Below are 72,089 nucleotides of genomic sequence, written 5' to 3'. Positions count from 1 at the left end.
TTATTATCTATAGAAATAAAGGGCTGAAATCTTCAATCTTTGTGAAGCTCAAATACCAGTATGACACACAAACACATTAAAATGCTTAATGACCAGAGGAAAACTAAATTATTGTAGAGAACAGTTTATAATTACCTCAAGGAAATATATACAAAGTTTTATCTTGTCATTTTGATCCCATTAATCTATGCAATATTGCATTTTATCCTTCTCTGAAAGTTTATTCGTAACCCTTCCTCTTTTTTTATCTCAAGACTGATTTCTAGTTCTTTCCATATTGTTCCTTTTGTTACTTAATTCCATATTTTGACCTGTTTGTTTGTTAAGCAACTCTAGAATAACTGTATTTAGAGTAGTCACCTTATTAATTGTAATATTTCTTTATTTTTTTCATTTTTCATGTTTTTGTATACTACTACCCTGAGTGGTTTATGGCCATCAATTATTTCTTTATTTTTCTTACTGTAGATGCAGTTAATGTAGATTACATTCCCAAGAAGAAAGTCAGCACCTGCACCCCACAACTATATTCACTTAGGTATGAGTCATGCTCGCTACATTTCCTTGAACCATGAGATAACAATTCTAAAGATTTAAAAGCTAAAAACACAATGGTGTCTGAGACTCAGTGACAAGATCCCTTTATTATGCTGATGCCATTATGCTTTTTTGCCTTTTCTTTTATATCCCTTTCATATACCTTTTATAGCTTTTTGTATTCTTAGTGTTTTTTAGCCTACATTCCTAGACTTATTTTGTTAAATTAGGAGACTAAACATCTTAGAAGCCCCAGACACCAAGGTCCTCTCCAGAACACATTTTTTAAACTAAGATAGAACCATCCAGGGGAAGGCTCCTTGGGGAGGGGGGCTCACTCGAGCCTCTCATTGGGGAATTTCTGATAGATATGCTAATTAGTAAGACCTATAATATTATACCCAATCGATTGTGGGTATGCCTTGCAGTGGGCATTGTGGCTCATTCCACCTGGACGTGGGGCACCCTAAGGATCCTTAAAATAAATACAGAGGTAAAACTCCTTTTTCCCTTCTAACCGTGTTTGATTCTTGATTTCAAGATCAGGAAAAGTCATCAGTGTATTCTGCTACTCTGTGGAATCTGCACTGCTAATTGATGGACACAGGCAGAACAATACTGAGGAAAATTTATAATCCTTTAGAAAGATTTACAAAGTACAGCATGCAGAGTGTGGAGACCTTTAGTCCACAGAAAATTTAGGTGGGAAATGGAACCCTGCTTACCTCTGTCAATGAAGTAAGCATCCACCTTGAGGCTAGAACTGTTCTTTCTGCTATAATCTCACTGCTATGAATACAGTGTTGGAGAAAATATGCCAGTTCTTCTTATTTTTGATCACACACTTAATAGTCTAGTAATAAATGTAGTCAGATGAAATCCTAGAGGCAGAAATTCAAGGATTCCTGTTTCTGGTTTGACTTTAGGAGTTTTACTTATATTGCTCACTATCTTACAGGCATGGGTTTTAAGATATGCTCAAAATTGTGTATCTTAACCTGTTCCACAAAAAGAATACCCTGTTTTAGATTTATAAAAGGGCTGGTCTCTCTGTGTCTATATAAATAACCTTGATGGCACAGCCTTAGTCACACATTTAATCAAAATTTTTGCCACTGCTATTTAAAGAGTTTTCACAATGCCAAAGAGCAGTCAGAAGAAGAATTTGAGTCAGCCACTCCTGTAAATTCCAATTTCCCACTCCCAAATTTTCAGTATCCCAATGATTCTGTAAGCATTATGTTATTGTTGAGGGGTTCTACATAAGGACAAGTTTGATGAGTGTGCCTAAAAACATGTTATTCTATCTTTTCCTTCTGGTTTTCAGCTAATACTTAGGAGATGGGGGAGTGGTTACATTTTTTACCACTATTCTTACTCTACTATCATCATAAATAGGAAAGGGCTTAAAGGTGTGAATGCCCCCAGCAGTTAAGCACCTGACATTCATGAAGAGCAGTAGAGATGTTGGTAGCAGGAACCACATCCAGGTGTTTTGGGTGCCAGCTCACTGAAAAAACTGTGAAGTTGTAAATTTCAATTTAAAAGATTGCAATTAGGCAAGAAAATCTGTCAGAAGACCTAGCCTTGTAATGACAACTTCTTTATTTATTGAAATGTTGGCTAAATTCTGAAATCTTCTAACACATAGATGTGGCCTATATTTTAAAAATTTTCCTCAGAGCTAGTGTTTATTTATTACCATTTTAGCCACTTACTACTTTATTAACATTTTTAATGTTTGTGGGGTTTAAATTCTGATAATTTATCTTCTAAAAATTCATTTTTCTTAAAGATTCTTCTTGTCTTCAGCTGCTGGTAATTTTTACCTAAAGCATGTATTTAATTTTTAAAGTTTTAAAAATAGTATCTTAGAATGAGGAAAATGGACTTTATCCATTTCTTTAATAAAAATTTCCTGACTGCCTTGAGCAACACTGTCACATGGCCTAGTTTCCCCATTTTTTACTTAGTGTTCATTCCTCATTTTTTAAAAGTTTCAATTTCCTATGTTTTAGAAAATAATTTTAAAAATATTATAAAATTTTGAAATATTTGGGATTAGTATTATGAAATGCAAAGACTAATAATTGATGTGACTAAGAAATTATTTTCCATCTTTTAGTCTTTTATCAAGCTAGGGAGTTTGGAGTTATATTATTGATTAACACCCTGACAAATATTATTCTCTGCATTTGAATGTTACTTACCACTATTACTGAGTTTGAAAAGGTAGGGGTTTTCCTTTTATGAAAAAATACACAGTTTTAAGGAAAAACTTATAAACCAAAAACCCACACATAGATTTTGATGAAAATTTTGTTTTTCAGATACATCAACATGATCTATACACAGTTTTCTTAAGTTGTTGCTTTATGGCCCAGTTGGATCCTTTCTTTGTGTTTTGCTCCTTATTGATCTTTTCTTCCACAATCTCGGCTGATGCACAAAAACAATTTAAGGACTCCTTTTGTTTCAGAAGTATAATGGTTTTAAGTCCCTCTGATGATGTTATCCTTTTAAGGTAAAAAATTCCTACAGTGATACTATTTCTAACAATTTCTTCAACCTTCAACATTATGTGTAGTCTTTCATCTCAGTTTCCTTCATTAATTTAAGTTACTGCTTTAGGCTGCCTGCAAGGTTTGTAATATCAAGCACAAGTACAGTAAACATTGGGATGAGAACATCATTTGTTTTAATTATCCACATCAAATAATTCTATCCTTGTCTTTCAGAGGAAAACATGTTAAGAAACTTCTACCCTTTTTTTTCCATTTCTTGTTGCCGAAGGTATAGTTGATTCACATTTTAGAGATGTCTTTGGTTTTATGATTTGTAAGACAATGGAATTAAACAGCCATCTAATTCCATCATTCTATTTTAATTAAAGAGGCATTTTCTGGAATCTCTTCATATTAACAGCTCAGACCTTTCAGTTATTAAAAAGCAAAAAGACATTGAACCCCTTTCTGTTAGGATAAGTCTTAGATAGCCATGTTTGTATCAAAGAGAATAAATTCCTGTTTAAACATACCTTTGTTAGCTGCTAGATTTAGCATATGTTCATTATTTCCTGTCCTGTAAGAACTTTATTTTTCAGTGATTACTAAAGCTTTAATATTTATGGCATTTTAGACAGAAGAACTTACTTTCTCATTGCTAATCACTGAGTTTTGGGTTGAAGGGAAGAGAAGAAATAAAGTATTTAACCATCTAATGTGAGGTTTCAATTTAATTTAGGAGCTCAGATCCAAAGCTGTGATCCTGAAAATTCCTATTCAGCTAACTTCTAAAACTTAACACAACTTATCTCTTAAGGGCTTTTATCTTTTTTTTCCCAGAAATCTCCCCAAGTTTGAGTACAAAGTTCTTCTCTTTTGATAGAATTAAACTGTTTGGTAATTTCTAACCCCAAGAGAGGAAAGGCATTTTCTTTTTTAAATCTCATTATGGTCTTTACTTAGTAAACTATTATACCTATAGGATCAGTCTCACAAAATGCAGTGTTGATAAAAAAAAAAATCTTTTTTATAACCCCTTTTGGTCATCAGCAGGAATAGCCTCAGTTTAAGAATAATTAAATATCTTCGGTTTACGAAGAATGAGTCCAAATTTCTTGTGATTCTACTAAAATAATTCAAGTTCCAAATCCCAAGAGATTAGACATCTAATTTATAGACTGAATCTTGCTCTGAAGAGGGACATGTGGCCTGCCTCATCCCTTTGTGCACTATATCTTGTCAAGCAAATTTTGGTAATGATTTATAACTTTCTAAATCACCTCTAAGATGTGATCACCATGTTGAGGGAGGTGATCCTTCCCCTCTACTCTGTTATTCTGAGACCCCACCTAAAGCACTGGATCCAGCTCTGGACTATCTACTTTCCACAGATGGAGTGAAGAGTCAACATGAGGACAAACTGGATTATTTTTTGATTGGTACTAACCAGTAGCCACACTACTTAAATCAAAAGGCTTTCAAATAAAGGCAATGTTCTCATCCGCAAATTTATCACTCTTAAAACCAGTCCGAAAACTCCAATATGACAAAAGAGTTCCAAGGTGGCAAATGTCTCCATACAAATATTTGGTCAGCTATACCTCTTTTTATTTAGTCCATCCCCAGTTTCCTTGGATATGTTGTGTCACAAAGAAAGGCCTTCCTAGGTTAAGAATCACTCACCATGACAATATAGTCGCAAAACTACAGATGTATGAGGAGATTGTAAAATCACATATGTATAATTCTGCCATTAAATTCAAGTATATACATATTACTTAGAATGTCTGGAAGAAAAAATCTGAATTGTTCTCTCCCCGGCAACTAACATACAGAAATGAAATAAAATCTTTTGGTAGTATTTGTAACATATTTTATCCCGTAGTAAGACCATAATTCCTATCTACTTAACAGATTTAAATTCCATCTTTAACTAACTGATTGCCTTTCAACTCAATTTACCTGACAGCTTTAGACAATGACTTCTGTTGTGCATGGATAACTTGTATACCTTATAAATCCTGTGAAAATTATGTCAGCAACACCTTCATACCAAAAGTGGGTTCCCAAAGCAAGTTCATGACTATCAGGTTTTTTAGTACAGGCAGAGACCTAAATGCACACAGCGATTCTAATTTTGGGCCAAAGCCAGTGACATGCTTTCATACATAAAGGTTTTCCGGGAAGGCATTCATTATTAATGAATGTAAGTGCCATCTCAATCTGTTTTTCAAGAGCTATCTCTAGTTTACAAGCAGTAGCATTATATAAGTTGTCCCACGGTCTGGAGTGCTCCAGTCCTCCCCTATGGTTCTTAATAGGAAGCTGACTGCATGCATTGTCTGCAGATTGTACAGAAACTCATTCCAGGAAACAGGCTTCAGGGCTCAGCCCAGTCAAGAGTAGGATGACTGACGCTGTAAGAATGGCTGATCTTCCCAGTAAACCACAAACTTTCTCATTTCATAAAGAATGTCCATATTCATATCTGGATAAAAATACTGGTTAATCCTGGTTATTTCGCAAATCGATTTGGAACAGTTGTCAAACTGAAATGAGGAAATTATAAATTGTTCTGAGAGCTTTGCGAGGAAAAACTATTGTCAGAGGAAATCTCACTTACAAAGAAGCTGTGTTACTGTCTTCTCAGAAGAAACAGTCATTTGGTGGTTAGAAAATGATGCCTTTCATTTTTGCTGTGTGGAGCACCTGTCACTACATTTGCAATGTGTCTGTGATATGTTTGCTCCCTTGGAGGTTTTCACTTGACTTTCCCTCCCAACTCCCAACCCTAAATGATAAAGAGCTTGTGTTTATGTGACATTGAATTTTATTTTTTTAAAATTCTTTCAGAATTATTGCCCTCAGAACATCACCCAGGGAATTATAAGTCTGCCTTTCCTAATCTTACCTCAGCATGGTGCCAATTACCTTATCTATTCTCAGCACAGCAATCACCTCCGGACAGCCATATAAAGAGCCTGACAATATACATCACAGTCTGTAAAACACCTCAAAAGTCTGGGCAGCAGCCAGGTTTCAAAAGACCTTGGACAAATTTTTGAATTGTGTCCCATACATCTTAAGATGATTTGGGAAGATTTAGTCCACAACATGCTTGAATTTTGAATTATCTTTCAATACTAGAAACAAATGGCAAACCTTGAAGGATTTCTAATGCTCTCTTGTTGTAAAAACCCTAGATCCCCATCCCACACTTACATATGTGCCTTTCTCAATATGTGTAAGTGTTTTCTCATGTATAAGACATTCACTCCTTTCCTTCTTCATCCAACACTGAATCAGACTGCTTCTTTTAGTGGTTGTGGAGGTAGGCATATTGCTTTCAATGGTGAACTATTGCCCTTTTTATTTTAACAGGAATTTATCACGTTTCTGACTGAATGGCTCGTGACTGTGCAACAAGCAAATCCACTGCATGTGTGCCAATTGATTGCACACCCACCACAGGTGTGACGGCGCCTGCTTGCTCTGCTCCCCTGCGTAATGGGAGCTCTGCAGAACAAGGAATTTGACCATTACATACTACCTTGATTTGTTATTCTCTTTCCACTTGGTTATACATTGCTCTGGTCTGTTTCCCATCTTCTTCTTGAGATTCCCAGCGATATCTGGAATCTTGACTCAAATTTGCAACCCACCCTTCTGCCCAGTGTTGGGATAATAGGGATACAAATGACAACACAGATGAAAGTGAAAATAATGTTCTTGTGCTGAGTTTTCAATAGAATTGAAGTACCTAGGCAGTGTGAAAAATACCATTAGTCCAAATCTGCTTCATTAGGCACCTAAGAGCTCCCAAAGATCCTGCTTTAAGAGATATAAGACAAAAATATTCTCTGAAAGCAGAGATGTGCCTAAAGGGGAAGTGGAGCAAAGAGAAGTGGAAAAAAGATGTGGAAAAGAAAAACTGCCAGGACTCAGCAGGGGCAGTAATTCCCCAGGGGGAGTGGCAGGGGTCCCTCAGGTCCATCAGGGTGGGGTCGAGCAGGCAGGGCACATCCCAACATCCCAGCCAGGAGCAGGACATTGGGGCACTGGGGCAGCCGCAGCCCTGGGTACAAGGCACGTCTCTGGGGTTGCGATAGATGAAGCTGGCCCAAGACATAGGTCTGGTGCCAGACCCACAGACAGGCAGGAGAGGGCTGTGGGGAGATGGAGATGGGTCAAATGGCATTGCTGAGGAAGGGGTTGATGGCCCAGGGATGTGAAATGAGTTCCTGGGCCATGAACAGAAGGAAGGAGCCCTTGAGGGGTAGGCAGGGATAGGCAAGGCTGTGGGTGCCCTCAGGGCCCTGACAGCCATGAAGGATTCATGTTAGGAGTTAAGCACTTAGTGTTTTGTAGCTTCCTATTAGGCACCTGTTCTCTACTTCACATGCCCCAGATTATTTTAGAATATGCTTTTTGAACCGTATTCATTCCACTTAACCTTACAATGACAAAGACCCTTAGGGTAGATTTGTAGCATTTCTAGTTTCCTTGATCAAAGGGAGAGATACAGACTTCCAGAAGGCTTTTCAGTCTAAGGTCTGAACTTTCCTCTGAGAGTATCTAGGTCGCTCCTTCAAGTAGCTCTCACTTTTGACTTTACAAGGTTGACTACACTCCCAAGTATTTCAGTTAGGTGCCTCAAATTGGGTAGGATGAATTTTTGAGTTATTGCCTATGATCTCTTCCCCCACATGACTCTTCTGTGTTTCTCAAACAGACCTGAAAATTCAGTCCTGAGGAGATGCCATGATCTAATCCCTCTTTTCTAACTGACTGTGATCCTGAAAAATAAATTTACTACAGGTAGGTAACATAACATTGCTGCTTTCAGAAAGAAGAGCACACACTCAGACAACTTCCTTATAGCTGTCTTGTCTCTTTCCTCCATGGAAAGACAAAAAGTGACCTAGATGGTTAATGCTGATTTCACCTAATCTGCACTAGCATATTGAGTCAAAAAATCAAAAAGAGTCCTGGAGGCAGAAATAGATGTAAAATCATGTTAAAGACAAATGCACCTCCTTGGCTGAGGTAGTGTAAGTTTGTAACAACCAAAAACTAGGCAGCACAATGAGAAAGGAAGCACATCTCCTGCACTGGCAGGGAAGTTGCTCAGGTCAGGATACCAATCTTCATATCGTAGAAGCCTGCTAGTGCCTAGACCACAGGCTAAAGCAGATTCCATCCATGGCATTAGCAGGAGATTGTGTAGAAGGAGAGAAATAATGTATTCTATTTTCTTGTAATAAATCCCTCAGACGATTTAAGTATGACACAGGCTCCATGTCAGTGGGTTCAGGGGGATTGCTCCATCTTTTCCATCCACTTTTATGAACCAACATATTTAAACCAAACCCAGCAAAAGTGAGAGAGTCCTGGAGAAGGTAAAACATTTTAAGCTGCTTCTAAAAACAGTTCATGGAATTCTTCAGCTTAGTCCTACTTATGCAAAAGCAGGGGAAGAGTGCATTAATCAAAGCCATGTGGGAACTGTGCAATATTATAAATGGGAGAGATTAAAAAAATATAAAAAGAAAAAGAGAGAGAGCCAACAATGTAGAAAGATATGAAGAGGCTCAGAAAGTGGATCAGAGAGACCAGGGGACTGAAATCATGGCCAAGAGAACAACAGGGGAGCCAAAGGACAAACTGGAGAAGGGAAAGGAAAAGCAGAAGGCAAATTCTGCGACTCAGTACTATGCCAAAACACAGCAAAGAAATTAAAAGAAAGACCTGGAGAAGAACAGTATCAACACAAATTCAAAGTATACTTTGAGAACAGTATTATTGCTCTACTGCTGGCTGCCTACAGTCTGACTTCTCTAGACGTAAGGAAAAAAAATCATTGAGTAATAACTCTTAGACCTTCCTGAATGTTGCCAGTGTTTGCTGACTTTTAGGCCTTCAACCTCACAATTAATTTTTAAATTCTATTTTGTAGTATAAAAGTTGTTTTTTTATTTCAATGATTGACATTTTATAGGCTTAATATAGTTTATAATTTTTTTGTATTTGCATAGTGTATTTCTCAATATGGATCTATTCAAAACTAGATTAAATTAGTGAATTATATCTTTGTTCTTCTGGTATAGCAAAATCTCCTTTTAAATTAACATTTTTTAAATTACAAAAAAGTTTTCTCCTGTTAAAAATCTTGTCCTTTGTTTAGATCCTTTTTTAAGACAGTTCATGACAATTTTCACTAAAACATTTTTCAAAGATATTTTGAAGCTATCCTTTCCAAAAACTGTCATATTAACAGAAATTAGAATTTTTAATTTTTTAATTAGTTGCCTGGTCTCCATGCTCTACTGAGCTCAGGTATCACAGTTCAGTAAGAAAAAAGTGGCTGCATGCTTTTCCTTTACAGATTTTGCATTGTTTCAGGTTGTGCACATATTTATCTACACCTCTTACTAGGTTCTTGCTATCGTATAATACCTACACGACCCTATAAGCTAGGGTGCTTTTTCCACATTTCTGTACCTGTAACATTTGAAAACATGATTTCTTCATATTACCTTTTTTTTTGCTAAATATAACACATGGTGTAAGATAACATCAAAGAATTCCAAGCGAGACAGCCTATTCTTGCACATGTGGGTGGGTGCTTAGCAGAATCAATATTCATTTTTAATCTCTCACTACATGTGCTGAATCATTAATGCCACATTTCCAAACACACCGTTGCCAATGTTTGGGGGGGTTTTTTTAAGTGTTTCCAGAAAGCTTTTTCACTGCTTTCTTTGGCTATGGATGTCTCATTTTCTTAGTCTATCTCAACAAAAACGGAGATAGGAAATCAGCATCTGTCAGTAGTAGTGTTTAGAGTAAATTGTTTGATCATGAAAAAAGTAAACAACTGTCTTGAAACTACCAGCCCTTTTATTTTTTTTTAAGGAAAATTTTTAGTATTTTAATAATAATATTTTCCTACTACATTCAAAGTTCTGAGGCTCCCTGTGTTTTCTCCAGCTGCAAGTGTTCAAAACAGCATTGCCTGAGTACTGCACTCCATGGCTGCCTTCTGTAAGGGTGGCAAAGGACAGTGGACATTAAATGATTGACATTACCATGCAATTTTCATTCAGCTACTTATATTTTGTGTGCCGTATAAGAGATATTGCAGAATGCCTCTCAGGAATCTTTGCAAAAACTAAACAAATTCAGAAGGGATAGTTAAACCATTGATATATGGCTACAGCAGGAGTAAGTACAACAGTAAAATTAACCTTATGTGCAAGATTTATGGATCCAGAATGACTTTTTCTTCCAATTAGCTGAAATAGTCAGCCTCAGTATAAATAGCCTTCAAGGCAGGAGTAAGGATCCACTGATTAACATAGTAAACAATCTTTCTCATCAGTTAATAAAAAAACCAACAAAAACCCATCTATATTTAGTGCTCTGCTGGCAGACAGTCAAGCCCCAAATAAACAACTGTTGTGCTATGATCTAAATAAGACTGAGGATGTTCTGAGTCGTAGATGGAAATTTCTGAGAAAAGGCTGTGTTTACAAAAAAGGAAACTAAAAAGTCATATGATCTTCAGATACAAAATTCAAGATGTTATATAATTATAGTATTTTGTAATAACCTTTTGGCTGCGGGACGGTGCCTTATTTTCAGTTTCATTATTTACATTAATTATATATTGAAAGCTTATTTATTATGCATGAAAGGTAACAAGGGTAGAGACCTATCCTACTGCTCATAGTAATTGTGTCTTCAACAGCATAAAATATTGGTGACAAATGTTCTAAAATATTAGAGATTAATTTTAACTTCTCCTTTGTATATTTTATTTTCCATCATCTGTAAATGTTCAGTATTGACTGAGGCAGAAAATCCATCTGTCATACAATTCTATAGTTTTATCATCTATGGTTTTTAATGTGCTACTTGAACATTGCACTGTGCATATCTGAGTTCAGGTCCCAGTTTCTCAGAAAGTTTGCACAATGCAGGCATAAGTTATTTTCAAATACAGGGATTTTTCCAGATGGCATTACAGTCAAATGCAGTATGATGGCATTTAACTATGCCATGCATCTGGATCCTAGCTGTTTGCGAAACCAGAATGAAAATGTGAGGAAGTTGCATAGCATAATCTTATTAGCTTATGAATGAATCTTTGAATATTCTGATTATTGCCTCTTGCAATGAAGATCTATAGTTAGAACTTCCAAAGCATCTAAAACCGATAGCAACTTTAATAAAAAGCTGTAAGTTAAGAAGGTATCAAATCCTTGTTTAGTTCCCGTGATATAAACTTTAATAACTGAAATAGAATTTTGTAAGTTTCATTGATTTGTTTTGTTCATCCAACAAAGTTTTGTATTTTCTAGGGAGGGAAAAAAACCAGCAGAGTTTTGTGCTTTAAAAAGATTTTTAATGAAAAGTAAGTATTAAAAAGAAGCTACTTGCAATGTATATTTCTTTATTCAAAAAGGAAAAGAAAGGCTTACTTTTTTAACTCACAAATGATCTTTTAATAATTTTTGGTGAAGACTACATGAAAAATCTTGACAGAGGCATTGTACCAAAAAACGGTGTGTATGTGGGGGGAAATCTCTTCAGATCTCTTTGTTTAATGGCCATTTATTTCCTCTAAATTATGTCCAGTTAAAGATAAAAGATAATTAACACTTCTTATTGGAGAACTGCTGCTGTTGTCATCCATGTTTAGCTTTCAAATCTGATCTTACTCTTTTATTTTTTAATTATGTTTTATATTTTATATTATCTTAAATAATATTTGATCCAATAATTGAGGAGAGCCATAAAAGGCCTTTTTTCAATCCAATAAAATTCTCAAACTTAATTTTCTCAAAAATTTTAAAATAACCTTTTCTAATTTTAAGAATAGCTATAAAGCACTGAGGCTTAAATAGTTGGCAGTTCAGTACAGCTGTATTGTGATATAATCTAGTTTTTCAGAGAAAATGGACTTTTCAACTCAAAAAAGCTTAACTTCTTTTTAACAATCCCCAACTTGAAAAATTTAATTTAATGATAGTCAGATTAGTCTTAAAACTTTTATTTGGTGTCTAAATACAATAATTTCTCAAAAGCAGCTCTCAGTACTGCCAGTCTTTATAAAGATCACCCAACTTTTTTCTATGTATCTTGTTTTCAGTTATTTCTTGCAGGGTTTTAATGCAAAGTCTGACAAACTATTCATGTGAAGAACAAGGACAGTAAGCCAAAATCTGCAGTTGAATGAAAATATGCACATTTAAAAACCCTGAACAGTACTGAGTGAAAATATTTGTCTCTGTAGTAATATCTTAAATAAATTCCAATTCTTAAAGCATGAAACATTCTTGATGAGGCATAAAAAACAGACTTGTATATAATATTTTTGAGACCATGCAAAGAATAAAATAAGATCAAATATTTAACAACATGAAACAACAATTTTTTCCTCCTAAATTATTCACACATTCGAATTTTAATCATATGCAACAGTGAGGAATTATATGAAAGACCTCATGCATGTTCGTGTGCTGGGGAAGCACACCTTATTTTTGAAAACAATAATTTAATGAAAGTCTAACTAAAGTCTTAGTAGGCTACTCAAAGAGTGAATATAAAGCTGTTTAGAATTATACTAGCATTTACAGTCCAAAATATTCAATTATAGACTATCCCAAATTAACAGTTAAAGCAGACACACACAAGTTTCTAATATCTACCATCTTTTCTGAGGTTGTACTTGACATTTTCAGCAGGTTGTCTGGCAAGTCATAAGCATACCCACCTTTTTTGAAACTAATTTTCCTGGTGGGGATTTGTTCCACCTTGTTATTAAGTGTCCTTGAGGTTATTCAGTACAATTTTTAAGATCCAGCTTCCCTTTCTCACAATTTTTTTTCATTATTTTCTCAGCATGTCATGTTACATCTAGGTTTTATATATACTAGACATTTTTCATTGCTCTTTCTGTTATTTGCAAAAAGTAGTTCTATACTGTTCCCAAGGTTGCATTCCTTTACTAAATAATAATTGACCATTTCTGAGTAGAGTGTACAGCTCTAGAACATCTGGTATCATCCTGAGCTTGCAGTTTCAAGGCTTCTGATACCATCTTAGGGTAGGGTAGGTTTAGGGAGGCCTGTTACAAACCATTATTTAACTTCACAGCCTTCAAGTCAAGCCTAGGTAACGTTTTATTAGTACATGATAGTCAAAGATGCAGCTCAGTTTAAGCATCTGAAGCAAAATGAAAGCATCTCTGTTTACTCACTGGAAAGTTCAGATTTTTTTTATGCAACAATTTTACGAAGTAAAATATCTCCTTAGTATGTTGAGAAATTACTACAGATATATACACCCAGCTTGAGCAGTGGTCACATCTTCAAAAAAAGGGCAGACATTTAGGCTACTTTGAATTAACCAGAATCGGAAAATCAGAGCAGCATTCCACCTTCTAGAACTGATTGCTTAAAAAGTAGAAATGTTTTTTGAAAAAAATAAAAATTTTAATTCAATTTCTCATTAAACTATTTTATGGACTTCAAAAAAATTCTTACCTTTTCCTGTCTTTTCAAAACTGATGATTGTAAAAAAACTACAACTAGTAGAATTATTAATAGTGATCCTGTTAATAATGCTTTGTTTTAATGCTGCAGTTTAGTAAAACACACACAAAACTTCAGGTGCTTTGACTCTTCCAAATGTCATCTCTGAAAATCATGAGCACATGGTGCAGATTCTGCCTATTAGCCCATGTTCAAAGAGGAACTCTTTATGAGCACAATTCTTGTGTAATATCACTAAAGATCCACTGTGCTTTTCGATACTCCTGCATGCCTTTGCTCCCTGGCTGCATATCTTGTAATAAATTATGAAGAGACAGAAAATGTTCCTAGCACTGGAGCACTTCTATTGAACAATGCTATTCTCTATTTCCAAATAGTTAGAGCAGTCCTTGGCACAGTTTTGGGCACAGCTGAAGCACTAGTATGTCTCAGAGATGATTTCCAATAGCTGGATGTAGTTACTTGTCTTTGGGGTAAGAGAAAATAATCACATGAATAAAGACTATCTCGTGACATTTGCCTCAGACACTTTCAATTTACCAGCCTTGTTTCCACCTCTGTATTGAATTACTGTCATGAAACGTTTAGTGCAAATATTTGATAATATTTTAAGGACACAATTTTTACCCAAATAAAAACACTTTGTGGGCTTTTCTTGAAAGTAGCAAAATTCTTGTTTTCATCTAAATTGGTTTCATAGAAAGTTTCTGACTGAGACCACAGTTTATACTTGATCTTGAGAATTGTTTAAGACTCTGCATGCAGAGTCTCCCTCAGTTTGTGAGATAAAGTCCTTAGTCTCTTAAAAACAGAAATACCTTTTTTTCTTCTATCCATTTGTCTGATTTTTGTACTCATGTAAACTTACAAATGTTCATATCTTGTGGAGATGCTTTCCTTCTTTTTTTTTTTTTTGTTTTAAATCAAACACCTTTTTGTTTCATTTTGTTCCTCTTCCATTCATACTAGATGTTCACTGTCATCAGACAATGAATGATTGCTCCTTACTTCCATTATCTGAGGCAATTTTGATTTTAAAGACCTGAACCATCAGAACCCTTATACTTCTCTTTTACAGGTTGAATAGGTCTAGTGTACTTAATAATTTGTCTTATACATCATACATACAGATTATATATGTATAAAAACTTTTCCTTAAGATTGAAAATATTTAACTCATCAATCAGGAGGTAAATCAGGCAAAATGGTAATAGTGACAGTTTTTTCAAATATACCTGCCTCAGAGTTTTTTGAGTGAGCAAGTGCTGACTTATGCTACACTTTGGATCTTCATTACAGATCTTTGCTAGAGAGCCTCTAGTACTGTAATTTTCTTTCTGCAAGTTGTCCATGCACCCAATTTGCTGCTTCTAAGTTAATAAGGAATTGAATAAAAAATTCAACCTCTCAGTTCCTTCCATGCAGAAAAACAACTTAAAATAAATGAACTGGATATTTTAGCTCTTATTAATAGAGAGGAATTTAGTCCCAGAATTATAAGAACTGCATCTGCCTTCTAGATGCTTTAAAGAGTAGATGTAGTTATACCAGTAAATTTCTAATACCTCTCTTTCTCCCCCTCTCACTGCCTTTTTCTTCCTGTTTCAAGATTCATCATCAAATGGAAGAAAAGAAAGTGAATTTCATGGATCTCTCAACATACCAGTGAAGAATAGGTTCAAATGTCTTGATCACTAAAGAAGGTACACTTCTCTGATGTCATAGTGACCCAGTTTTTGAGTCCTAGAAAAAAATAGAAAATCTTTCATGCTTTACTTGGAAAAGCAGAACTATTGTTAATGAAGGAATCATATTTGATGAAGTAGGCTTATAAACAAGATTCTTACCCTTATTTTTAGATTATTCTCTCTTTATAAAATCAGCTTTGGTGCTAATCATGTCAAAACTTCCAAAATTCCCCTGCTATTGTAGTATCTTTAAATAAAATAATAATATTTTATATTAAATAATACAATTTTATTAATAACTATATAAAATAATAACATTTTATTAAACATCAAAATATTGTTTGAGAAAAAATAATATGGAATTCTAATTTCCTAAGTTATTTTTTAAATCAATCCCAAGTAAAGGGTGACTCCACTGTACTCAGTAAGTTTTCTTTTTCACACCTATGGCATGATTAACATAAAGCCTGACTAGCCCTGCCAACAGGACCATGGACAGTGCCCAACTGGTTGCAACGACTTTAAACGACTACCACTTGGTCACCTGCAACAATAAAATTAGTAAAAAGACATAGAATAAAATATAAATAAAATATAAACTTTATATTTTAACTACTACTGGCAATTTGAAATGGCAGCATGCACCTCCATGTAATCTGATATTTTTAACTGTAAATATCTTTAAAAATTGTTCCTTTTTAGTATGTGATATAACAGCAGTGTCAAGAGTGTCTCTTTAGTTTGTGTTGCAGAACAACTGTTCAGATCATGAGGACAACTGTCAATAAAAGAAGATGAAGACTTCCACTGTGTGCACTGTTGTGAGGAGCTCCAAGGCTTTGTTGCTGTGTCAAGAGCAGTTATATTACACAAACATGGATAAAAATGCAAAACTTGTCCTCTCATATGCTTCACAGAGAGAAATATTATATGTAATATATATATAAACTTTATCAAATTATCAAGTACATATTCAGTACATCAAGACTTCTTTGTCTAAGGGTCATGTTTCATCTGAGCAATGCTTTATTGCAGAACATGCATTACATTGTGTTAGTGATATCACTGGAATGATTTGCAGTATAAAATACTGCTCATTCTGAATAAAGATGACAGTCTGGCTCAAACAGGATTAAATGAAGAGTGAGAGTAAAAAAAAAAGTTAATCACTTCAAATTACAGCACTAGAATGAAACCCTGAACTAGCTCCTATAAAACTATTTATGGGCTTCAGCTGTTCTCATGCTGAGGACATAAACAACCCTTGTTTGCTGATGCTTGAATGTCTTTAAGAGAGAACTGTTACCACAAAATCTTTCCATGTAATTGAAATCTCTAATTACTCTTTGATCTATGGATAGCTTACTCATTTCCTTTATTAATGTATCTTGGCCAGAGTCTCCAGCCAACAACAGACTTATTTAGTAAATCTCTATAAAGAGCTCCACAACATTTGTACGTAGCATGAGATATAATTTGACCTTTAATTGACCATTAATGACTCATGTTCAGAAGAAAAAAAATCAAAACCAACAAAGTTGGTGGTAAACTTGCTCACTTCGTTAAACTATCTTCATTGCCCAGTATCTCAGGAGACAATTTTGCATTTCTGCTTTCAGAAACATCCTGCCAGGGTAGTGGTGTACTGTCTACTTTCAAAAGCTTGAGAAGAGCTTGTGTCCAGGTGCAGATTCTGCAGTTCCATTCAACTCTTCTCCAGCTGTTTATTTACTTATGGAGAAGAAGCCAGTTACAGGCCCCTTTGATTAGGAATGCACAGCTGTAAAATGAGATTTTAGGAAACTAAGCATCAGATTATCAGAAGATTTACTCTGGGAACACAGGCTAAGATCTGTAGTTCCTGTGTGAGCATGATAGCTGTGGTGTTACGGATCATGTTCCTGTTTTCCCTTCTGTGTGTACTTTCAGGATGAGATTGATCTCACTTTTAGAATTAAAAAACTAGGCCTTTAATTAAAGATAGATGTTTAGACAGATGAAAATTAGTTTACATATGATACCTAACTTTCAAAAATTTAACATGCACTATGATACTAAAAATAAAATGCAAATAATGTGATTATTTTCAAACATAAGTCTTTAAAATAATAAAAGTATTAGGAATAAAATTTACATTACTCCTAATTTTATTTAATCTATTTAGAAACAGTAATAGTTTCCATCTTTAGCTCTTCATTGTCAATCAGAGTCAAAAATTCATCTCCTGCTATTATCTTGGATAAAGGAATTTCGCAGTCTTCTTTATTATTCTTCCAAATTGAATTTCCTGTGGATTTTTTAAATTTTAAAATAGAGATACTGAAATTAAGACACACATTCACACAGAACTCACTTTAATTTCTGCGGGGGGTTGGCCCTGGCTTGACACCAGGTGCTCACCAAAGCTTCTCTATCGCTCCCCTCCTCAGCTGGAAAAGGGGGAGAAAACACAACAAAAGGCTTGTGGACCAAAATAAGGACAGGGAGAGATCACTCACCAATTACCATCACGGACAAAACAGAATCGACTTGAAGAAATTAGTTTGATTTATTGCCAATCAAATCAGAGTAGGGAAATGAGAAATAAATCCAAATCTTAAAAGCACCTTCCCCCCACCACTGCCTTCTTCCTGGGCTTAGCTTTCCTCCTGAATTCTCTGCTTCATCCTTGCCAGCAGCACAGGGAGGCAGGAAATGGGGCTGTGGTCAGTTCATTACATGTTGTCTCTGCTGCATCTTCATCCTCAGGGAGAGGACTCCTCACATTCCAGCAAAGGTCCCTCCCATGTGTCAGAGACGGAAATATTATAGTTTATGACTTAAACATTTTCTTAAAGGACTTTTAAAACTGTATTACAAAAGCTGCAGAGAAGACTACTGCACCCTGAATGAGGCCCTGACTGAGGCCTTACACCGCTCGCTGATGAAGATAAGATAAATTAACAACTCGGGGCTGGGGACATTCATGGAGCACAGGCTTAACACCTCCAAGGTGGAGACCACAGCCCCAGGGCTATCAGCTGCCAGGCTCTCACAGACCCTCACACCAAGGCATGGAGGGAGGAGAGGCTTTGGGTATCTTGGAAACACCTCTGGTCAGAAGCCCAGTGACCGCCCATCCTCCACTGTGCAGGGGAGCCCAGCTGAGGGGTCCTCACCAGGGGGGAGCTTATCCACAGCAGAAGGGGGTGACATGGCCCATCACAGGGGCCCCCCTCAAAGGGGTCCCCAGACCCTGCACCAGAGCACCAGAGATGATGCAACACACCCTCAGTGTTGCAAGGGACAGTGTCAAGCCCGCCCCTGCAAGGGGAGACAGGTGGGTGTTCCCACCTGGCCCAAAGTGTCTATTAATCCATGGAATTCTGCACTCTTTGGTGTGTGGTGGCATGTGGCGGCACGGCAATGGGGGACCCTCACCACCAGCAGACCAGATGGAGGAGAGCATTGGGACCCTCGGATGGGTGATACGCTTCCACCTAACCCCTGTCACCTCTCCCTGTCCCCCCCATCCCCCATGCACACTTCTTTTTTCTATTTCTTTCTTTCTTTTCTCTTTCCTTCTCTTTGCCTCTCTACGATTAAATAAAATACATCAATTTTTGTCATCAACATCTAAACTCATTTGGTTTTAATCTAGTTTCTGGGAATACTTTGAACTTTCTTTGCGGTTTATGCACAGAGACTTAGCTTGCTTTGCTTTTCTGAGTTTAAACCGGATCGTAACACCATGTGAGACAGTCCTCCATGAACTTCTCCACCATTAATCCTTCCCACTGGCTGCAGTTCTTCATGAGCTGTTCCAGCGGGAGTCCCTTCCACCGGGTACAATCTCTCAGGAATGAGTCACAAGTCCTGCCAGCAAAACCTGCTCTATCATGGGGTCCATTCTCCATGGGTCGACAGGTCTTGCCAAGAGCCTGCTCCAACCCAGACATCCCACAGGACACCAGTCTCCTTTGGGGATCCACCTCCCCAAGAGTGAGACCCTCCACGGTGGATATCTGCTTCACAGTGGAGGTCTCTAATGGGACTTACCCAATCTTGGAACCAGGTGGCATTGGTTCCATCAAACATAAGGGAAGTTTCTAGCAGTTTCTCACAGAAGCCACCCCTGCAGCCCACCCCAGTACCAAACCTTGCCATGAAAACTCAATAAATTACCTTTGTGACATAACTGAGATACTGTTTCCCATTAGTCATTTTTGAGCCCAGTCCTATCCTCATGGATATCAATGTTACAGAAGCATTGTCTTTAACAGAATAATATATTTTCCCTTAAAAATATAGAAGTAAAAAATATTGGGAAGTACTTATCTGGAGCACTTATGTAGTCATTCCTCTTTCCCAGTGTCAATTTATTTTGAAGTGTAAGTTAAAATAATCTTGGTGTTGAAAAGACCCTGACATAATTAAGCAATGAAGACTGACAGTCTAATCCTGTATTTATAATTTCTAGTTATGATGTAAATCCTAACCATATTTGATAGTTATTGGCTCAAAAAAATGTCCAGATCAGAGAATCTACCACTGTAGGGAATAAAAAAGTTTCAGTGATGGTTCTGATACTGTAGATAGCCAAAGGAAAACTGGATATTTCCTTTCTCATACTGCATACAGATAATAAGCACACTTCAGTGCAAGCAAATGTGAATTCCAATTTGAAAATATCTGCGAAATGTTACCATTTTGACATAAGAAAAATTCATATTCATCCCAATGTGAATATCTCAATTCATTGCAATATTATGCAATTCACCACAATGAAAGACAAGTCAAAATTAAATTTATTTTTAATTATTATAGCAATTTATTGCACTAAAACATAAAATTGTAAAAAAATCAGTATTGCTTGCTACCTTAAACAAGTTCAATTCATGTCTATACAAGCCTTGGAGTATAAGCTCAGCCAACCTTTACAAAGTTGTGCGTGGATTGTTGTTAGACATCCCAAGTGTATTTGATTAAAAGTCATTGCAGTGGTTTTGGTCCAGATAAAGTTAATTATCTTCATAGGATCTGGTATGGTGTTACATTTTAAATTTGTCACCAAAGTGTTGTTATCATACCCACGTTTTATTTATTGCAGAACAGTACTTACACAACACTGAGGCCTTTTTTGTCTGCTTCTCACACTGTCCAACCAGTGAAGACACTGGTGATACCTGGGAGGTTGGCAGGGGACACACAGGTGAGATAACTGACCTCAACTTACCAAAGGGATATCCTATGCCATATGATGTCATGGTCAGCAATAAAAACTGGGAGGAAGAAGGAAGCTGAGCAATAAGTTCAGAGTGACAGTATTTGTTGTCCCAAGTCACCCTTACATGTGATGGAGCCCTGGTTGCCTGGGGATGGTAGAACACCTGCCTGGCCATGGGAAGCAGTGAATAAAGTTCATTTTGTCTTGTTTGCACATGAAGCTTTTGTTTTAAGTATTAAACTTTATCTCAATTCATGAGCATTCACTCTTTTCCTGGTGATCCTCTTCCCTATACAACTTTGGGAAGTGGGTGTGCAGGGCTGAGCTACCTACTGGGATTAAACTGCAACAGTCAATTTAATTGGTAGCTGTGGGATAATCAGTCAGTAATCTTATGTTCTGTAAGTAATAATAAAACAAATTTGAGAGGCTGAGGACATTCTGAGAAGTCCACAAAGGGGCTGACTGATGCTGCACTGGATGGGCAGGGACATTCTGCACTGGCAAAGGGAACTGCACAGGATAACCTCAGGCCCTTATGTTTAGGCAGTGAAGCCCTAAACATCGAATTTAGAACCCCAAGACCAGCAAAGAAAGAAGAGGACTAAATGAGAATAACATATGTTGAATACAAGGAATTTAACAAAGTAGTTTACTGCAGATACTGAACAGGTTGAAAACAGTAAGAGATTAATATCCAGATGTTTACCAAAAATCCTCATTCAGATGTGTATTTAAGGCAATCTTGTCATACGAATGGAATGTAATAAAATAATGGACGAGTATTTCATTATTCTAAGCTCCCTGTCAGAACTTGTTTTAGTATTCAGTCTGGAGGCATATCTTTGGAAACATGAGCTGAATTGAAAAAATAACTAAACTGGAGGACTTAGACATAAGCCTGGAGTCCTCCAAGCTCTGAGTTTGTGTACAGAGTCCTCATTTTCTGGACTGGATACATATGTCTATATATTTCTGCTTGTAAGATAGTGGCTATAAGATAATCAAATGTGCTGCAAATGTGAGAAAAAATTTTACTAAGCCAGGGCTGTGATACACTATATATTTATCATTCTTTTTATTATTTGAACTTATTAAAAAGTACAAATTTTACTTTGATTATGACACCTTCTGAAACTAATCATTATTTTCCATTTTAATCCCCATTATTTTTAAAATGGCCTCAATAAATGGCAATGAACATCCTATTTTTGTTACCCATAGAGGTGTATATTTTTGCTGAGTCACATCTAATTGAGTTTCTGTAAATTCAGCAAATGTGTGTGAACTAGAAATCACTGCTGAATTTAGGTTAATATCTATGTAGAAGTCAACTGTGGTAATGCAGGCAATCCAAATAAAAATCATGGCAGGAAAGTCAGTATAACCTGCAATTCATATAATGGATTTTACAATGTGTGCTAGAAATGAAGAGGTTTTACCCTCTACACAGGTTTATAATAACCCTTATAAAATAAAATAGCAATGATGATATGAATATAAGAGACAGGTCATGGTTATGGGATCTGCCTACAACTCCCTTCTCTTTCTGGTTGGTGCATTCATCCCTCGTGTTTGGCTTCTTGTGCCCAATTGTCTTAGTGTAACTTTTCAGGATTCTTCCATGTAACTCTAACATTTTTTTATTAACTTGCAGTCCCAAGAGTGTTAGCTATTGCAATATAACTGCGCTAGAAAGAAGCAAGGCTGCACAGAGCTTCCTCATCTGCTCAGCAGCATCAGAGGCTGTTGTGCATACTCCCGTTAACAAGTATTTAGGCACATGGCAAAGTCTGGCAGTGGAGACTTAGGCAGTTCAGAGGCTCAGATATTCACAGAGAGAAAGTAGATCTTTTTGGAATTTCATTAACATCTTAAAGGTAATTTCATCAGGGATTTTTATGGTCCTTTTAGAATCTAGCCTGAAAAACATGCATGCACAGCCATGCTACTTAAAGTCTAATATTTTATAATGATGAGGTGGTTCTTTCAAACACTTCAGACTATTAAATCACTTCTTGAAATCAGCTCTTCTCTAGCCCTTACAGGACATAAGCATACGTGCCTAGAACATTCCTTCTCATCACATTGTTTTGAAAATGTACAGTTTTTCTGGCTAACATCTGTTCAGAAACAGCTGAAAGGTGAAAACCGTCAATACCAGACTGAAACATTTGAACCTGAGCTTAGTTAAGGCAAAATAATGGTTTGGGACACTTCTAAAGGATTTAGATGAGACCTAGACCTGAAAGCATTTGGTGAGTTTAACATGAATCTTTCCAGCAATCATGTGATGACCAAAAGTAAGGGAAAGCACAGACGAGCCCATGAAGATGTGTTATCAGGGCATTTTCAGTGCAAGTGTTGATCCCTTTGAAGTAAACTAACTCCTGAGGATACATTCTTGTTTCAAAATAAATATGTTTGACAGCTTTCAGCACCTCAAACCTTCAGGTCCCCCCCCAACATAATTGGATCGTGTTTTCAAAGAGTTTCTTCCTTTATCCTGGATTGAAGCAAGCAAGCTCTTTCTTAATTATACGCTTTAATGCTTGTTGAGAGCTGAAGGATAGGAGCAAATAAGCTAGATCCCACCAGACCAAAGTATTTTTATAGAGTACAATACTTCACCCAGAAGCAAGAGGCATATCAAACATTGACCTCTTCGCAAAGGCATTTAGCCTTGTGGCTGGCCTTCTAACAGTTATTTGTGATCTCTTCCCTGTTTGCCACGATTCATTTCTCTTCTCTTCTGCCATAGCATGGTTCAGAGCCACTACAGATTATCAACTATATAGTTCACTTAGTGCAGTAGTCACAACTGCTGCAGAAACTCTTGTAATACTTCAAAACCACATAGAAGTGACTTATTTTCTCTTTTTTTTTCCTTCTGGCTTTCATTGCTTAGCATTCATAGCCATGTATTTGCTATTAAAATCTGTAAGACAGAAGCAGAATTTCTCCCACTGTAGCAATCCTGTTTCTACTGTCAGTAAATATGTTGTTCGAAGTTTATCTAACTTGAGCCAGTTTTCAATTGTTTTACTGCACTAGTTTGGATTAATCCAGTTTTATGAAATGCTTACACTTGGACTTCACTCCTTTAGTTCCTCATCTCCAATTTTATATCTTTGCATATATTTATTTTTTATTGCTCTTTCTACGTTCTTTGTAGTTTCACTTTTGAGAATGGATGTAACATGCATTTTTATTTTGCAACAAATAATATCCAAAGGAAATGTTCCAAAATATTTCTCTCAAATTTTGTGATTTCTGGACACACTTTCCTTTTCCTTTGCCCTTGTATATCTCTTTTTTCTGCCCATCTTATCTGTCTTTTCTCATGCTTTTTGATCCATTTAGGCTTATGGTCTATCACAAAAATATCACTGCTATATACTAATTTGTCTCCTTCTGATATTAATATGCAAAACTGAGGTTGTGGTGAAGAAAGCCTTCTTTGCCTATTTCACCTCTCTTTGGACCTCCTTAGAATTAATGCACTCCGTGTTTCACAGCATGCACCACACTAGTCTTCCAGTAGCTACTTTAAATTCCTGCAGGGCTTCCTCCTTCCTTCTGGTCCCCTAACCAGTTTTCCTGTCTGTGGCGGCAAGAGCACGACCCTTTAACTTTGTACATAATTTATACTAGAAAAAGCAGCATTTATTTCTTAAGCTAAAATTAAGCAGAGAAGGAACACTTCTAAATGTAGATTTTCTATTAACTTTTCTCCCATCCTATTTTCCAAAAGTTGACTTCAGAACCTTAGGTCTGGAGGCCAAAATTTAAGTGAACGGAATGCATGTCCACATACACAACACTATTTTCAAATGATCACCATTAATTAATTAATCCTGACATTAAATTTTGTGAATTGCACAAATCTGTACCATTATTGTAAGTTATCATTTGAAGTAGATAAAGAATGAGCATGGTGAATGAATTTGCTTTTCATTTCTTCAGGTTATAACTAAAACCCTATCAAACTACTTACAGGTTAGGAATCATCTAGCCCGTAAGGCTTTTATCTATTCTGTAAATCTTGTAAATGACCAACATCAACAGAAAGCCTCCTTGGGCAGTGAGATCCAGATTTTGGAAGTTTTCTTGGCAGGTCCCCATTTAGCTCCAGTGAAAAGACAGATGCCTACCTGCCCTTCATACTCAGGAGTATGAAGTTCACATGGAGTTTTGGCTAGTGTGGTGGTATTTTTTTTTTTTCCTTTCCAGAATTTTTTAATTTCTGCTGTTAGCCATTCTGTTTTATAAAACTTCTTGATGGACCACAAAGTAATAATAGAGGAACTGGTCCTTTCAAGTAATCCACTCAACAGCAAATAAGGGCATGGAAGACTCAACTTTTAAAAGTGATTTTTGTTCAAAATGATACAATTTCAAACCTGATTTTCATAGTACATCCCTTAACATGGACCATTGCTAAATCCAGACTAAGAAACTGATTTGCTATTTTAGGACTCTGGTTTAAAAGATGGATAAAATTTTATGTACAATTAAATAATTTTAAGATCATAGTTTTTTTTCACAAAGGCAACATTTTCTACTAGCTGCTAGATGAAAAAAAAATCCCTATTAATGCAGTAGTTGTCTTCAATATACTGATGACAATACGTTTTTTCCTTTAGATCATTAATTTGATAGTACTTTTATTTTTAAAATCTATCATTCTAGGAATTGCATGTCATAAACTGCATAGTAAGGTGTTAAAACATGTGCAAGACTTACAAAAAAAGGCTGTAAGTTAAGTCAGAAAAAACACACTTCATATTTTGCTAGTAAATTAACCATAATGTACAATCAATACCTTCAAAGGAGATAGGTTGTTTTAGTCTACTAAATTAAAGTGTCAAAAAATAAAAAATGAATACAAATTTTATTTTATTGGAGCAAAACCAAAATTAAATGGCAAGAATAAACAACACCTAAGAACATGTGTGATCTGAAATATAATTCCTTAATTTTAGTTTTTAATTGCTGACAAAAATATTAGTGAGTACAAAGAGCTTGAAAATTAGAGGAAAATCAACAATGGGTTCTGTATGGAAAATTACCATTAAGATCCCAACTTCTTTTCATCTATCACTTTCAGCATATTGAACAATTCTCTTTCAGTTCAGAACTGCTGTGCATCACCAAAATCGAGTCAATAAGCATTTTTGTAAATAAAGGGTACCAAGAAAGAGAAAGGGTTATGATGTAAATTGTGCCTTTGATTTTAAAATCTGGGAAATTCTCTTAAAGTAAAATCACATACACATGGCCAGATCTTTCAATACATTCTATATTTCTAGATAATGACATAATTTCAGGAAAGGTACAAAATAGCTCCTGAAATTAAACATTTTTAGAAAGAGTTTTAGTCCCTATTCTGTTTAAAGACAGATGGTTTATCTGCACATATACTTTTAATAAACTTTGTTGATACAGAACAACAGAAGTTATCATGTTGATATCAAGTCCCTCAAAATTTGAGCCTCTAAAGATTTGAATAAAACTTTGCAGTTTTTTCTAATTGCTAATCAGTAACTATAACTAGATGGTTATGATTAAGCAATTGCATTGTGAACATTTTATGTTTGGCTAATGTTTTTTTTAAGGAAAAGGGGAGACAATCCAAAGACGAATGGGCTGTCTGGATTATAATTAACAGGAGTAAAATCAGCAGAACCAAGCAGTAACTGGGAGAAAGACAACTTCGACAGTAGGGGATTGTGACTACTGACTAACTGATCATCTACTCAAAAACATATCCCAGAATCAAATAGAGGAAAGAACCGCACATGCAGGCTAATTAGGATGAGAAACAATTGATAAAACTAGCAAATTGAGTACTAACTTTAAAAAAAAATTATGTAATCTGTAACCAATGAATGCTGATGCATTTGTTTATTAAAATATATAAATGGTGTAAAGTTTTGATGCCCAGTGAGCCACCTTTTGTGGGTCACCAAGCTCCCTACTTTGCTCAAACTAGAATGAAAAGTACAAATATCTCACCTCAGCGTGTGTCAATGCACACCCAGTAATGAGCCCTCATTCTGGACAACAATGTAAGTATCCAAACCAAACTTGGCTACACATGCAAAAGGAGAGCAAATAAATACAATTCATCTGGGAAAGTAACAGTAAGAGAGAGTAGTTGGGCCAATCATTCACAGAATCAGTAACAATTGGAAGTTAAAACTGTTTGAGTTTTTTTCTGCGATTTGGTTGTGAACAGTATTGAGTACCAAGGAAACCACAGACTTCAACTTCTTTTCTGGATGTAGTAAACAAAGACTATGGGTAATGAACTAAACAGAATTTTCACTGAAGTTTAATAAGTTAGTGATAACTCTGAATCTGTTCCTATTTTTCTCCTATTTCAGTTCTCTATATTTGCTCTGCAGTTCTGAATATAATTTTTTTATAAAATAATTTTCTGGGATGTTACAGCTTTAGTGTAAATATCCACATATCTCCACCAGTGATTCTATTAAATGCATATCATGAGTCTAGACAGAGAATGAAAAAATTAAACAAAGATATGGGAAAACTTGCATTTGTTTTACCTAAGCAAACAGGGAGAAATTTTAAAAATCCCAGTTTCGATATGCGCCAATCACCTTCCCTTTTACCCATTTAGATTATTATCTAATGACACTATTATAAGAATAAGAATAGCTTGTTGTGGAGTTCAGAGTAAATACTATGTATAATGAATAAATGACAAATGCATAGGAGATTTGCAAATAAAGATCCAAGTATAGCCACCTGGAACACGCTTCAATTTTCTTAAAATAGGGAGGTGCTGTTTACTCTGTTCTCCCATTAGAGCTGATGAAAGGAAATAAATACACTTTCATCTGACCTAGCTGACCTACTTTGGTATAAGTTACATTGCATATTAGGATGTGTACCTCCTTCAGCAGAAGTGGTGTAGGATGATTTGCTCATACATCAATATTGGTATTAGCCTACATTTGATCAGATACTTAACTCTAGATGCTTGTTTTCACATCTCTTACAGTAAATTTCTTCAGAATGTCACTTTGAAAGTTAGTAAATTTACAACAATTTTCTGAAAAATAAATTCATGCCCATTTGTCTTTTTGCCATGACTCGTTCTGGATTTTTTTTAATATTGATCATATCTCTTATATTCAATCTATCAAAACATTTTATTATCCTACTCCTATTTTTTGGCCATAATTACTAATTAAATTATGTAAGGTCTTCCTTACAGACCCGTAAATTCTGTTTAGTGACATCTAATATAGTGATGGAGCAAGAAAGGACTGAGATTAAAATTCATTTACAACAGCATCAAAAATAAATGAATATTCTACTTGTTTTTAACCATGGAGAAGATATTAAGGATGAGAGAAAAACAATGTGGTTAGTGGGGAAGAAGGTAATTGAAATATCAGAAGGAAATCTTGTGGTAAAAAAATATGAATGATTAAAAAGAAACTTAAGTGGTAAAAAACTTGTAACATATCTAAGCGAAAGGAACTAGTATTGTCTATAATATTATGCTGGAACGTGTTGTATGTGAAACTGCCAACTCATCATAAGGAAGCTAGTGAAGGTGTTAACATATAAGAGATAGAAAAATACAGTGTCTGCTTTTAAAAGGAAACAAAATTGCAATCTAAATAAGTGTAAACTCCTTGTCATATGAATCAATGGCTTTGAGACCTGTGGACAGACTTTTATAGGAAAATATAATCAAATAAATGGAAGAACGTGGAAAATGGGATGAAATACAACACACATCTAACAAAGGTAGTTTATGCCTGGTTAATTTGATATCTTTTTTGATAAATGATTTTTTAGACAAGGGAAATGAAATACATCTAATCTATCTGGACTCAGGCTCTATGAATAATTGATTTTTCAGTTCAACTACTCATCTTAAAAAAAAAATTAGGACCTGGAAGAAAAATAATAACAATAATGATTGCAATCAATGGGTTAAAGGTTATAGAAAAGGTAGCAATTTTAATAGCTAGATACATTCTTTCTGTATGTCTATGCATTCATATAACTAAAAAAACCCCACTATTTTAAAATCATAGTAGTAAAGAGTAAGTGTAGAAGGTAGCTATTTTCTGCCAAATCTAAATAGCAACTAACAGCAGTGAGATCATATAAGGCCTGTTTTAGCATTTTTAAAAATAGCTTGTTTTGTCTGATTAGATATTTTAAGAATTTTAGGAAAGAAGGATTACAAAGAGAGTTTTAAAATTAGCACCGGATATGTTAAGTTGTTTAAGTTGTCGCAGCTAACAATCATTTGAAAAACAAGAGATGGTACTATTATTGCTCCAATACTTAAAATCCAGGAAGAATACTATCTGAACAAAACTAAAAAAAACTTAGATAAAAGGCTTTATAGAGAAATAATAAAATTAATCTGCTTTAGTTGTTAAAGCAAAAGAATTTAATGTAAAAATATATAGATTACAATTAAAATAGTAACATTATTAAAAATGTAAAAGTTGGAAAAGCCTTTGGGAGAAAACGTGAAAAATGGACAACATAAAAATCCCATTAGTAAGAACAGTAAATTGCTAACTTAGAAGTATCAGATGTCTGGAAACAATTTATAAAGCATCGCATACCTCAGCTAACCTTTTCAGGAAAATGCTTTAGTTGGTCATAAGGCTCTACTTTTATTTAGCTAGAAAGAGAAAACATCTATGTCCTCACAAATCCCATCATAAAGGTGACAGTGGTTATTATCTTGAAGAAAGAAAACACATTCAGATGGGTTGGTTTCTAATTTTACAGGGTGTCTTAGGCTCTATTTCAATAGGCTTATTTAAACTGCTCTTAAAAAAAAAAAGGGAATGCTTCCTTAGAATGGAAAAGAAATAAGGATAATTATTGTTCACTGCATACATAATTAAAAATAATTGTTATAGGTTTCTGCCACAGTTTTGGCAAGTACATAAAGAGGTTCATTAGTTAGAAAGGTAAACCCAGATCTGTCAGGATTTATTGTGGTTAGACAAATTGCTACTAATAGAATTAGGATGTCTGTGATTTGAGTTACAGTCCCCGTGAAGATAACATCTGATACATTTTATTATTTCTCAGAATGGAGAAAAATCTTTAGCCCAATATAATGTAAATAAAAGTTGTTTCTATTAAAAAAACCCCACCTTATTCTGGAGAAAAACTAATTCACTCCCTCCCTCCCTCTCTCCCTCCCTTCCTTCCTCCCTCCCTTCCTCCCTCCCTTCCTTCCTCCCTTCCTCCCTCCCTTCCTTCCTCCCTTCCTCCCTTCCTCCCTTCCTCCCTCCCTCCCTCCCTTCCTTCCTTCCTTCCTTCCTTCCGAATTCCTTCCGAATTCCTTCCTTCCTTCCTTCCGAATTCCTTCCTTCCTTCCTTCCGAATTCCTTCCTTCCGAATTCCTTCCGAATTCCTTCTGAATTCCTTCCGAATTCCTTCCGAATTCCTTCCTTCCTTCCGAATTCCTTCCTTCCGAATTCCTTCCTTCCTTCCTTCCTTCTCTAAGAATCCCAGAATTGTGGATTTAATGAGTGGAGCTTCTTCATTTAGCAATCAAAAACAGAGAGGTAGCCACTATAACTAGTTAAGAAGACTAGGAATCTCTGCACCATAATCTTCAGTGATAATGAAATCAACAAAGAATCTTAAAATATGCAATTGCAGTATTTCCAATATTTTAGATTTTTGCTTCAGTTGAAGACATTTTAGTAGAAGCAAATGTAAAATCTGAGAAAAATTAATTATAGCTAGTTCTTATTTACATTTCTCTAAAATACTTGCAAATAAGAAACATACAGAGCATATTACATGTGCTGCATGGGGAAAAAAATAATTTGAAAATATGAAAACAATTCTCGTGAGCAACTTTTATCATCACAATGATTTAGTCCTTTTGGTAGTCAGCTAAAAACCTCTAAGTTTTAACTCCAGTGTTCATTTTTTTGAGACAATAGCATTCAAATCCTGTCCATTTGGAAAGCTCAGTTTCATGCAGGGACATGTAAGGTTATTCTTTTCACTCTCATTCTGAAAGAAATTATATCCAAAAAAGCAGATTCTGCTTCCCCAGAATGCTCAAATACTGTCATGGTCAGATGAATACCTCCTAACTCACTCTGTTTTAAGTGAAACCCATGCTAGAAATAGGACATAACCTGTAGTTCAGTAGGATCTCTAAGGTTTGGGGTCAGCTGCCATTGCAATTTTGCTAGTTATTTTCTGGACACATTTATTAAAGAGGGAATAATCTGTCCACTTAAACAGTTATTAATCTATTATTCTTTCTGGTTTAGGAAGTATGTTTATTTTATATATGAAACTCTTATCAGAATGAACATCTTCTCCTCAAACACATGAAGTAATTTTTCATATGGCTGTTTACAGAAACGAAAGTTGAACTCTTTTTTGAACTTACTCTGGCATTTTCATCAAACCTAGTAGGCAAATCATCAAGCTTTACATGAACAAGAGGTATGCAACAGTTCCAAATAAAGCAGGAGAAAACAGAAAGCTCTTTATAGTTCTTTACAGTCTGTACAAGTAATAGTACAGGCAGGGGGTGAAAAGATTGAAAGCAGTACTTGGGAATATTGGTAAATAAAAAATTAACTATGACCAGGCAATCTGCTCTTGCAGCCCAGAAAGCCAGTTGTATCTTGGGCTGTATCAAAAGGAGCATGACCAGCAGGGAGAAGGAGGGGATTCTGCCCCTCTACTCTGCTCTCATGAAATCCCACATGGAATGCTGCATCCAGCTCTGGGGTCCCCAGAAAAGAAAGATATGGGCTTACCATAAAGAAAGATAGAAGGGTTACCAAGCAGGGCCGTGAAGATGAGCAGAGGACTAAAGAACCCCTCCTATGAAGACAGGCTGAGGCAGCTGGGGTTGTTCAGCCTGGAGAAGAGAATCTGGGGACATCATATGACATCCCTTCAATATATAAAAAAGGCTTATAAGAAAGCTGGAAAGATACTTTTTTTTTTTAACCAGGGCCTGCAGTAACAGGTTAAAGTACAGCAGTTCTAAAATAACATAAAATTAAACTAAATAAAAAAGAAAAGTAGATATATGGAAAACATTATTGATTATGAGAGTAGTGAGGCACTGGAGCAGGTTACCCAAAGATGTTCCATTCCTGGAAAAATTTAAAGTCAGTAGCTGGAGCTTGCAGAAAACTGGCCTAGTGGAAGGTGCTCCTGCCCATGGCACTCTCTTAGAATAAATTATTTTTAAAGGTCACTCTCAATCCAAACCATTCTACCATTGTCTAAATTTTATTAAGTCTTCAGGCCACCAAGAGTTTTATGTGTCAGATTGTGAAGAATGACAGGAATAATTAATGAAATTATAATAACATAAAAGAAAGATGAAAAAATAAATTCACAATGTAGAAAGTTTCACAAAACATATATGTGAAAAAAACCCTAAACATATATTAGCTATATATATCTGAAATGTGTTTATTACTAATAAGATGCCATGAAATGCAAATTGAACTATTTAAAATTGCTGCTTCAGGCCTTTACTGAACAGAAACTCTCAAGTTTGAGATCCTACATGAACCTTAGGTTGAGGTTTTGTCAAATTTACTGTTTTCAGGGAACTCAATGGAAACTCATTCAGTGCATAAGTGGGTTCTAAAGAGCAAAGATGCAAGGTTGCATAAGCAATACGACTGGAGAATTATGCAACAAATCTTGGAGTGTCATGTACAGACATCCAGGAGGTAATGTATTACAATATACTTTATTGGTACCTCTTTTCATAGAGATAAACTAGAAGTTTTTCAGAACAAGAAGAATACTTAACTATTCTAAAGATGGGAAGAGCCAAGATAGAATGGACTTGAAATAACAATATGTTCAACTGTAAATGTTCTACAGGAATTAGATTTAAAACTGCTGTCTTCCCAGTAACATACCATGATGACAAGAAATACAGACTGTCTGATACAACAAGAAGGGCAAATCACAATATGTAATTAAAATTATATTGCTGCCAAAGAATTGTGTCCAAACACTTACCTGGCTACCATAGTGAATAGAGAGCAGTTACAAGGCTTTGAGCTGCAGAGTATTGGGCAGTTATTAGAGCTGAGACTAATGAAGGCAAAGGAAGAGGCAAGTTTTGTTCATGTGTGTGTGGCAGACGGGACTATTATCTGCCTGTAGGAATTTTACAGCAGTAGGCGGAAAGGATGGGTAAAGTCTGCCAATGTTTTAGTTTTCAGCTCAGTTTGTTGCAGTATACTCTCACTGGTGGAGCATGTTAGCTTCATGGTGAAATACAGCTGGATTATGCTGAAAAATTGGTTGAGGAGACTGAGGTGCAGGCACAAAGTATTATCTGCCATCTGAGCATTTGAAATGTTGATGTCATGAATGGCAAGCAGAGCAGCTAATGATAGAAGCGTTTTAGGTAACCCAGTAGTGATTCTGTCAGGAAGACCATCATCCACTGAAGAATTAATGCTCCACATTAATTAATGCTCCACATTAATAAAACAAGAATTTGCCTGATAAAGTGCAGGCCTTTGCTGTGCAAAGTTGTATTACGATGCTTTCCCTCAGTGTTGAGTTGAGCTGCGCACATCCCTTGGCTGCAGGGTACACGTAGCTGGTACTGATAATGAAGGAGCCTGTAGGCAGCTGCCATTTGCATGAGCAATAACACCACCTGTGTGTGCTTGTATTTATCTTAAAGTGAAGCATTCTGTTCTCATGCGAACATCCTTTTGTTTGACACTAGAAATGATTAATAGTATTGTTCTTTTCTAAGAATATCCTATAAGAGCTCTAAAGACCAAAATGCCATCAAACAGATGGGATCTGCATTATGTGCTGTTCCCTGACTAGAGGTCTTTCTAATGATATATAACTGTTCCCTACATCTGAAGGCATGTAAGATTATCTATATTATTCTCTTTTTCCCTACAGTATTAGCTCCAATGAATGGCTTTTTAAGCAGTATCTTAATGAATCCAAGTGATCTTTCACTGAGATCATAAAGAACACCAGTCTCAGTGCCTTGCAGCAGTGCACTCCAAACCCTAGGCTAGACAAATCAGAAATTTAAGCCACCTGAGTGTGTTTGTTGCCCTGCAATACAAGTTTAAGGATATGAAGGATGTTTCTTCAGTAACTGATGGCAGCACATAGCACTACATTCAATTTTGCTTTGAGGTGACGTCTTCCAGGGAAGAAGGTATCAGCCCCTACCTTAGCAGTTCCAATTCAGAGCACCTAGAGTGCAAACACCCTTTCCATCCTATGCTGCCTGTACTATAGAGGCGATAATTCTCTATCAGTGGGACCTGATGTGGATATCTGGGAACAATTCTATCAAAGCTTCTCAACAGGATGAGTTCCTACCTGTGCAAGGACAACTTTTAAGTTGTCACACTTGTAAAAAGGCTGTTGTTGACTGTAAGACAAGTAATTTGACAAAATATGGATCTATTCCAGGATGGCAAAGCTTGTGTTACCAAGTAGCTATATTTATTCATAATGAACAATGGATAAGTTTTCACAGAATTCTCTCTCTGTTGTAGAGTTCCTTGAGGCAAAATGGCTGTGACTATCTGACTTGATTTAAACTACAGCTGATTTGCATGATCAAGCAGTGTAAAGCAGAAAGACTGAATCATTGAAACTGAGGAAATAAACATTGCTATGTTAATAACAAATTTTTCAACATCAATATTTCTTCAGAGTTTATTTTGGTCAAGTAATTTCTAAGAGCAGAGGCACAAGTTACTATTTTCTCCATCACTGCTACTCTACAGTAGAACAGTCCTACAAGTAGCAATTAGCAGAATGTTAGTGATTGTAAGGAACTTAGAGGCAGAGGAATGGATAGCTCTGTTTTTTCTTGGGAATCAAAACACTTGGCAAGTCTGAGGAAGAAGCTTTTGTATAGCAGGTATTCCCTTTACGTGTGAAGACGAAACAAATTGATAGAATTATCTTATTTACACAGTCAGTTACCTAACTGATCATTGTGTCTGAGGTAGGGATGCAAAGGAATGCCTGACCTTTGCTAGCTGAATGTGTGCAAAAGCTGTGCAAGATGGAATCAGTGAGGAGCAGGGAATGGACAATCTTCTGAGCTTCTGGAATGAAATAACTGTATGTCTCGCTGTATGCCATGACAAATACCAGGATAATTTTACTTGTAATTACAGTGCTGTGTGACTGGGCACCTAAACTAGAAGACAGTGTTTCTGCTCCTGGACTAGATAATTAATACATTGATTGTAATATTAACTTCTTTCTTGTTCAAAGCCTCAAGAAAAAGCCTTGTGCATTATGTAAGTTATTATTGATGATAACAATTAAATAAGATTTAAATTATTCTGGCTGTCTAAACTTCATCTGACTGAATACAAAGACACATGTAAAAATGACAAAGGAAATGTCTGTTCAGGGGTCTAGCAGAAGACAGGACCTCACAGGAAATGAGATGGAAACTGAAGAGATAAACTTTCCATGCTCTCTCTGCTAAGAAAGACAGGAAAAGTTATCTGGTACATTTCAAGAAAATCAGGCTTTTTCCTCAGGATTATATTTATTAGTCAGTGAATTATTAAATTTTCACTTTGCTCATATCGGCATTTCTGTATGAAATCACAGAAGTAATTAATTCTTCATGTGGATACATTTATTTTCACTGCCCTTTACTAGTAGTAGCTTACTGTTATGGAATGATTCTCGGAACACATTCATTAGGTATCTGGCCATTTTCAAAAGATCGTGGACAATTATTTGCAATTTAGTTTTGAAGTATAACAGCAGAAACATTATTCCTACCCATAAACAGTAAATAGAAATGCTATTTGTTCCTTCTTTCCGCTTAAATGACACATTAACATTTTTGATTAATCTAGTGCTAAGAGTCACATGGCATTATTTTATTAAACAGCATTTCATGTCGGTCTAAATAGCTCCAATCAAACATCACTTACTGTTTGCCCTTGGAGTGTTCACTTCTTGTGCTATTTGCATAAACAAATCATGTAATACACCTCTCTGATGCAAATCCCATTGATTAATATCACATATTTATCTTGCAACAAAGGACTTCATAGGTTAAAGATCCACTAACTTGAAGAGGAACAAGAGCAGAGAATGGGAATACACAGTCTTCAGTCATGTGAAGTTCCCTGTGGTGACGATCAGTGCAATTCCACTGAAAGCAATTGAGATAAAATGACTTTAATCTACATCTTAATTCCATCAGTTTGGCTGGAAAATGAATAGCCAGGCATTTCACTGGTAACAGCTGGGTTTGTAGGTTCCTACCTTCTGTATGACCTTGTCAAATTTCCTCAATTATTATTTGAACTCCTTTGTCCTCAAGCTATAATGTACAAAACTACCCATTGAAATTATAAACTTAATCTAGACAACACTTTTTTTTTTTTTTTTTTGCAATGCTTATTCAAGGCTCTGGTTTCATTATGCAACAACATAATATTTGTCATATTTATTAATCCTATTAATTTATTGATTGTTCCCTTTTTGCTAAATCTGAGCTTCTAATAACTAGATCAAGTAGGAAGTGGCAAAATGGAGGTTTTGAGGAGTATAAGTTGCAGAACACAAAAAAAGAGGTTTAATCTTTCTCTATCCTGACCACACAATTTAAATAGATCTGTGATAAAAACTCAACCAAATAGAGACACAGCATCCCATTTTCTGAGGATGAAAATCAATTCTATCCTTAATTCTCTATTTTCAGAAATAAAATAAGAAATTGTTTTGATCTAAAAAGAATCCCCAATGCTTGTAAGGAATTTCACAACAAAGTATTAGATGTATATGGGACTAGTAAGCATCTTGAACTATACCATTAACACCACAAAATCATCACCAACTTATAAACTAGCATTGCAAGTGCTTAAAAAATATTGCTGCCTACACCATTTGGAGTTTGGATTACAAGACAGCTTCACCATCTTATTGCTCATACAGAGAAGCTTAACTTCAGCAAAAAGTAATAAAACCCCCATAAAACAGTCATTAAGAAACTGGAGATTTGTAAGTCCAACACTAAGACTAGGTAAAGACTTGGGACCTGAATTGTATGCCATAACAGTACAAGAATATCTTCAATTTATTTATACCATTTTTTGTGTGTGAAGTCCCTCAAGAGCAGTATTTCACAACTAACAGTCCAAGTTGTCAGAAGGAAGTATTTAGAAGTACAGAATGCAGTTAGCCAATCAGACTCTTAAAAACACATAGTTAACAATTTTTCTCTTTCTTTAACAACAGCTAGGAAAGCTGAAAATGATACTTGATTCAAGCCACTAACACTTTCTGCCTCACAAACAAAAAGATCACACAGGCTAATCCTGGATCCTGCAGGTCTTAGTCAAGGATCTGTCTTCGAAAAGAATTTAAGTTTTGATGCCCTGCTGAACAGGACTTTTGACCCTAGGCAATAAGGGTCACATTACTGTGCCTGAGTCAGTTTGCTATAAAATAGATATTTGCAAGAAAGTTTGAGATCTACTGATAAAGAACACTACATAAATTGCAGCTCGTCCCCAAAAAAAGTATTTTTCAAAAAATTTTACTTAAGCCATTCCATGTTTTCTCTCTGAGAGGTTGTGGTAGTTTTTTGTTGGTTTGGGTTTTTTTTTTTTTTTTGTGGCGAGGGAGTGGCATGGTGGCAGAAGTAGTTGTGATTATTTGCTTAAAAAAATTATAATGTTTATCTTTTCAGCTGATGCCATATGACTTTTTTTTTCCATGTGCCAGGTTCTGGGACCATTGCATGAAAAGTTTCGCCAAAAAGAAATAAATAAATGAGCAAATTTTAGTCAGGCTAACTTAAGAGAAAAAATACCCGAGTCAGAAATAATTAAAAATTTCAGCTTATCACTTGAAGGATGTGCCATACATATCTTCAGGAGTCCAATGGACTCTGAAATATTTGGCAGAAATTTAAATAAATTTTAAAAATCAGCCTCTGCTTATGAGGTTTCTGCAAAGAGAAAGGAAGCAGTGAAGCAGAAGAGGATCCAAATGTTAAAAAAACACACTTCCCAATAACTAGAAGTGTGTCTGATGTTTTTTCCCCTTACAATGAATTACAGCCCTTATTTTTCCCATTGAGACAGCTGGAGCTCCATATAAAAAGACATGAACAGCAGTGTGAAAATTGCAGGCATATTGCTACTTTCTATAGTCAAATAAGCTCAATTCCATAGCCAAGTTAGTATTTTTCTAAAGCTTGAGTAACTGTCAGAATGCACACGAGTAGTTTACAATCTTTAATTGTAAATGTAATGCACAGAATAAGGAAATACTTACTAGTAATAGCACTTTGAGAATCCATCCAAGGCAGTGAAATTTTCTGTCAAGAACACCATGATAAACTGGTGTCTAGTGCTTTCTTTTGAAATCGCCTGAAAAATAAATCAAGAATTTAATGTTATTAGCATAAATCATAATTTCTTTATTTTTATTAATAATTTGCAAAGCAATTTACTCTAAAGAATTTTCATTTACTGTTCTGTAAGGGTTTTCTATTTTTTTTTCTCATACAGAGCTAATTTCCTGCGTCACTTGCTGTACACACTCCTTTGTATCATCATACAGTTTTCAACTACACTATATTTAAAGATTAAAATTTACTTCTACAGACAGACAGTGGAAAAAATTTGCCATATATCACCTCTTCCTTAACAGTTTAAATCATAAATGATAGGACATAGATGTTACTACTGCAGCATGCCAAAGCAGGCAGAGATTTCAATCAGAACCAGGGCTGTGTAATAAGGGATATTATTTATTTATGTATTTTGTGAAGCAATTTACTCACTGTATGAACAGGAGTAAGAACAAGAATGATTTTTAGAGACAGCTGCTTTAGAGAAAAACAGAATCAGTATCATTAGCCATTTTAACTTTTGTTTTTATAAATATATTTTATGAAAGATAAATTTATTTTTTAATAAAAAAATGAAGGTTTCATTTTTGCTTCCTGTTAATTTTTGGCTTTTTATTCTGATACAATACCGTATATTTTATTTAACAAGTTTCACATTTTTTGAAAATTCAGAGAATAGCATTTTCTTGCAATGAATTTTGGGTAATTTTTTTTAGAAAATCATTATTTTCCCCTATCAGTCAGAAATTTTCTGTCCTTCACTAGGGATAAATTGATTTGCTTATTCTAAAAAATAGTATTCTTATTTTTCTGCCTCCCAAGATTTCATTACCCTTCCCAGTTGTCTGTACTTCAAAATAAAGACTACTGTTTTCATCCTGTCAGAGGTCCTATTAGAGACTTGTGATTAGCTTTTTTGGAAAAGGATTCACAAACTGCAAAATCTCTATAAAGAAATCATAAATTGTGATAAAGCTGAGAAAGATACTCTTTATTTACACAATGTAAAACTGTTTAATAATACTAAAATAAAAGGAAATCCAAAACAGATTTAGCACAAAAAGTATTATCACACCTTTAGATTATAATTAATATATTGATATTAAATTTTAAATCATAATGAATTCACTTTTATATGGTCATGGTTTAGGAATGGCATTCCCCAATTTAGTGTTTCCACTGAAAAACTCCAAACCATGTGTTGCTTGCTCACTTCCCCCTCCTCCTGCCCTTCCCTCTCCTTGTTGTGGGCTGGAGAGGAAAATTGGAAGCACGAAAGGTAAGCATTACAGGCTGAGATAAGAGCAAGTTACTGAAAACAGTAATGAGATAAGAAAAGGAACAATAACAGGCACAATACTAATGGCAGAGGGTACAAGAAATGAACTATTTGCTAGTTCACGTCCCAAACATTATCCAACCTCTGCTGAAGCCAGTTGCACTGTTTTAATTAGGCATATGTCATATACTTTGAAGGAAATACTAAAATCTGTTTTCCCCTTTGTTTACGTTCCCTCATATTTTCAATTCAATGTTTTAAGATTATTCCCAAAAATTTGAAAACATTCCCACATTTTGAAAAATTCAGCAGGAAATTGCTTAGTATATTAGCAGTAACAAAATTCTGGCCTTAAAGAAATTAAGTCTCAGACATTTTTATTATGAGCAAAAAGTCTTTTGTATCCATGCACAAGAAATATGATTTCTATTGAGGGCAGCTGGGGTAAAAATAGGTATGAATCTGACTCTAGAAAGTGAAAACCGTATATAAATTCTAGGTCCAGACACTCATAAATGGGAAGAATTTCATTGTTAATTCTAACATGGGAGCCAAACGTGCTTTCATAATTCTTCCTCAAGCATGGTTACAAATGCAAAACATCTGGAACATGTTTTGCCTAGAAAGAAATTACTTTCTCACATAGTGAACTGTCAAAAAGATAGACTGATTTGTAGAGTATTTTAAATATTAACTCAGGAGCTGAGGTGTTGGGTCAAATCCTTTCTCTGACATGGATTGCCTTTGTGATCTTTGGCATTTGACATAAATCGAAGTATCAGGAAAGGACTTAACATGCCTAAGTTGTGATCTCAAGGCCACTTCATTTTGGAAGGACTTGTACTCTGCAGATGTCATTATTTTTACTTTTAGAGTTCCTAGAAATGACATAAATGCCTATTGGCAGAGGTCAATACACTCTGCCTATCTCAGCTTATGGCTTAGACTTAATATTCATGGTTACAAGTTGTCCTATATAGTTTGGCAAGGATTCAAAAGCTAGATGTCTGTCTTCCTAAGTCCTCTGTCTGGCCAATGTACACAGAACAGTCCTAACACCTACCACAGGACCAAAATCTTCATATAAACTAACATGATTCATTAGTTTCTTTGAAAATGTAGAAAATAAGGTAATTGTGGCACATTCCCATGCTCCTTATCTTCACTTTAAGTATGCTGGTGTTCAGGGGAAGAGTCTTCTTATCCAGCTTCATTGGTGCATTGGGAGTCATCTGCAAGGGAGCGGAATCACCTTTTGGAGATGCCTTGCTCTTTCCTTTGGCTCCAGAGTCTACAGTAACTAGTGGAAATACAAAACCATTATGAGTAACCTTGGTATGAAGCATTCCACCATGCTGATTCCCCAAGCAAAATATCTGCATTTCAGATTTCATCCTGCAGTGCTTGGCTTCGACGGGTGCAGCTCAGGAAGGTAGAGTATCTCCACGGGGGGTGGCAATTCATTCCAGCTGCAAGGCCTGTCAGTGCCAGCCCACTCTGGAAATCCGCTCTGGAAATCTGCTTGATACCAAAGGCTCTGGGTGTGCATGGCTGGTACAGGACCTGTCACAGGTCCCAAGTACAGGATCACAGAGAAAAAGAGAGGAAAAGCAGGTATTCCTGTACGTAACCTTGCTTTAGCATAAATAATCCTTGCTATTGCTATGATTAGGGTAATATGACAGGCATGCATCACAAATTTTAGGAACTTATTGTGATTGCTTTCATACACATTTTATTTGAGTCACGATTTTGATTAGTTTACAAAATAAGCTGTTCAGGCAAATTAAAGAAACTCCAGGGGAAATTTGTTTTGCTTTTAACCCAGGGGCAAGTCTCAATTGCCAAGGTACGTAACACTCCTTTGTCCTTAAAATATCCAAATGTGCTTATTCAAATCTTAAAAAGTGCTTTAATAACCCACCTTTCTTTAATGTTTCATACTATTTTCTTTTCTCCTAAGTTTTGGCAGTCACACATAACAGTTATTGGGATTTTTGTTTTGTATAAAATATTTAATAGAATTCTTTAGTTACACACTTTAAATATTCTGCAAGTGGCAGATGGTAAAATGAGAAAACATTTGTTTAAAAGTCAAAATAGTCAACAAAAGAACAGATCACCTTTCTCATTTGTAAGACAGTAATTTGGCACACCTATCTGCTTTATATCAAGTAGAAACAGAAAAAAGCACTGTAAAATGCTTTGTAAACAAACAAAAACCCCACCGAAACAAAGAAAGACTGATGTTAAGGATCAAAGAAATGCAGAAAAGTGTCATCAGTGTCATGCTATAAATCAGGACATTTCTGTCTCCTCTTTTTCAGAAAATATCTGACTTAAACTGCATGAGAAACTGCACATTCTTTTTGTTTTCTTATTGAACATGTAGCCTGCTGTAGGCACCTTTGAGCCTTCAGATTTTAATAAATGCACTGTCAACAGGAAAATGCTGGTTGCATTTTCTAATTCAAGTTTCTGCTTAAGGATGCAAAATATTTGATTTGACAGCATGGGCAGTTTCTGTGGTTTTTAACATTTAGACCTGCAACACTGTGTAGAATCCTTCATTTTATATTTTTTAAGAGATTAAAGAAATGTTCTAATAATAAGATCATTTCATATTGTTTCCAGGTCTGCAAATAACAATCCTATTTTTTTCTAATTTTAATGTAAGGGCTGTAAAATCCTTTTCAGAAGTAAGACCTTTGGAATACACTTGTTCAGAAATGTTAAATTAGTGTTACTGTCTTTGAAGTTGCATTGCTAATATTCCCTAGACATCTTTGTTCCTCAGTATAACACACTAACCTTACAGTGCCTGATGATACAGATGGGAGTTTTCTGGTCAACCTTCTCTAGCTTAAATTCACTTCTTCCATTGATTGAAGCAATGAATTCCCTGGAATCCCTCTTTCCTTGCAAAAAAGACTGTAAGGAGAATGAAATTAAATATTTGCCTCCTGTTTCTGTGACAGAATGTGGTGATGAAATATTTTGCTTTTCACTTCGTTTTTTGGTTTACAGCTTTTCGATGGCAGAAATAACATGTTAAAAGGAATAAATACCATAACACAAGTTTAAACTACTGAATTTTGAAATGTTCTTAAGCAGATCAAAACATGTAAATGCAGCCCCATATAATGTCATTAGAGGTTAATGACAAAATAAATTGTGTCCCCATTTTTTGGAGAAAGCTTTTATGAAGAGATAGATGTATTGCCACAAGTTTGAAATCCATGCTCTGTGACAGCTGCTGACTGGTAATGAGTTCTAATGAGCTGTCACTTTTCTAGGAAAAAACCCCAACATTTAAGACAAAAACCTCTTTGCAAATTGTAAGAGCATGGGAGCAGAGGCATCTTCTCTATCCTGAGCTGATAAGCACATGCTGGCATCAATAGTATTTCAATTCAAAAACAAACCTATACTTCTCAATTCAAATGTGAAAACAGAATGTGAGATTAGTGTTTGCATAGACAATCAAAATTTGCATTTATTTTGTGTGGGTTTTGTGATACAGTAATATTTTTGTTATTTCCAAACTATTTATACCTAAGTAAATGACATGCCCTAGAAAATACAAACTAGACTATGTTAAACTAATATAAATCTATAGATTTAAATATATTGTAAATATTTCTGTATTCTGAAAGAGATTAACTATGTATTTTGATGTCAGTAAGTATTTCATATACAAAGACAAATGCGCCTACTCAGAGCCGGCTCTGAGGCTGTGTATCAGTTCCAATACTGTTTCAGAAGGCAGCACTGTCAGAAGACAAGGACAAAGGGCCAGAGAGTAATCTTATTGATTTCAGTCTTAATGAGGAGTTACTCCATACTGAATCAGGGGGTTAATATTCATTCAAAAACCACCTAATGATTTCAAAAGCAGGGTTTAACTTTTTGCTTTTCCAGCCTATTTTCTTTATATACAAAAGAATAAGTTACTTTTTATAGTACTTTTACCATTTTTAATTGCAAGTGAACAAATTTTCTGATATTTAACCCCTCATTCAACAAACTGTATTGCATATACAGACATATATGTATATATGTTGCATATTTTCTCGTAAATTCTCTGTTGTCACAGCTGATAATGTACATACCATATGCTAGAAGTACAAGGGCTTGGTAAATTATTCCACTGCCATAAATAACTTAGTTTACAAAACACATTCTACTTTGTTTACCTACATTTCAGTTCCTCTGATGACTGAGTAAATATATAACCTGGAAAAAAAATGTATATTATGTAGAGTACCTGGCACACTGGAGAAGTTCAAAATCAAATACTTCAATTTATTTATATTTTTAAAAATATCTCTGCATATGTATATACACATATGTATATATAAAATACATTTCTAACAATTAGGCAGGAATACAGCCAATGTAATTGATATTTATTCCCATAGTAAGTATGGATACTTTCAGCTCTGTTAGTTGTGTCAAGAGAAATCTGTATTAGAAGGCCTAAAGGTGTGAATCCTCATATTTGCCTTACTACTTTCAATTACTGGTAAAATATGGTGACATGGTAGGTATAAGAAATTTAATGGATACAGGATTTTATTAAACTGATCCTTTGAAGATACAGTGGCAAAGAACATTTCGCACTAAGTTATACAGTCTTTAGCTAATATCCTGAAGAAAGTTTTGGGTGTAAATGAACCAAAGAAGGAAGATCCATCAGTGAGACAGAAACATACAGAGAAGTATGAGAAGATTACTCAAACATTTTGTACAAAGGAAACAGAATGCAAAGTGCATTTTCCAGTAAACACCGAAGGAAAAAAAAATTAATGAAAACCAAACATAGTGTTCTATGCTTCCAGAGAAAAACCTGAAGGCACCCTGACACAGACTGGCCTTTAACCTGTATCACATCCTTCTTGTATAGCCAGTTTCACTAATTCAAACTAGCTAAGAAAATCTGCAGTTTTCATTTATAGGTATTTTCATATATTCCCACTTTTCACAAAAATTAGTTACTATATAACACAGGAGGGAATCATCAGTGCCTACTTAAGTGCAAGGAAGCCACAATTTTTGTTAAAACCCAATCTTGTCTCTTACTTCTAGAAGACATGGTTATAAAACACTGTCCTTTGGGGATGCTCCCAAAGAACAGCCCTAGGTCATACTACAAATCTTTTCCAAATTTTATGTAGAATCATAGAATCATAGAATGATTCGGGTTGGAAGGGGCCTTAAGCATCCTCTAGTTCCAACCCCTCTGCCATGAACAGGGACTCCTTTCACTAGACCAGATTGCTCAGATCTCCATCCCAGCTGTACCTAAGGACACTCTCCTCCTGTATTCACCATTCCCTTTACCTCTGCACAGCTAGTGGAGTGAAAGCAACAATTTGTGTCCTGGTGGTCTATTGCTTGTTTTTAATACACCAAGGGAAGAGTCAAGTTAACTGGCTGAACAGCTGTCTGTACTTTTTGAACGAGGCGATAAAATAAGCAGATGCTATCACAAAACTGAAAGACTCCTCTAAGTGCTTTCGTTAATTATGGTTTTTTAATCAACCCCCTGTTTCACTCCATGATACAGAACCAAAATTTCTTTTTAACTTATCATAGCCCTTTCACGTGGCTCACCATCAAGAACAAATGAGCACAAGAAAAATTGAGGCTAAGAGACACAAGTTACATTACTTTTTAAATGACACAGTTACTGCCATAGTAGTCCAACATCGTAATGTTTTAGGTTTGACTACCTTCAGTTCATGTTTTTCCATTTTTATAAAAAATGTCTGAGGCCTGCCTGTAGATAGTTTTTTACTGTTAGCTAAGTAAAATCTGCTAAAACAACCACATAGAGTTTGGATACTAGTGTATTGTAACCAAAAATCCCCCAAACAGCTATTCAATTAACATGAATAACTACAACAAAAGAACAAACAAACAAGCAATCAAACCAACATAAAAATTTGGTTAGTTTTGCAGAGCTTTGATACCATATGCTACCTTGTACATAATGGGTCACTCTTATGATTTTTTCTGGCACTACAAAGTGATACAAAAGTAATTTCTGCTGTATTTAATTATTGGTTTACTGTGGCCAGTTAGCAGCTCTTTTTACCCACACACAGCTGAATTTAGTCATCCTGTCTGAACTCAGAAATTCTACAGGCAAAAATAGTTTTTTATTCTTTCTTCATAGCACCAGTCATTGATTTTCACTACTTTCTGACTGGATTGAAGGACTGTAAACCTGCATCTTTGCATTAGAGAATCCAGACACTGGAATATTATTTATGTCTGATACATATTTAAAGATATATATGTGTGTGTACATATATATATACCTATATCTACCTCTTTAATATTGATGCCAGGTGTTCAGACACTGCTTTTCAACTCCCGTGTCATCTTTTGCCTGTATGTCAGAGTCAGTGATCATTTTTTGATGAAAGCAAACTTAGTGGGATTTGGCTTTTTGCACATGAAAAATGAAATTACAACCTTTGATTGCTTCCATGCAGAGCTGAAATACTACAGACATATTCAAGATTTTAGTTAAAGGTTCCATTATAAATCTAGCTGCCAAACATAGGTAAAGCATAAATTAAATAATTCAGCAAACATCTTAAAATCATAGCAAGTCAATCATATTAACTGCATTAGGAGCTGCTTCTTAGCAGATTTAAATTTACTTCAATGACTTCAGTGTGCAGTGTGGACCTGTAATGTAACTGAGGAAGTATAAGAAATGCAATAGCAGCAGGAGTTTGATGAGAATAGCGCACACTATAAATGCCAAAAGGTCCATGCATAGAGCAGACAGTACTCTATATAGCTGAGGAGGTCTGAAAACTTAAAAAATGCTCAATTTTATAAAGCAAATAAATAGTAAAAAATATTCAAGATGTAAAATTTGTTTTTATTTTAAAATGGTGACTGATTTCCTCTTTGCAACTTTCTTTCCCTATGTCACTTCTGAATAATCAACTTCCCTTCCTCAATGAATATAGATTTCTATTATTTAGCATGGGTTATCCAGTCTGCTATGGAGTCATATAAAATATATCTTTGTTAGTACCTGCTTTCTGAAGGGTTTTAACATGTATATTATCTAATTCTTTGTGTCATTTTCTCCTGTGGTTAAATGGACAAATTCCTTATGTACCACTTGCGAGTAATAGAGGAACCCTTCCTGGCACACAAACTCCATAGGTCAGGAGTGAATTCCCAATTCCCAATTCCAAAAAAATAAGGTAATTTTTTTCCAAATTTATAGTTATATGTTATATATTTAATCCAGAGAACACTTTCCATACCTGCACTTCTGCATGCAACTTTTTCATCAGATAATCATGATTACTTATATTCATTGAAGACAGAAACTACAGTTACCTGGACCTTTCATAAGCATTTGAAAACATGTTCTCTGCAACACTAATCTAAAGATGAACACTTTACAAAAGCTCCAGGGGAAAAGGGAAGCAAAGATAGGCCTCTTATAAGGAAGGAAACTGAAAGTTCTGAGTTTCTAAGCAACTTATCCCTATTCTAACAGACATAAAAATGTTCCTACTCTCTGTCAAACTGAAACAGAGATTTTCAATTCTAATACAGAGAAGGGAAAAAAAGAATAATCTGATTGACAGAGCACATGACTGGGAATGGAGAACCCATGGCAGATGAGGACAGAAGAAATGAGGCCACTCTGCCATGATGAGAGAGATTAAAGAAAACAAAAAGGAAAAGGTCTGTATTTAGCTACATAATTTTTCAATAAAATTTTCACACATTATATTGAATGAACATAGAAAGGAAAAATGCCCAGGAATGGTATAAAGAACTTCATCACAATGGGAAAAGTGAGACATGAACTACCCCACCCCCTAAAAATCTATTTTAATTCCAAACATATGTTAAAAGAAATCTAACACAGGGTTTTTGTGTTTTAAATCAGTTTGTTAATTTTCTAATAGTACAGTATGTTGCATGGTGAGGCCAGGCTGTTAATAACATGCAAGACTGAATTAAGTTTAAAACACAAATGAAGGAATGTTGAGTTAAATGGAAAAGGTAATGCAATTTCACAAGATACTATCAAAGATAAATTGCAGCAAACTAGATGAAATCTTTTCTGATAAGTAATTTTTTTATTCAAGTAAAATACAAACCTAATCTATAAGCACTGCAAAAAAAAAAATAAAAAGGAAAAGAAAGGTATGGTACCACCTGGAAACTTTTAGTTCAGCTGGACAAAATGGACATAATTTTCAGAATTTTACAGGGTAAGGAACTGCTAAAGAAAAGAGAGCATATGCTAGAAGTCAGACTAGGAAGCTGAAAAGAGGCTGCTCTTGAAGTGTCTCAAGTATTGGTCTTAAAATACTTGTAACTTAACTTACGAAATAACAGCCATGCTACAGAAAAGATGGTGATAATAATGGCTAGTGATGCACAGAGTTGGAGACCTCTTCAGGAAAATTAGGATATCATGACAGACATTTGGATATAAGATGTACAAGGCTAATACAAATATCTGCAATAAGATGGGAATTTATAACACCTGAATGCACTCCTGTGTTCATGAAGTGTCTATAAGCTCAAAGCAATAGGGCTGTAATGACTGTAAGGGGTATATTCAACAGAGAAATGGAAACATTGATGTCATTATATAAAGCATTGCAAGATTTCATCTGAAAAAATGTGTGCAATGCTTAGCCAAAAAATGAAACGTGAGAGATTGAAATGACGGAGGGTGCAAACAGGCTTTTAAAAAGTATGTGTGTGACATAAACAAAAGCAAAATTATGTTTCTGCTATTAGATATGACAGAGAAATATATGGGAAAAAACTTTCTATTAATATATTAAGAATATTCATAATTTCCTGGTTTTGTAACTTTTCTTCTGCCCATCTGAGTACCCTAATAAATGAAATACAGAATACTGACCTCTTACACTCAAGTAGAATGAGTGTAACTATTTAAATAATGTGGAACTTATTGTCTAAGAATCTATGAAAAAAATCTTTTCATGGTCAAGCAATCTGCCAGTGACCCTAAACCTTAAGTTCAAACCCCGTGTTTGTCTGTACTATGATCACAGGTGATCCATATCTTAGGTGATACCTATTTTGATCTTGTCAAGCTTGCTGCACTTCATTCAAGATAAAAATCTGAACTAAGAGACCTTTCATCGGTCAGACCGGTCTGTGCCCCTCAAAATAAGATTTTCAATGAGTCGGGAGTTTTAGACTGAAGCCATCAAAGTTTCAGTCTTTAAAAGAGCATTTAAAATGCATTTGACAGAGTGGACCAAGAGCTTTCAACAAGAATACAAAGGGATGTGGTTGTAGAGTATTTCATTACTTGGGAAGGACTAACTTTGGAAGGCAATCAATTTCTCTGAACATGTGGACTGTGAAAAGCTGCAGAACTGAGAAATTACAGTTTTTATTTTGTATTTCTATAGCAAATAACAGCCCAGGGTTGTTGTCATAGGATGCTGCTCTAAAAATGATTAATAAATAAATAAATATGTCAGCAGTGTAATCTTTCTTGTGATCCCAAATTCAATAGAAAATTGAGATTGTGCATTTTTGTCTAAAGAATTGCCGCATTTTGCTTATAAGCTGTGAGATAACCACCAGGATACTCATGCTTATATCCAGACCTAATAAGACCTACCTTTGGCTTAGTATCAGTAATGATTTGGAAATGGAACAATTACTGAAATACAGCACACAGCACAACAGCAGTGGCAGAAATGAAGCTGCAATCTGCACCCAAGTGATGAGGTCAGGCTATCGTCTTCTCTGGAGCACGTAAAAAATTAAGATGCTTGTTTGTCAGTCATACTTTTTTCCCTGTGCTAGATGACCTGGCTTTCTTTATGTGCCCTCTCCCCACCCACAGTGCTTAGTCCAAATTCATTGAGTAAGGACCCTAGGTAAAATAGCTTAGGCCAGCCATCCAAATTTTTAAGTCATTAAAATCAGGTAGTTTTTTTTATTGTCCCAAATATTTTTTAAATTCAGGAAGCAATGAAGTCCCATTCCTAGATAAAACTTGTAAATACTCCTAGAATTTAAATAATAATAGCAGGGAAAATGTACTGTAAAAATAATAAATAACCTAGGCATTTATTTTTCTTCTCCAAGATGATTACAATAATATTTATTGCAATTTCTATTTTTCATCATAAAGAGCAAATTATTAACCATTTTTCAACGGTTAACTATAAATTCCTTTATTTAAAAGGCATTTTGCCTCCTTACTTTGCTAGACACAGATAATAAATCTATTAAATTCTATTGGTCTATAAAGTCTATTTTTGTAATTGTCAAATGAACTTAATATTTTTAATTTCTATTCAGTATTGGGAGTTTTAATCAACTGGGTGGTAGAAGCATGGACCCAGCTGTACTGTGACCTTGGACTGCATAGGAATTATCTTCCATGCCTGAAACAACTTGTGAGATTTTGGAGCCATCATTACACTGAAACCAAAACTTTATTAATGTGTTTCATTTTCAAGAACCTGAAGTCAAAACAAAGAAACGTGAATAACACGTACACTATCTGATGAAAATTTATGGTCAGAAGTAAAAGCAGTTGTACTCTTTTGCTTGGTCTTGATGTCTCATAATTTTCTTCATTTACCCAAATTTCTATTCAGTGTCAATCATTACTACAAATATTCAAATGCATGTAGGGTAGGAACTGACTGCCTGTAGAACACCATTTGTAAAAACATCCTCTTAAACACTTTGTTAGCTAGAGTCAGTTTAAAGTAATATGTCATGCTTTAGCTTGTTTTGGGTTTGGTTTTTTTGCTGTATCTTTTATTTTCTTTTCTTAAAAAAAACAATAAGCCATCGAAATTCAAAGTACACTGGAAAATTATTATTATTAGCAGCCATGGTTAAAATAACCATAACATAAAAAGCTAGCTTATACAACCTGTTTTCTATAACCCCATGCTGATTGGCATTAAAAAAAGAATTAAGGAAAGTTAATTGAAGTCCTAATTATCACTTTCATAATTTTGTGTAATATATGTATTTCAAGCTTAAAATATGTGGTCATTCTGTTTTAAAATATGGATAAAACACTAGTTTTCTTCCAGTTCTCTGGAACTTCTCTCATGTCTAGGATTTATTGAAAATCAACATTATTGGCGCATAAAAGCACTTGCTCAGCTCTTTTAATAGTTTTAGATTAAAGTTATTAATCCTACTTTTTTGAAATATCTAACTTTATAAGCTGCTATTAATTTCCTGAGTTACTGTTGAAATTTAAAATATTTTGTGTTATTACACTACAAGAAAGAAAAGAAATATTTATTAAATAGTTCTTTTTGCATTATTGTTGAAAAAACCCCGACATTTTCACTTCAAAAGAAATACTATAGGATTTTCTTCCCCTGGTATATTTACACTTAAATTTCTTATAATTCGATGTATCCCAGGTTCTGCCTTTTTTCCTTTGGTGCTTCTCAACAGTTTCCTACAAGCTTTAGAGGTTTCATCACTTATGACTTTACCTTCTGTCTGCATTTGTTTCTTAATTAGAATGTCCTTTCTTTATATACCTTTTTTTAGCTGATTTCACTGTCGTAGCTGTGCTGGTTTCAAGAGTTTTCTCCTGCTAAATTTATAAATTTTGTTCTTCTCACTTTCTTATTTTCCATTTTCACTTTCCATTGATCCTGCAAGTGAATATTTTCTCTCTTCTTAATTTTAGTAAATTGCAGTGAAAAAAATCAATCACAAGGCAATAAAAAACAAACACCTATCTCTTGCCAAAGTGTAGTCTGGTGTTAGCAATAGCGAAAAATTCCAGAGAGTAAGAAGACTTGTAGTTGTCTGGAGCAGTTAAAGAACCCAGCCTCTTTCACATCCTGTGCCTTAGGCATATTTGCTGTAATTAACTCCCTCTGCCAGAGCAGTTAACTAAAAATTCTCCATAAATTTTACTTCACTGGAATACCTTCTGAGAGCCAAAAGAGATTGGTAAAAGTAATTATCTAAGCCTAAGTCCTAAAGAAAGCTGTTGCCCCTTATTTCCTTTTTCTTTACTTTGGAGCTGATGATGTACCTACCACTAATGGTGGTGAGAATTTGCAGGCTGGAGTTTCCTGGGAACACACAGCATTGCTATCCATCTCTTACAGGTGATGTACACAGCTCCCTCCTTGGGCAGCTACTCTATCACATTTTTACACGACAGGCTACACTGTACCTGTAAAACACAGAGCAGGGAAGTTGTCATGCTCCAGACTAGGGCAGGAGGGCTCTTGAGATGTCCTTCTCATGAAGGAATGAGTGACTGGGAAGGAAAATGAAGAATTGGAGTTTACTGCCTACTAATTCCAGTGCTGAAAACAAAGAAACCTATGCAAGCTCTAAACAAGAAACATAGAAGAAAGGATGGTTATGCAGATAAATGTCATCTCCTTATCCTGCAGTCAGATTTCTTTTTACTTACTGGTAATTTAAAAGAAAACAAAAAAAAATGTTTCTGGCTATGTCACAAGGTCCAAATTTCCAAATTTTTAAAGGTGCAAATATTTAAGCAGCACAGTTGTACCTATTTTAATGTAACCTTTATTGGTTATTAAGGATCTTGCCCAGTATATAATCAAATGCAAAACCTTATAGAACACAGATACAAGATGAAAATATGCCAAAAGGAAATTTTTTCCTCTATATTTTTTTTCTCTACAGCTGAAAAAGCCTAACAGCTGTGCTCAGAATAACTGTCATGTCACAGATTATGGCAAAGAAAAATAAAAACCTAGTAGCACATACATCTCATTGCTTTCTCTCCATGTGCATTCCAGAACAGAAACGTTTTTGTCCAAAATCCTGCCACCTGTGGGGGATATTAGTGCTGTAGAAAGCCAACATACCTCAACTGCTGGCTCTTCTGTGGTTCGTAACAACTCACCAACAGCATTAGGATTGATCTGTAAAAAGATCAACAAACGTAGGGAGATAGTTAGCCAGTGGTGGGTCTCAATGAACCATTCTACCCTTCATTTTCTTCCTTTCAAGGTCTTTTAAAATAAAATTTAATGATGAATCAATGTGAGGTACTAGTATTTGCTCTTGAATTTATGACTTCTAACTTTCCAGAAGAATCCCAGCATTGTTCAGTATTCCGTTTTTTATTGTCCTGCTGAGGATTATGAGCAACATGAGAAACATGAGAAATTAATACGTCTTAAGGGAAACTTAAACCAAAATGGATGACTGATACCTGGTTTTGCTTTTGTCAAACAGGAGCCTACCACTGCCACTTTTACTCATGTCAGTGGTACTGGTGGTACCACTTACAGAACAAGGTCATATTTAATGCACATCAGGCAGGGACACTCAAACCTTTTCAAAGTCTGGGCTTCTTATGTGGAAAGAAGTTTTAATGCTGCTCATGTATAGTATGCATGTAACTTATTTAATGTAGGATGAAATTAATCTCAAGGTATAGAATCCATTTGATTGATTTCCATTAGATTCTTTTTTCACTCCATTTCTTAATAAAAGTCAGATTTTGCCTGTCATAATCTTTCAAAGCACTTACTTGTACATTGCTACACTTACCACAGCTGTCCCTTGTGTGTATCAAATGCAATGTGCTACTGCCTGCATTGTCTGTATCTCAGATAAAATGTCATGCTGCTGCTGCTGTGCAGCCTGTCACCTGTGCTTAAGTACTTCCCTATCATGGAGCTCACCTCTGACTGCATCTTGGCAGCTGCCAAATCAGTCTTACAGGAACTATGACAAGAACTGTAATACAGAGCAAAATTTGTAAGGCATACCAAGGACAGAAACAAAAAAAAGTTGAGTATGAATCCATTGCTAATGTAGCATCAAAAAAAAATTGCCTTTAAGTAAGCAGCAGTTAAATGACCATATCAAATAAAGGAGGCACCTGAAGTAATACTGAACATGAATTCATGAGCACAACCCCAAAATTTTGCTTAAGTCATACACTGCCATTAGTTTAGATCCTCCAAGCTTTGCCTTTATCAGGTCAGGCCTGACTTGTCATGTGACAGAAACAAGAGATGAATTAGTAGCCTAGTGGTTAGGAATACTGTTCCTGAAAAAAAATGTGGGGTTTTTTACCTGTAACATGCTGATGTTTTGTTTTGTTTTGTTCTGATCTTATCTTCATAGATTTTAACTAATGAATCCTCTAAAAACTAGAAGAAAGAAAAAAATTCAAACTTTAAAAAAACTCATACTTTTCCCCTTGAAAATTCTGGATTGGAGCTTTCTGGCTTAAACTCATGCTGTTCTAAAAGTAATGCAAACACGTTTGAATTAAACACCTGCTGATCTGACTGGTCCTTTAATTTCATAAAGGAAATATTGAAAGAGATGTATTTTACCTTTTACAGATGCTTTATCAGTAGACAATTTTAAATTTCCAGATCATCAGTTCTTATGTTATATAATATATATATATATGTTACACATGCTGAAAAGCAGGTGACTCCAAATTTTTGTATAGCAGCAACCAGTTCTCTTGTATTGCACATCTAACTATTGAGTCTAATGTGAGACTCATCAGATTAAATGATGCCTACAGTGTTTACATCTGAGTTTGTCACCTTGGATTGCCTTTATCAGTGGAGAGATATTGGCCATTTCAGTCTGTAATTAGTCTGTCCTGGTTTAGATAGCTGCCTTAAGATACTATAAATTGTTTCCATTTGCTGCAACTGCTCTTAAGTGAGAATAGGCAGAGTCTCAATGGTGACATGCCCTAGGTGACTGTATCTTCCATTCTTCCTTCACTTTCACCTAAATGTTAGACCTGCAAAAAGAAGATTAAGTAACTTAATTGGGCAGAAGAAGTGATCTCTCTTTTGAGGCTCTCAGTCTGACTTCTTTCCATATAGCGAAGGTCCCCACTTAATTCAGGAACAGGAATTACAAAGTTTAGGTGCAAGAGAGATGTCATGGATAAGTAAACAGAAAAATTTTACTTCTGGTTCCTCCCTGAATACAGGTTTCTGAAATTGCTGAAATATGATCCCACAGGGCTTGCAAATGTGCCTTTGTCCCTGCCCAACCAGACTTGTGACACTGTATTGTCATGATACAACTACAAAATGAACAGACAAAACCTACGTCAAAGGGATTTGTACAGTGATACATTTTATGATGAAAAGGTCGTCTCCACACACTTGGAGAAGCCCAGAGGCACAACAGTAAGCAGGAGGATGAGTTGCTCCAGGTCGGCCCCTCCCAGGGCACCTCAGGCGCGTGTCAACCCCTTAGGCTGTGACTGAGATCCATCCGTCAGCAGGAGATGGTCTCCAGGCCTCCTTACAGACTCACAGAGGATTCTGCCCTTAGAGGTAGGGGATTCAATGTGGGATGCAGGAGGGAAGACTATTATGAGATAATTAGAGGAGAAACCAAAGGCAAGGAAATGGGAAGCTGGGAAGCTTGTGAAGTAGCAAGAACAGGAAAACAAGAGAGATAAAGAGATAAAATGGGCCAGGTATCTCTCATCAGGCTGCTAGTCAATATGCTTCATTGGCAATACGCTATGTCTGATCACCTTGATCTGTCCTGTACTCACATTAAGCTCTATTTTTGACTATTTTTCTGAGTAAGACTCTTTATTTTCAACATGCATATGAGTACAGGGAGATCTGAATGTCAGCAGACAGAACTGGGGAGTACAGGTCATAGGGACCATGTATCTCCTGTACTAGCAACTCAAGAGGCTGGCGTGGTAAATGCTGGAATGTGTTCACTAGCTAACATCCACCTGGACTAGCTGGTGAGTGCAACAGAGGCTTGGGAGCCAAGAATTGGGGCAGCTGTAGAGACCTGAGTGGTCTGAGAGGATAGAGGTGATCCAAGCCAGCAACAGGGGAGACCGTGAAGTGTGGGGGTCAGACTCACCTGCATCTTGTGTTTATGTGCATAAGGAAACTGGGAATCCAGGGAATCTAGAGAATCCAGGGCCCAGGTACTGTGTAGACTGAGTACCTAAAGTAGGGATCCATGCTATATGCATAAATTTCCCACTTACAGACCTCCATCCTGAGGTGCCAGTGATGGAAACAGGAAAGCTGCCTGTGCCACCTATGTTTGTGTGAATGCTTCTGTCTTTGCTAATCTGTGTGGCAAGTCATGTAAGCATGTACATATGTATTGTGGAAGTGTGCACATGTGAGTGTATGCATATCAAGGACACGTGCTTGTCTCAGTCTGACTGCTGGCTGGACCTTGGACCATGGCACTGGGGCAGCCTCATCTCTGCCAAACTATGGGATTCAGCAACTTCAAGTGAATTTTCTAGGCATTTGGCTTTATGTGTTACTTAAATGGAATGTTATAAACAGTTATAAACTTACAGAGAAATGTAAGGGACAATTTCAGTCCTTTGGTTCAGATGAGAATTTCTCTTATATGAGAGACAATTTCCTCAAATATCAAAACTCAAGGGGCTCCTTCTGTGTTTATAATACTTTCGTTCAAAAGCTGCAATCTCTGAAAGACCTAGTTGTGAAGTGTGGAAAGGAATTTTGTATCCTATTTTCATTGAAATAACTTTTGGTATTGGATAAAGCTGTGGACAGCCACTTCTTCAGTCTTTTCTATGCTGGTTGTAAGTGGGAATATTTGTGCAAACATTAAGTGAGTCATAGAAGTTTGGGGTTTGAAATCGAAGGGTGGAAAACTATCTTGAAGAAATAAAAAATTGCTCAGAGAGAGGATTTTTAGTATAACATTAAAAAAGCCTAAAACTATTTGCCATTTGAAATAGCAGCAAGCTATATACCCAGGTCTTTCTAAAATGAGAAGTCTATTTCTCTGTCTATACTTTTTAGGCTTTATACCACACCCATGATAATTACAATCTGGCACAATATGTTACTGAAGTTGGCTGTTACAGTTATTTTCAGACAAGAGTAAGGAGTCAGAATAATCATTTCCATATCTACTTTCAGAATAATGAAGGAATCAGCAGCGTACAATAGCTGCAGGTTTTTAAGGCAGATTTTGTGCATCTCTTGCATTGTATGCTTTATGATGAGACTGATACGACCATGAGGTTATCACAGTTTCTTTGAAAGATATACCAATAGGAAGTAGCAAGGCACAGCCACCTGGTTTGTGTGAAAACAGAAACAAGTCTGAGAAAACCACTGGCTTAGTTACTATATTCTTAATCTGATTCTGTTCTCACTGCTATTCAAAAAATATATGTAGTTAATTATTTTGGCCTGATAGGAAGTAATTCAGTACTTAAAATCTTTAAAATGGGTATATTAAGATGAATTCACATCCTTCTACCCTTTTCCTAACAATGTCTAGCAGAGGAAGAATAAATGCATGTAATAACTCTTATAAATGCAAGCCCAGGCTGTAGCAGGGTGTAGGGAATTCTAAACTGAGGGCCTAATCTTTCTCCTTGATAGCTCCAGATGGATTTGTCTTCTGTGAATGTGTTTTGTTGCTCTCTCAATCCATGCAAATATTTGGCATCTGTTGTCAATGACTTCCATGGTTTTTATTTATATCATGATTGGAGAGGACATAGTATCTGTCATTAACTTTACTTTGGAGAATGGATCACTACACAAAATTAAAGTAACTCAAGAACTAAATGGTAGCCAGCAATAAAGTAATTTACAAGTAATCTAGTAAGCATGGGCTTTGAACCCTCCTTATGTAACCACACTGAAGACTGCCTTTGAAAACACGTGGTTGGTTGAGTTTGACTGGCCTGAGGTACATGATACCACATCACCTTTAGACAGGAGTCACAGAGACAGCAAATAAGCGCACATCTTCACTTAGAAATGCCTCCTTATGATCTAAGAATACACAGACCCTCTGCAGACAAATCAGGAACAGAACTCAAGTCTTCCTTAAGCTCCATGTCTGTTTTTTGATGAAACCCCCAATCCCTTTATTCAGTACCTATCCCAGTTAATTTACTTTTGCCACATCTTACTCTCCAGTGTTTGTTTGTATCAGATTTAGTTGTAAGAAAACAGAGTATTTATTACTCCAATTACTTTATGAGGCATTGCTAGGCAGAGAAGTCCTTGAGTGCAAGGACCTACCATACAGTTCACATAAACTTGTATTCATTTTTTTTAAGGGGAAAAATGGCTTTCATTTCTGGTTGATAGAATTTATCTATGAGATGTGAAAATCACAAACATATTCATCAAAAATCTTTCCTTTTCTGGTCCTGTTAATGGATGTGCATTCTCACGGTGATTGCATCCCTTTTTTATCAATTTATATAGAGAAATGATATGTTCTTTTCTATTAAATATTCTGAAGAAAACATATTTTCAAACTCAAAATCCTTCTCGTACTATAATGAATCTATTTTATTACAGTTGAAAGCATGCAACAGTATGTCCATTTCTATTATATTAAAATTCGGTGCAAAATACCTTTTTTATTAAAATATAGCATCTGCTTGTAAAGCAATATTCACTCTTACAGGGAAAACAAAGAACCATGCACCTGTGACATTGATTTAACATTTGGAGTGACAAAGAATTTCCTTAAAAGGAGAGTGTAAATTGTTAAGGACTAAAAAAGAAATAAGGAAAAAAACATCACTCTGCCCACTTTTCCATTTACAACAATAATTCTTATCTTTAAAATAATGGTACTTCACTGCATTTTGACGTACAGTTAACTATGTTCTTATCTTCTACACCAAAAGTGGTTCTGATTTCAGCTCAGAACCATAGCCACATATGCCATAGAAATCTGCTGGCTTGGAGTGGGACTAAGTTATATGTAATTATCTCTCTCACCTTCACCTCTTTGGACCCATCCTTGACCATCCATTGGCAATGCTACCCTTCATAGCCAGGTGAAAAACTGCACTGGAAGCTGTTTGCTTTCTGATTCAGTTCTGTGCTATTGGACTGCTGCCAGTCAGCAGCTCCAGTGATGTACAGTAAAACCTAAGATTTATAATGCTGTGGTAGTTATGTGGTTTTTCTTTTTTTTTTTTTTTTTTTTTTTTTTGTGGAATTATATTATTTTCCAGATAGAGGAAAGGGATTTCTGTGGAAACAGTTTATTGGAGGTTAACACATTTAAAAAAAAAAAGAAAAACAACAAGAAAGCCCAATCCTGCTCTCTGATGGGTGTCACAGGGCTTAAGCAGTGTCCAGCTGTGTTAGTGTGATGCAGAATCACACTTCCTTGAAGCTAAACCAACAGTGTGATGGTGCTATAGGGACTACCATCTCTGAGCCATACTCTATCAGTATATGTAACAGGAAGATCAGATAGCTGAGGACTGATAAATATTAGTAATGGATTCATCCTCTGGAATCTAACAGCTGCATCTGCCTGGCAAGCAAGGGGAGTGACCCTGCAGTATTTGCTTCCACAACACCAGTCAGAAGGAGTAAAGGAAAACCTGACAGTGTAAACTGACTGCTGCTGACTCCAGGCTTTTAGTAGCCTAGCAGGTGCTGTGCTGAGCAGCACACAGTGACAGTGGAAGAGTACAAACAAGTGGAATGAACCAGAGAGTAAAAACTGCATGCAGTGTCTGAGAAAGGCCACTGATCCAAATTACTCCAGTGAAATGGATGTTAAGTGCTGCAGTAGTACAAAGCAGTCCTCCTTTGCCTTACAAGCAGATATCACATAAGAATACAGATCCCTCACTGACCTTCAGAGCCCAGAAAGGGTACTCACAGTCAGTGTGTAAAGACACATAAACACTGAGATAGAGAAAAGCCAAATAGATGTTTATCTGACGAAGTATTCTTGAGACTGTGCCTAGCCACATTCTCCCAGTGATCCTGGAGTAGTGATTTTTCTTTCTCTTTTCCCATCTCTGAGTCAGAACTTTGGCATGCCATACAAGACTGGAGGTATGGCACAGTGCAAGCAGAACAAATACATGCCACTGCAGGCCAGAAACACTGTGACTGTAAGCAAATGTGATGGGACCTGTGGTGGTTTAATTCTGGCCGTAACCTAAGCACCAACACAGCCACTTTCTCAATCCATCTCCTTTTCCCCAGAAAGATAGGGAGAAAGTAAGAGCAAAAGAGAGAAAAGTTGTGGGGTTGTGGGAAATTTTAATAAATTAAGGAAAGAGGGGAAAAAATACCCAAGCAAGACATGCAGAGGTAATCACTCACCACCCCTATAAGCAGACCAATATTCAGCCAGTCTGCAAACACTGTTTTATTGATAAGCATGGCACTACATAAAATAGCTGTATAAAGCACAACTCTGGCCAGTTCAGGCCAGCTGCAGCTGAATCCTCCAAGATTCTTGCCCAGACCCAACCTACCCTCTGTGGAGGGCAGAATGAGTGAAAGAGAAAGCCTTGATGCTGTGCATATACTGCTCAGCAGCACTGATATATTATCAGCACTGTTAGGCACAAACCTAAAACAGAGCACCATACAGGTTGCTACAATAAAAGCTAGCTCCATCCCAGCCAGACCCAGCGCAGAATCACCCAGCTTGTTGCAGGATGCTGGTGCTGCTCTTCAGACTCTAATTAGCCCTCCCCATACCTGACATGGTGTTCAGGTCTGTTTCCAATTTAAGCAAGACAGAAATTCAAATATCAGTAAAAATAGGTGAGATTGTCAGTCTTTTCACTTTGGGCAGGCTTCTTTGGAGCCACATGTAGCCTCTGGATGTCTTTGAAGAAGCTGAAGTAGTATCAGAAATAACCTGGCAATGTCTCAACTTGAAAATATGTTGTTTCACCCTGAATTCTTGTTTCCTGGCACAGATCAGGGCAACTTAACTTTTGGAACCTTATTTCTCACAGACATCCTTGCCAGAACTATCCTATTAACAAGGCCATTTGTTATTAGTCATATGTTCATTTCCTTCTGTGGAAATATCTAAATAATGTCCCATGATCCAGACTCTTCAGACTAACCCTGGCTTTACTGGGGAATGGGAAACTCTGCAGACATCCCTGAATATACACACACAAGGCTTAATCCATCAGAAAAAGTGCTGATGGAACTTGGGGGGGGGAAGTGAGAGAATCATCTCACGCAGTAAGTTCACAGTGCAGATGTCTGCCTTCCAGCTGCTTGCATGGTAAGAAAGGTCCAGAGATACTCAAGATTAGCCCATCACCACACGCATTTAGTACCTAGGGAATTAAAAGACAGACAAAAAAAAGCCTCAATGGGCATCTATCATCTTTGCAGGCAGGCAATTTGTTATCACTCTCTCCCTTTTCCCACACTATACTCCATGCTCTTCCCTCCGCCCTTCTGTGCTTCTTAAAGAAGTAGACAAGGCAGCTCTTAGAGACTTCACCCCTAGTGTGTCCTGTCTCAGGGCTATTGCTTTTCTTGTGCAGACTGGGCCACCAGGAAAGGGTAAGAGCAAGGAGCTGTTGACTTAAATGAAGAGCCACTGTGGTTGACACCACCTTTTTTCTTCCCCCGTATACATCTCACACTCGAGACTCTCTAAGATGTCTATTTTCATAGTATTTCTAGAAGATTAGGAGACCAAAACCTTTATCTTAAATACTTAGCTTATGAAATTTATTCCCATGTGGAGGGGTTTTCAGCTACTGGGAGCTGGCAGAAGGGGGTTTTACCCCTCGCGTGCCAACACAAAGAAGCCCGGAGGTCAACGCTGAAACCCCTCTGGAAGGCGGCACTCAGTGCCCAGCACACAATGAAAAAGGGGCAGAGCTCCTCACCCAAAGGGGCTGTACCTTCCTGTCACTGTCAGGCAGGCACGCAGGAAAGGCAAAGAAGTAAAGAGAGGGGACTCTCTGTATGTGTTCTACACAGATTTATTCCCGTGAAAAGACAGGGACAAAGAGGCAAATTGGTAGGAGGGTACAGGGATCTTATACTGGGTACAGAATAGGTGGGGAAAGGGATCCTAGCCAATGGGATAGGGGCAAGCAGGTGGGATTGACAGGAAGGGAACCAATGGGAACAACACAAAGGAGGGACTTAGGGAAGGATCCAACGGGGTGTCGAGGAACGAGGAACTTTCTAGAACTAATACATATTAAAGAAGGAAAATGAATATATCGAACTTCATACATAACACAGGGTGACAAACTATTAACCAATCAGGGGAAAACATGCAAAAGACAAAACAAGGGGCTCACGGGTTCTCACCATGACTGAAAGTTACATGCTAAACTTGCGTTGCTAACCCCCACAGCTGGTTGTCTGAGTTCTTCTCAGGAGAAAGAGTAGCTGCATCCACCTGCACCACTGCACCCATGGAGTTTTGTTCCTTGGCACGTAACCATTAAGTCCTGTTCTTCACTGCGTCTGTGTAAGTATGGAAGGGAAAGCTGTTTTACCTAAGACTTTTACCTACCTTCTCTACTAAAGAAGGTAGAAAATGTCCTTGATGGTACATGTCAGGTCTCTTGTCTTTTCTAAGGATCTAAACTTTCACTTTCTATCTACCAACACTAAAGACATGCCCAAACTTGAGAAAGGTTTCTCAAGAACTAAGAAAGCTGAAGCAACAAAGGCAAGTCCTGTGTCAAAAAAGAGCACAAGCAGTGAGTACCAACTGGATTTAAGCCTTATTCCTATAAATACTTCTGCAAACATTTTAATTCTGCTCATCCACTTAAAATTATTCAGACATGTAAGATCAGGACCTTGCACTACAAACACTCAGAGAAAATAAACAGATACTGGGATTTTTTGTTTGGTTGGTTTTTTAATTACAAGCCAAAGATTCTGGGTGGAAAGGAATGATAGAAATAAAAAAAAAGTTATACTTTCTTTATTAAAGGAAATTATTTGAACATCGGGAAATTAACAGATAGTGAACCAAAGCAGCTCTCAACTGCCACATAATCTCCTATTATTCGCTCAGCTCAAGGCACTTATTAATTCTCAACTTTGACTCCTAAAATTTGTGCAAAAATGCCTCATTAGACATTATTTTGCATAACGACATTTTCCATTTCTCTGTGAAAAATCTGTTTTCCAATTCACTAGAACACAAACATGCACTGAAATACCACTCATTAGAAGGCAAACCAAGTAACAAGACAGTGCCAGTAGCTGTCTCTTATAGAAAATAGACATTGCACATTGAAGCTTTAAAAGAAATGTATAGCCCTGCATTACCATGACACTGATTACAAAATGGTTGCCTTCTATAACTCCTGTTAAGCTTTCTTAACTTAAACAGGACACCTTACCAGCCAGTGGCAAGTACGTATTGCTGAACTGAAACTTCTATATTCACTATATTAGGTAACAATAAATATCTAGTAATTTCAATTTTAGTAATAAAAATAATGTTAAAACAATGAGAGAAATTCCAGTACTCTGACCTTATATTTTTCATATCTCTAAAAAAAATCTTCGGTACACATTTAGTACACATAATGGAAAGTCAATGCTACTGTTCCATCAGCATATTTTCATTTTAGAGTAAGTAATGACGTAAAGGGGTTGCTGTGGATGTCAGATTTGGAGATTGACAGTGATTACAAGAGGAGTAAGTCTGCATTATATCTTTTAACAGTTCATTTTCTTTATTAAGGGACATAGCTAATGCTTTCCTTAAGAGATTGCCAAGTGTGGGTTAGGAGAAGCAGGCATCATATTTCTCTCCTTGCAGATGGGGAAACTGTAGAAGAGAGAGGTAAAAGCTACACCTATACAGATAAACTAACTAGGGCACCAACATAATGGTAAAACTCAATCTTCTATGACAGAGGACAGGCTGGTTTCAAACCTATCTCACTCATAGTTCAGGAGTCAGCGCAGGCTTTGATCCATTAGTCAGGAGACCTTGCATGTTTTGACAGTTAAAAGAATCAAATAGTAAAGATAGGGTTTATTCCAGTTGGCTTCCTTGGCAGAAAATTATCCTGGAAAGTTTTAATTTACTACTGAGCAGATAGCCCAATGTAACATTCCCAACATCATCACTAGACGACCAGTACCAAGGCAAGGAAGGACAGAAAAATAAAGGTCTTCTGAATATTAGATATTAGGTGAAGAGCACTACCACACATTTTAAACTTTTTTTTAATCTAAATATTGTCTTTGTGGTATTTAAAAGACACTAACTTCATCTATGGAAAAGGATTTTTTGATTTTTCTGAAAGCTTCAGCTTACCCAGAATAAGTAAAGAAAGACCCAAAGAAATCGAACCAAGCCCAAATAGCTTGAAAACAGAATGTTTATTGGAATGATTTGGCCTAAATCTATCAAAGTGATTTGGATCAGGCAGATTCAATCGCAGTTAAGCTTTGGCAAAATTTTGTCCAGTGTTTATATTTATCACATAAATGGGCTTTAAGATGTAGATTTGGGTCTAGAGATGGACTGGTTTAAATATGAAGTGAGGGAAGAATAGAGAAATAGGACTGTTTCTTTGCTTTTTTAAAAAAAAGTATATAGGGATATTCAATTGCACTGAGGCAATTACAGCCGGTAAAGACTTACTGCTTTTTTTAGAGTAACAAATTGTACTGTGGAAATTTTTTCTGTGTTAAAATTTTTCAGTCATTTTCCAGATAAATAAATAATATTTACAGTACTATTTGAACTGAGGCATGCCTGTTAATTTTGTTGTTCATAAATATAAAGTCTATTAAAAGAAGGGACTTGGGGCATTTTCTTTTCTCCTTTTGATTCTTAATTGCAAGTGTTTATGAAATATAATATTCTTATGGTGGTGTTATTCTTTCAGAGCTCAAGAAACTATAATTTTCTTTCATAGTGAGGGGTACAATATTTATTGTTTGTATTCATAGGGTTAACAGTGTCTGACTCTGTCATATATATTTTTCTAAGCTTCTCAGCTCTTGAGTCACCAAAATCACCCAGGGAGAGATTTACAGTAAATCAGAGCAGACACTTTCTGTTCTTGCTCTTCCCCACTAACTGTGTTCTGTAAGTCTTATTTAAATGTGCTTCTGGAGGTAATTTTTGTGGGGGTATGTTTAATTCCCTTTATATTTTCAGCAATCTTGATAAAATAAAAGATCCCTCATGCACAATAAACTTGTATTTTCTGTACTCAGAAGTGAAGTGTAGCACTTAAAGCTGCTCCAATTGCATTGGTTTGGAGGATATTATAGGTTACTTATTTACTTAAGCCCAAAGAGAACCTGAACCAGTCTACTAAGGCCATAAATTAGAAGTGCTCTTGGCCAGACAAATCAGGACTTACACCTTTATCTTCAGTGAAATGATGCCAGTTTCACACTAAGGAGAAAATGGCCAGATTTTGGCTGCCTAACTCAATGTTGTTTCTTACCTGAGTACATCACTGCTTTAGTTACAGCTTTAAGGATTTTTTCGGAGACGTGAATGTGAGGCAGGAAAGTTCAAGATCAATTTACAGCAGTGACATGTTTTCTTAGCCTGTGTTTCACTGAGCAGATGGGAAGAGCTTGGGGAGGGCATGAAGTTCAGTCATGTCTGGATAAAAGCATTAACTGCAAAATTGTTACAGATCCCCAGCATGTTTTGTAGATGGCCTTTTTCTCTCACACATGATTTTTAAATGGAAGAATGTTATCCTGGGAAATGTGGGTCTAATTTTTATTTGTATACGCAAGGAGAGACAAAGTAATGTACCTTTGGGGCAAACAGTACTTTTGAGTTATTTTCTTCCTAAATTTGTGAATTGATTAATAACTTCAGAAGAGGCTGTAGTCCCTCAGTGCCCTGCTTCCAGCCAGGACAAGGTTAATTTTTTGCAGTAGGCAGAAGGGGGCATGCCTAGGACACAGTGGTTATTCTGTACCACCTCATATCTTTGCCAGGGGTGTATAAGGGAACTCTCTTCTGGGAAGAAGGGGTTCCAGTCTGGCTGAGTAAACGTGGTGGAGGGAACTGTCTGCTACTCTCTGTTATTGGGCTGTTTTCTTGGTGTAAATAATTTATTTTCTTGAACCCTCTGTCATTTGTATCATTTCTGTTTGTTTTCTTATTTCTTTGCTGTTTCCAGTAAATTGCTCTTATCTCAACCCATGATCCTTGCCCTTTGTGCTGCCAATTCCCCTCTCCATCCTACCACAGCAGGGAAGGGGAGAGGAACGTGGGAAAGCAAGAGAGAGTGGTGTGTGGTTTGGAAAGTTTTGGTGGGGACACTGAACTGGGGGGTACCATTTCTAAACCACATCATTCAGATGAGGGTTAGGTGGAGTTTGAGCTCTGTAAGTCTGCTGTACCATCCTTAAAAGCTCAACTCAGATGACCCCAGGAGTCATCCTCGAGTCTCCTTGTGAACTTTTTGCCAGTGACTCTGGGAAGGACCATTAGCCACTGGCTGCAATGTAGAACATATTTTTCACATCTTATCCTGTCTTGACTATTCCAAGGGCTACTGAATGAACAACCTCCTGTTTAATTTTTGCAAAAGCTTGTTGATGTTCAGGATCTCACTTGAAATCACTCTTCTTCCATGCCATTTGATAGAGACAGCTTGCAATCTGACTGTAATCTGGAATATGTATCCCCCAAAAACCTACAGCACCTCCAAAAGCCTGTGTTCTCTTTTTGCTAGCTGGGGGACATAGATGCTAGTGGGGACATAGCTGCTATTTTGTTGACCACGTCCATTGAAATCTGATGATGTCTGACATTTTGCTCCTAAAAACTGAATTTCCTGGGCAGGTCCCTTGACCTTACTTTGCTTTATGCAAAACTGGCCTACAGGAGGATTTGGATTATCATTTCCCCTTCCTAAAAAACTTCCTCAGCTGTGTTGATGCACATGATGACATCATTGATATATTGCAAGTGTTATGGAGCCTCTCCCTTTTCCAGTGCAATCTGGATCAGTCCATGGCAGATGGTGGGGCTGTGGTTCCACCCCCGGGGCAGCTGGTTCCAGGTGTACTGGATGCCCCTCTAGGTGAACATGAACTGTGGCCTGCATTCTCCTGCTAAAGGAATGGAGAAAAATGCATTAGCAATGACATTTTGCTGCCTTGGACTCCATTATGAAGCATGTCTGGCACAGCAGCGCTCAGTGATGGTGTGACATTTTTCAGGCCACAACAGACCAGTGTCAGTCTCCATTGGACTTATGCACCAGACTATAGGATTATTAAAGGGTGAATGAGTATTCCTAACCACTCCCTGGCTCTCCAGTTCATGAATCCTCTCATGAGTGGGTGTTATGGGGACCCAGTTGGTGCGGTATTGCTGACAATATACTTGGGTAGTGATGGGTACCTGTTGTTCTTCAACCCCCAGAAGTCCCACAACAGAAGGGTCCTCTGAGAAAACAGGCAAGGTATTTTATTTAGCTGTTTAATTTCCTCTGTCTCCACAGCAGCTATCCCAAAAATGCCCTTTTGTGTCCTTGTGATGCCTTTTTCTGGTCTTAAAATCAAGAGGCATACACGGTTAGAAGAGGAAAAGGGGTTTTACCTTGGTATTTATTCTTAAGGATCCTTAGGTGTACACGTCCAGGTCATATGCATCGAGATGTACCCCACTGAGTCTTTCCCTGTGTCTCTGTGTCTCTTCTCGTCTCCCGTGTTCCCGTGTCCCCCCCCAACATTGGGTATAACATTATAGGCTTTACTAATTAGCATATCTATCAAAGATTCCCCAATGAGAGGTTCAAGTGAGCCCCCCCTCCCCAAGGAACCTTCCCCTGGATGGTTCTATCTTGGTTTACAGAATATGTTCTGGAGAGGACCTTGGGGTCTGGGGCACACTGATCCCTGGCTACGAAGCCTCTAAAATGTTTAGTCTCTTAGCTTAACAAACAAGTCTAAGAATGTAGGCAAAAAGTACTAGGAATACAGAAGCTGTAAAAAGGTATAACAGGGGTATAAAAGAAAAGGCAAAAATCTTCATGGCATCACTTGAAATACCCTTTCCTGAGGTAGCCTACACCAGTGATGCATGGGGCCTCCAGGCCTGTCACAATAGGGTGATTTTGCCATTCTTTCCCAGTCAGGCTCACTTCAGCTTCCAGGACAGTCAGTTGTTGGGATCCCCCTGCTACCAGCTGCTACCTTCCAGTCAAGTCAGCGTGGCCGAGGGAGCAGTGGGGTGGTGCCAGTTCTGAGCTGGAGGCAGGGTTTGGGTAATGCCGGTTTCAAGCGGGTGGAGTGGTCGGGTGTCATGGCTGTGGTCAGGTCGGGCTCTGTGGTGAATCACTCTCTTGTGTACACTTTTGTTATTGATATTGTAGCTGTTACTACTGCTCATTTTCTCATGTAGCAGTGATAGCAGGCAAAAGACCTTAAAATCTTTTAAGATAAATTCACAGAGAACATCTTCCAAGTAGCAGTGGTCAAGTATGACAGCTGAGTTTCTTGCATGCCATTCTGTTGGGGTGAAACAACAGCTTTCAGCCCTGGACTTAAAACCACTTTGCAAATACCACTGTGTTCATTTAGTTAAGGTTCACAATATGAGCTGCATGTTTGTTTGAGGGGAGAGAACAAAAGAATTTGTTGGGCGGAGGCTAAAGAAGTCATGAAGGCAGAGATGTGTGGAGAATGAGAGGGGTTGATAGAGAGGTGTTTGAATGTCTAGTCAAAGAGAAATATTCCTTTTCTGAACTCTTTTGCATCTTCAATAGCACTTCACCTTTGGGATGAAGAAGAAAGATGAGGAAGAGAAAAAAATACTGTTAATATTATACACATCAGATAATGGCTTAAAGAGAGTATCCTCTCAAGTTTACTGGTTGAGTAAGAGTATTAAATTATTAGAACTCAGAGCATAGCCTTTCTATTCCATCATTATATGATTGGCAGCAAAAACATCAGACCAAAAACTGGAGAATGTTCAAGATGAAGAAGAATACAGAAGAGAGGGAAGAGACGAACGAGGCACAGATGGGGAAGGGGCATGCAGCTGCTTGGCCCAGCAGTAGGGGAAAGCAGGAGATAACACTTTGCAAAAAGCCTGACACAAATTTGTTTTGTCAGATGTGCCTCTGTAGCAGGAATCAAAGGAATTCAAGTGCTTCATCTTTCTTTTTTTTGATGCACTAAGCCTCTCTCCCTTTTTGCACACTATTTTTTAGGGGTACCCCAAAGGTGAGCCCTTTGTTTCGGTGGAGCTCCACAGACTCCACGATCCTACTGCTCATAAACTGCTTTATTAATTCAGCACATCCTTCTGGCTTGAATGCATATACATTAGTCTTGCTGAAAACCTTTATTTTAAAGAAAGAAAAAAGGAAAAGAACAACAAATTAATGAAACCTCAGTGATTATATTCCAGCTGCTGAGCTCCTAGTAAAACTCCCAGCACATGTGTTCACATTTTCCCATTTATTTCAGGATTTACAGTGAAGAGGGGACATAACCTGAGTGAATGTGGATGAAACTCCATTTTTTCTAATTAGTTACATATGTTTACATGAATGCTTGAACTGCACTATGCCATGATGTGATTAGGTTGATGGGAATTAAATAGTTATATAGATATATCTCTTGCTAGCAAGGAGATTTCTCTCTTCACAGTACTGTTTAATACTGTGAAATATTAAAAGGAAGGGAAATACAAAGCACACATATCTGACCTGTATCTAGTGCTGTCCTTTATTAGTAATCAGATCATTGACTTAAATTACTTTGAGGCTCTTCATGCTAATGACAGAAGCAATACAGACGCGCACTGAGATGAATTGGTCCCAAGGTGTTTCCTGAACTTAGTGAACTTGTCCAAAGGAAGAGCAGCAGAAGGTATTCAACCTGTATTCCCAGCTCATCTGTTTTCAGCTGATGTCTGAGAGACTTGGGAAGATTTTCCTTGATTCTGTCTCTAAGGACAAGGAATAAAGTGAATAGAAAAGAATCTTTTACTCAGCGTTTAGCAGCAGTTCCGAGAGTAGCAAGAGGTAAGATATATTCTCCTTTGAACAGATTTCCAATAAATCTGGAAAGGCACAGGGGGTAGAAGAGATCAATGAACCATGCTGAGTTACAGAATGACCTTACAGCCCATAGGAAGAAGATCTCATTGGTGTTTATTTTTAGATGACAACTGTGTTGGACTGACTTTTCCTTTCTTGGCAAATGCACTAAGAACAGAAGTGGTATAAATAACACCTATGGTGATTTTGAATATAGCAGAAAGGAATCCAGTGAGGCCTCCAGCCTCCTGTTAATATATACATCGAACCCCAGTTAACATCATTGCAAATTTTAACCATGTGCAGTGGTTAAAGGATCAATCTTACGCCGACTAAATGGCACCACGGGCTATTTTGCATTAGGTTAGTAGCAAAAGCTTGTCTGATGAACAAGCTCATGTCTCAAGGTTTTTGGAGAGAGCTGCAAAAATAAAACATCAGGTGCAGCAGCAGTTGGCAGTGACATGGGTTTTCATTGAGCCTGTAGAAAGACAATGGAAAGCAAGGGTAGTTTCAGAATAAATCATTAAATAAATGGAAAGGAATAAAACAACAGATACAGAGTAAATTCTGCAGCCACATTTTAACAATATTTGTTTCCCTATTTATTTACGCAATTCATTTTTGATGAAAAATTAAGAATGACAATATTTAGTCTCTTGGAGCAGAGACTGCATTTTGTTTGTGTGAGTACTGTGAAAAGTCCACCTTAGTTTTGACTAAACAAAGAGCAACATCTTGACAGTATACTTTCCATGATGTCTGGTTTTATTAATTTCTTTTTTTTTTTGAACCCTCAGCTCTAGGAGTTCCTTTTTTTGTTGTTATTACTTGGAATCTTAGTTTTCATTAAGTAGTAATGAAGTACCAAGTGCTTATGCTTGCAGATTTCATGTTGAAAATGTGTCCTGATCTTACCTCTTAATTTCAGAGAAAAAAGAACATGTGATGAAAAATATATCTTAAACTCTTATTTATTCGTTATTATTATTGTTTATAATTTATCTATAACTATAATGTTTTTACTGTTATTCAGATAGATCATGATGTATGCCTATTTCTCTGCTAGGAATTACAAATGCTTTCAGAAAGGAGGAACAGCTGCCTAGATGAATACAGATATCTGAGCACAGAGTAAGCATGGACATGACCAGTGTCCTCCTTAAGGAGAGCGAGGAGGGCTCAGGCACAGCAGGAACAGCTGCTGTCAACATGGCTGCTGACCTGGAGTGCTGGTTCTTGATAATGGGAAATGCTGCAGCTCTCTGTATTTTCACTATGGTATATTTAAATTAAGGCACTGATTTTCAAAGACTAACGTATTTGACCCCCAATTCATTTCCAAACCTTTGTTGGTTGAAGTGAGCATCCACACAAGCCCTGGGGGCATTACCTTGCAGAATTCTTTTTCATTTTTCCCATTTGGGTGACTTATCCCACAAGGCAAAAGTTAACTTTCAAAAGAGATAAGGGGAACTTCCTCCCCTCATTTTGGAAATTAGTCTGAGAAACAGAAGAGCAGAAGAATAGTTCTTAAAATGCTAAATAGTTTTTTAAGTCTTTGAGAAAAGGATATAGGAAGTGAGAGAGGAAAATCATGTATTTTTCTCTCTATATATATATTTGCTAAAATACTAGTAACATATGAGAGTTATTCTGTGAAGATATAAAATTATGATCCAATTAAAACCAGATGACAGGAAAAAAGAGTCATTTTGAGTCTAGACTTAGCTTAATGACTCAAATTCATATAAACTCAAAATCAAATGTGCTGACATAGGACATTTTTCCACTAATTCAAGAGTAAACAATCTGTTTTTGCTTGAAAGGAGAACTCAATGTATTACATTTTACATACTTTTTCTGCTTTTTATTAAAATACAGAATGAGAAATAAATGAAAAAACCTTCTAAAGAAAAAGATTGTGAAAAAATTGAGCACGTGTTCTCCGTAAAGGACAATATAAAATCTCATATTAAATTATTACATAATTTAATTATTAAGCAAAAAAGACAAAATATTCTGTTTATGCTCTTAGTACATGCTGAATGGGATTTAAAATTCATTTATTTTGTAAGTTCATCCATACCCTTATAAGAAGTTATCATGCTCTGCTAAGTTTTGTAGGTTCTTAACAAATGTTTATACATAAATTCAAATGCTATAAGCCGTGCTTTGCTCAATGGACCTTTTCAGAAAGTTTCATTTTGCAAAGCTGTTCAGATAAAAAAGAGGAAGTCCCACTACAGGGTGTAGAACTCTATTCAAAAGTTTCATGGACATGAGCAGGAAAGACACACCAGGCTGTGTGTAATTGTTATATAAGATGAAATAGCTTTTGTGCTTTGTTCCTGAAGCCAACAGATATATTGCAGTTTCTGTCCATTCAAACAAACTCCCCTCCAGCCAAAACATGTTGGTGACATCCAACCAGCCTATTTGGAATAACTTACAACATGTTACTGTTTAAAACATTCCCAGACATTCTAGCTATCATGATAATTTTCTAGTTTTGCTGGTTCTCCTGGACTAGACATATAAGAAAGCAGGCTAACAGGTTAGCAATATGAACAATTACATATCAGTATCCTATTATTTTTTAAATTTTCTGAAGATGTAACTGTAAATATTAAAAAAACTAATACAAATTATTTAGTAGGTAGAAGCACAACCACAGGGATCCACAATATTCTGAAAGGGATGGTTTTCATACCTTATGTTGACCGATAGCTTATAAAAATTCCACTAAGTGAAAGCACAGCAGATATAACTACGAGTCAGCAATACAGCAACCAAACCCAGCCAATGACTACAGGCAATGATAGCAACAGAATGATGAGAGATAATCATAAGTTACATGGCAGTGGATGGATGGATGGATGGATGGATGGATGGATGGATATACCTGTCTATTATCTATCTATCTATCTATCTATCTATCTATCTATCTACCTACCTTTGTAGCAATCCCAAAAGTTAACTAATGAAATTATATAAAAGACAGTGAATATTTATGATAAAATCCCTAGCATACAGTCATTAGCAGCATACATTCTGGTTA

This window comes from Corvus kubaryi, unplaced genomic scaffold (genome assembly GCF_017639235.1).
Source record: "Corvus kubaryi isolate FWS band 111438036 unplaced genomic scaffold, C.kubaryi_AGA036_p1.0 split3-73, whole genome shotgun sequence".
Taxonomy (NCBI): Eukaryota; Metazoa; Chordata; class Aves; order Passeriformes; family Corvidae; genus Corvus; species Corvus kubaryi.
This window is presented reverse-complemented; position numbering follows the sequence as displayed.